This window comes from Nicotiana tabacum, chromosome 12 (assembly GCF_000715075.1).
Source record: "Nicotiana tabacum cultivar K326 chromosome 12, ASM71507v2, whole genome shotgun sequence".
NCBI classification, from domain to species: Eukaryota; Viridiplantae; Streptophyta; class Magnoliopsida; order Solanales; family Solanaceae; genus Nicotiana; species Nicotiana tabacum.
In genome coordinates, this window is record NC_134091.1 from 124306682 (window position 1) to 124377779 (window position 71098).

The 71098-nt window shown below is 36.7% G+C and overlaps 6 protein-coding genes and 1 non-coding gene across 14 annotated transcripts; 4 read left to right on the forward strand and 3 right to left on the reverse strand.

Annotated features, from left to right (window-relative positions):
• Positions 1-3800: 3800 nt before the first annotated feature.
• Positions 3801-11734, forward strand: LOC107764989 (uncharacterized). 4 transcript variants are annotated; one of them, XM_075227038.1, is made up of 11 exons: positions 3801-3992; positions 5023-5112; positions 5624-5748; positions 6689-7470; positions 7636-7920; positions 8060-8973; positions 9155-9234; positions 9353-9448; positions 9523-9596; positions 9924-10044; positions 11468-11734. In XM_075227038.1, the coding sequence occupies exons 1-11, from the start codon at positions 3908-3910 to the stop codon at positions 11549-11551; spliced, it is 2736 nt and encodes a 911-aa protein (XP_075083139.1). In that variant the 5' UTR covers positions 3801-3907; the 3' UTR covers positions 11552-11734. The 4 variants fall into 4 exon arrangements, with proteins under 4 accessions (XP_075083139.1, XP_016439055.1, XP_016439049.1 ...); XM_016583569.2 differs by having other exon boundaries at positions 3802-3992; positions 5020-5112; XM_016583563.2 differs by having other exon boundaries at positions 3807-3992; positions 5020-5403.
• An 834-nt stretch (positions 11735-12568) lies between these two features.
• Positions 12569-19199, reverse strand: LOC107765018 (farnesyl pyrophosphate synthase). The gene is made up of 12 exons (XM_016583591.2): positions 18913-19199; positions 16691-16715; positions 16164-16279; positions 15964-16050; positions 15762-15878; positions 15570-15658; positions 15425-15476; positions 14881-14976; positions 13843-13887; positions 13646-13735; positions 13482-13553; positions 12569-12959 (listed from the first exon to the last, which is right to left on the reverse strand). The coding sequence occupies exons 1-12, from the start codon at positions 19192-19194 to the stop codon at positions 12831-12833; spliced, it is 1200 nt and encodes a 399-aa protein (XP_016439077.2). The 5' UTR covers positions 19195-19199; the 3' UTR covers positions 12569-12830.
• A 1018-nt stretch (positions 19200-20217) lies between these two features.
• On the forward strand, positions 20218-24817 carry LOC107765024 (uncharacterized). The gene is made up of 8 exons (XM_016583604.2): positions 20218-20356; positions 20983-21138; positions 23044-23147; positions 23318-23359; positions 23451-23538; positions 23830-23926; positions 24230-24339; positions 24446-24817. The coding sequence occupies exons 2-8, from the start codon at positions 21008-21010 to the stop codon at positions 24567-24569; spliced, it is 696 nt and encodes a 231-aa protein (XP_016439090.1). The 5' UTR covers positions 20218-20356; positions 20983-21007; the 3' UTR covers positions 24570-24817.
• A 602-nt stretch (positions 24818-25419) lies between these two features.
• Positions 25420-29671, reverse strand: LOC107765004 (uncharacterized). Of its 2 annotated transcripts, none has more exons than XM_016583574.2 (3): positions 29229-29671; positions 26899-28557; positions 25420-25939 (listed from the first exon to the last, which is right to left on the reverse strand). In XM_016583574.2, exons 1-3 carry the CDS (start codon positions 29421-29423, stop codon positions 25850-25852), a joined length of 1944 nt encoding a protein of 647 aa, XP_016439060.1. In that variant the 5' UTR covers positions 29424-29671; the 3' UTR covers positions 25420-25849. The 2 variants fall into 2 exon arrangements, with proteins under 2 accessions (XP_016439060.1, XP_016439067.1); XM_016583581.2 differs by having other exon boundaries at positions 26899-28554; positions 29229-29663.
• Positions 29672-31297: 1626 nt separating this feature from the next.
• LOC107764945 (ER membrane protein complex subunit 8/9 homolog) lies at positions 31298-46335 on the forward strand. Its single transcript, XM_075227040.1, is given in 6 exon segments — positions 31298-31492; positions 31494-31529; positions 32727-32873; positions 32984-33046; positions 45568-45734; positions 45828-46335. Coding segments are annotated over 6 exon segments (612 nt in total). The 5' UTR covers positions 31298-31324; the 3' UTR covers positions 45859-46335.
• Positions 46336-51046: 4711 nt separating this feature from the next.
• On the forward strand, positions 51047-55351 carry LOC107795913 (serine/threonine-protein kinase D6PK). Of its 4 annotated transcripts, none has more exons than XM_016618621.2 (3): positions 51047-51298; positions 52046-53038; positions 54125-55351. In XM_016618621.2, the coding sequence occupies exons 2-3, from the start codon at positions 52143-52145 to the stop codon at positions 54996-54998; spliced, it is 1770 nt and encodes a 589-aa protein (XP_016474107.1). In that variant the 5' UTR covers positions 51047-51298; positions 52046-52142; the 3' UTR covers positions 54999-55351. The 4 variants fall into 4 exon arrangements, with proteins under 4 accessions (XP_016474107.1, XP_016474106.1, XP_016474108.1 ...); XM_016618620.2 differs by having other exon boundaries at positions 51047-51208; XM_016618622.2 differs by having other exon boundaries at positions 51071-51208; positions 52089-53038.
• An 11493-nt stretch (positions 55352-66844) lies between these two features.
• Positions 66845-66917, reverse strand: TRNAF-GAA (transfer RNA phenylalanine (anticodon GAA)). The gene has a single exon. It is a non-coding gene; the product is annotated as a tRNA-Phe (tRNA).
• Positions 66918-71098: the final 4181 nt, after the last annotated feature.

Sequence of the window (71098 nt, forward strand, 5' to 3'; positions counted from 1 at the left end):
TTTTTGTCCATCAATTAGCATACACTAAAAAGATTTTAAAGAGATTCTATATGGATAAAGCACATCCATTGAGTACCCCGGTGGTTGTGAGATCATTCGATATAAATAAAGATCCATTCCGACCTCATAAAAATAATGAAGAGCTTCTTGGTCCCTGTAGACACTGGAATTTTAATAGATCAAGATAAATCCTAAATTCAAGACGACTCTTGAAATATTAGGAGTCTATTAGGGTTACTTGGTGGCTACTCCACCCAAACCCTAATTCATGCCTATAAATAAGGCTACATATGTTCCTTAAAAACGGTCTCAAAAATCCCATAAACTCTTGGGATATTCACAAAGAGATCAAAATACGACCGGATACTTCTTGACAATCAAATAGTTCAAGAAGCTGGGGATCAAAAATATCCCTATGAGGTCTGCATCATCCTACATTCGAGAAATACACTGCTTCAGCCCTCGAATCACGGAGATAATCAGGAGAGAAGAATAAATAAAATTGTACTCACAATTAATTAGTAAATTTTTTTTTTTCCTATTTTGTGGTTGTAGTTTATTTTTCATATCTTGATAATTTATTGCAAATAAATTGGCACACCCAGTGGGACCAGTTCTGTCCTTCGTCTCTTCCTCCTGTAAATCGAAAACTCCAAGTTTCAAAATCATTTGTTGCGATGGTCGAGTACTTCAAGTCTCGTCTTCAAGTTTCGGCAAGCCTACACCCCAACAAACCTTGAAGCAGGGGGCATTTGTAGACATCGAAATTTTAACGGATCAAGCCAAATCATAAATTCAAGATACTACAAGACTCTTGAAATCCTAAGAGTCTATTAGAGTTTCTTGGAGATTACTCTACCCTAAACCCTAACGCATACCTATATTAAGGGATACATATTCCCTTGAAGAAGGGTCTCAAAAATCCCATAAACTCTTGGGAAATTCACTGGTCCCACTGGGCGTGCCAATTTTTTTGCAATAAATTTTATGCAGAAAAATAAGATTGCAGCCACAAACAACTATAAAGAAAAAAGAATTTTATTAATGAACATTGCATGTTACAACTCTGTTTATCCCTTGATTCTTCCCTCTTGTTTGTTATCCGTAATTCGAGGGCCTTAGCGGCGTATTTCTCGAACGTAGGATGATATACATCTTCTTGATGTATTTGATGATCAAGAAGCATGTAACAACACTCCATTTGGATCTTGAATGTTGCTAAAACTTTGAGCAAGACATATTTGACATGATCGTATATTTGATCTCTTTGTGTCTATTTCGGGAGTTTATGAAATTGCTGAGATGATCTCCCTTTTCGAGATATTCTTTAAGGGAATATGTAACCCTTTTTATAGGAGCAGCCTAGGGCTGAAGTTGAGTAGACTCCAAGCTAGGGTTTTGGTAGAGTAGCCTCCAAGCAACCCTAATAGACTCGTAGAATATCAAGAATCGTCTTGTAGTATCTTGAATTTAGGATTTGGCTTGATCTGTTAAAATTTCGATGTCTATAGTTCCGAAGTACCATATCTTAGTGCAATTGGTGCACTAATATATCTTTCTAACATCACAAGGTCTGACATAACTTTTTCACTTAATGTCTTAACAAGATAAAGCTCTGCTCCCTACAAGGAGACATTGGAATGGAATCAAACGCATATTGCGATATCTAAAAGGGACTATTGAGTACTGATATGGGATTATTTTATGACAATAATTGCAGTTCCGATCTTGTTGGTTATGCCGATGTTGGGTATTTATCTGACCCACACAAGGCTCGATCTCAAACAGGCTATGCGTTTACATATGGAGTCACTGCCATATCTTGGCGATCGACTAAGCAATCAATTGTGGCTACTTCATCTAATCATGCTGAGATAATTGCTATTCATGAAGCAAGTCGAGAATGTGTATGGTTGAGGTCTATAATATAATTTATTCGAGACAAGTGTGGTTTGAAGTATGACAAACTACCCACAATTTTGTATGAAAATAATGCATCATGCATAGCCCAACTGAAGGGAGGATTCATAAAAGGGGATAGGACAAAACACATTTCACCAAAGTTATTTTTCACACATGATTTCCAAAAGAATGGTGATATCAATGTGTAACATATCCGTTCAAGTGATAATATGGCTGATTTGTTCACCAAGTCTCTACCGACGTCAACCTTCAAGAAATTAGTGTACAAGATTGGGATGCGAAGGCTCAAGGATGTGAATTGATGCTCTCATCAGGGGGAGTTAATACGCATTGTGCTCTTTTTCCCTTACAAGGTTTTGTCCCACTGATTTTTCCTTGCAAGGTTTTTACCGAGGCAACCAAAAGGCGTATTTCTAAACATGTGTACTCTTTTTCTTTCACTGGAATTTTTTTCCCCATAGGGTTTTTTCCTAATAAGGTTTTAACGAGGCACATTATTTATGGACATCCAAGAGGGAGTGTTATAAGAAAAAACAAATTATGATGGATGTCTACTCTTCCTCCATGATCTTCTCAAATGCTTAATGACATATTTTCATGCTTAATGACATATTCAATGACATATTTTTCTTCAATTTTCATGCCTATATAAATGCCTTGTAATAGATAGAAAAATATATACAATTGAAGAAGAAAATCTCTTCCTTCTCTCTATATCTCTATATCTCTATATCCCTATTTATTGTTCATGTTTTACTAAATTGATTTTATTTCATAACAAGTAGTAATTTTTTGTTTAATTTTTTTCTTATTCCAAATTCACTAGTCGTATTAATTTATAAAATGAATGGAAATGGGGTGCTTGTGTTGTGATTCTCGTAGTTGCTATAATTTCTTTTTGATAAAAGGTCTCCCCCTTCAATATCGTAATTGGGTCGACCAGGCCAGATAATGAGTGTATAAAAAAAATAAAGTTAGCTTAGAATAATAGAATATCATATTAGCTTATGGAGGAATGAAGCAAGTATAGTCTTGAAAGCGATTCAGGTTCATGTGAAGATTAAAGTGAGATGAAGTAGGCACTATCTTTTAGGAAAAATAATTCATAAGCCTTCAATAAGATTTGCGTCACGCAGAACCTATTAAATCAGAAGTGCTCCCTACTAGGAATTTTTCTATTGATAGGGTTTGAACATGAATTTTCTGATTAAGAGTGGCGAGTTCTCACCCATCGTAACATTACTTTGTGGGTTTTGACAAGCCAGGGACATGTAAGGGCTACTTTCTAGCACTAAAAACTGCAATTGGTAATTAGGCTAACTCAGGGAGAAGAGATTTGCTTAAAATTACGCTAGATGAAAATTTTAAACTACACTTGTATTTTGACCCTTTTAAGAATTCTTTTGCAGAAATAAGATCGTGCCAGAATTTTAAAGTATGCTCCTGATGATCGCCAAAATTTAAAGCATCAGGAGTTCTAACGATCACCTGAAAAATCTTGATGATTTGTCAGGATTTGTGCTAAAATTGTGACGACCATCATAACTTGATGTTAAAGGAAAATCCTGCCCAACACGAATATGAAATTCTAGCGATCGCCAAATGCTTGCTTTAAAGTTTTGGCTCGATTTTTCCCTCAAAACTATTATTATCGGGGTCGAAAAATCAATAGTGGCACAGAAGTATCATATTTGTGTTATTCCCCCAAAGGTTTATGGGCTTCGTAGCACGAATAATTCAGGCCCAATTCCACAAGGCCCACAATCCTACCCACGAGGAAGGATTGGGCTTTTTGGCCCATAGCCACAAACTCTCTTTGCTCTCTTAGCCTTATTCAAATCCAGTTATTAAAATAAAATACCCAATTTACAATCTATTCGTTATATATTGAGCGCCATAGGGTTTTACTCACATTGAAAATTACATATCAAATTTCTTCTTGAAATCCTTCAATCTCAAATTCCGAATCTGTGAAATTCAATCAATGGGGAGGAGAAAAGAGCGTAAACTTGCAGCTAAGAGTGCCGCCGGTCGTCGAGTTAAGCTCGATCTTTTCGCGGAACCCTCTGGTAATTTCAATTTCTGAATTTATGCTTTGCTAGGTTTTCAAGGTCAATATATTTTCTGTTTAATAGCCATAAATTTCACTAGTTGTGTTCGAGATTTAATATTTATGTATAAAAAATAATATTGCACCTATATATAGTGGCGGAGCTAGAGCTTGGTTGTTGGTTCGGCCTAACCTAGTAGATTTGGTCCAAATTCTATATTTGTCTTAAATAATTCCATTGAATATGTATAAATTATTAATTTAGAAGCTAGTAACTTAAAAGTACTAGAATCCCGAACTCATAAGTTTCAAATACTGGTTCCACCTACATTGAATAATTCCATTGAATATGTATAAATTATTAATTTAGAAGCGAGTAACTTAAAAGTACTAGAATTCCGAACCCATAAACTTCAAATACTTGTTCCACCTACATATGCACTGTATAGTTTACGGTAGCTCAGCCCTTGGCTGATTGATTGATTTTATTTTGGATTATAAACTTGGTGAGCTGTCGGAAGCATAGTCGGTTCTAAATCCAAATTAAGAACAGTTGCATAAGTTGAGAGCCAATGAATAATAGAGAAATTTTGAGGAATGCTTAAGGATGCAGAAGTTTTTGTATAATTAATGCAGTGGCTTGGCCATTTAGATTGATGCGTAGTTGATTGGTTGATTGATTTTATTTTGTCTAGTAAAGAGAATAATGTTAAGAACATGAGCTTTAAGTTTTGAGCTTTTTCAATTTGTGCTGCAAGTTTTGTTTTTACGAATCTGGTAAAACTTTTTTCCATCCTTTGACCTTTCCGGATATATTGGTGGAACAAATTTGGAAGTGTTGAATCAACTAGAATCATAAATTTGTAAGGAAAGAGACATATATGTCCTCTTCATAAAAAAACAATGGCATATAAGTCCTGTCCAACTGTTGGGTACCTGCATCCACTTGAGTTACTACCTTATGATCACTTTGTGCTTCCTTTTTTAATTTCAAACTTTTCGTAACAATGGATGTTGATATTTGAGCAATTTGATATAATATTTAGGAGATTTGGGTGGCTCCTCTATCCAAGATGGAGTTGGAGGGGAAGAAGAATCCAAGATTCATGCTGAGCTACCTAATTCACCATCGTCTTCAGGTGGGTTCCGTCAGTTTTCTTCAAAAAGGACTCATCTTTGTAGAGAAGGCATGATGTGACCGATAATGTTGGTGGAAATTATTGATTTACTTTGTACAAGACATCTTGTTTGTACCACAAAAGATTATGTTTTCAGAATTGTAGCCTGCTGTGGTATTGGGAACTTTCAATTGATCATCAGTTACCGTCAGCCCCTGCCACAGTCAATTATTGAATTACGTCTTACCTATCATGCCCTTTTTGGCGGCATCAAAGGCGTTCCAATTACAAGAAGAGTATTTCCTCTCCTCGGTTCGTATGTTTCTGTCTTCATTTGTTTTATGGCTTTCTGACAGTTTGTGATGTGCTACAGGTGGTGGTGAACTGCATATATCTTAAATTCACCAGTCCTCTTCTTCTAATATTGTTATATTTGTTTCCTAAATTGTATACTGGCATTATCATAATATGTATTAGGTGTTCGAATCACTTGGCTTGAACTTCTCTTACATATATCCTCTTTGGCCATCAGGTAAACAACCGGAAAATCCACTTATGCTGCTTGGGCAATATAGTGATGATGAAGTGGATGAGGAATCTAGTGAAGGATTTAAACGTGCTGCTTCAGAAGATTCTTCTCTTGATCGCGAAGACCAGGTAAGCTGTAGGTAATGTATTCACTTGCTGTTGGCCACACATTTTGTAGGTCGATGAGCCAATTATTTTGGCAAAGAGGATTCTTTTGCTTGCGTTCTGATTTGACAGTGATGGGAAGGTGAATTGTAACCTTAAAATTAAAAAAAAAATTGTGTATTTTTTACAAACTTTGAAGGTCATCGACCTACAACGACCGCCAGATGCACCCGTCTGTAGATGTGAAACCATGGTGTGTGAAGGTGCTAAAAAGGGGACAAGGTAGGTCTAAAATCTCGTGGAAGTAAATTTTCTCGAAGGACATCCATACAGACTAAACGAAAGATATGGCACATTGGAAGAAAAAGATCTGAATAGGAGTACCTATTGGCTGAGAATATGTATTTGCATGTTATCATTTTTGCTTTACATCCTATGCTTTTCTAGGAGCTGCTTAGCCTTTCAAAGATTTATACATCAATAGAAAATATAAAGAACTTCTAAGATGAATTTAAATGGAGGAACATGGTAAATGAGGATTCATATAGCCGACCATAACTTTTTTGGGACCGCGGTGTAGTAGTAGTAGTTGTACTCGTTACGAACTTCCTATTTTTGACTCCCACTTATTTAGGTTGTGCTTCAAGTAGTTATTCTCCTATTAGATCTCAGCTCCTCTTACTACTCTGCAAATATCATTTCCAATAAGTGATTACCTTCCCTTCCAATTACTAGCACTCTATTGAGACGTAAATTCTGCTGTTTCTTTGAGATGTTTTCTCTGAGTTATTTGTTATGTTAATGATTTTGTTCGTTTAGATTATTATATGAGATTTCTACTCTGTTAGCCTAACATTGCCTCTACAATGCAATCCGATCTCTATTCAGCTTTTCATTCCTAGATGAATGGAGTTACTTTCATGGAGTTGATCTAATAACTCTGTTTTGTGGCCGTTCTGCTCAGGAAAAACAAGCTGGCGGAGAGGAAAATAATGTTAATGGGGAAATTGGTTCTGAAGTTATGGAAGTTGAAGAGCAAGCTATTGACAATGGCTCTGATGTACCAAGTCCTTCAGATAGACCTGCAGAAGATAGTACTACGGAAAACCATGCTTCTGAGTCAGTTGATTTGCACACTCAATTGAGTGCGACGGAGCAAATTACTGCTTCTGCAACTTTGGATGCACAAGTTCTTGGGGATGCAAGTTCAGGGTGGAAGATGGTGTTGCACGAAGAGAGTAATCAGTATTATTATTGGAACATAGTAACAGGAGAGACTTCATGGGAAGTGCCCAAGATATTGGATCATGCAGCTGAACCGAGGTTCGAAGAGAAAATTACTGCTGATACTGAATGCACGGGCAGTGCCACCTCAGGGAACTTAGAATCCTCTGCATTAGACATTAGACAGACTGGCGTCAGCTATAGCAACATCAATGAATACAGGCAGCCAATAGATGATACCTTACATGATAAGAAAGTAGACAATGATGAGGACCAAAATGGCACAATAAATGACTCTGAACAAATTGATTCACAACACTATGAACCATCTTCTCCTGGTGGATCTCTTTCTTCAGGGCAATCAGATCAAACTCTTGCAGGTCATTTGAATGGCTCAGGTGAAGATTCTACAAAGCATACAGATGCAGATTATGTTCCAGAAGATGAAACTGAGGCAGACTTTTCCTCTGACCTTGTAAAACATTGTGAACGCTTGCTAGAGCAATTGAAGACGATGAAAGGGTATGCCATTGAGATTCCTATGTGCTTCTCCTCGGAGCTTTATTCCAACATCTCTTCAGTTTTTCTTGTTGTATGTCTGAAAAGTTTTTACAAGGATCTTTCCTCCTCTCACTTTCTTCTTTTCCTTCCCCTGTTTGTTTTTACTGATTATTTCTTGTTCAACAGGTCCAATTATTACGTGCAGTTGCATGATCAAATTTCAAAATATGCATTGGAACTTGAGATTAGGCTAGCTGATATTAGGTCCTTAGCCTGTAATGGGTTGTCATTGCTTCCCTTCTGGGTGCACTCTGAGAGGAAGGTAAAACTGCTAGATTCAGAAATAAATCAAATTCGTGGTCAATTCCTGTCCGGACAACACAGTGATGTTGAGGCTGGTCATGAATCTCACAAAGACAGTGATCATGTACCCGATGCAACTGGAGAGAGGCCAAGTCATCCTACCACTGGGTATGCTGGATTTACCTTGATTATTTCGACTATAAAGAACATGATAAACTTTCTGTTTCTATAGTGGTGCTACTTCTGGGTTTGTTGTTTTATAGTGGTGCTACTTCTCATCTAACTTGCCTTACACATTTTCTTTCAGTGATGCAAGTGAGAAAACTGGAGCCACTGGAGTCACTGTACATGAAGAGTTAACTCCTCAAACAGTGCTTCATCCGGCTGAAGAAGTAGACATGGATGTGGATATGGAAGTTGAAGACGCAGAACCTTCGAGCAGCTTAACTGTGGGGGATGTACTACATGCCCCAAATCATGCCCCACTGGACGTACCAAGTCTTTCTGCGCTACAGACAAAATTGGAGTCCTCCGTCCCGGAACAAACACCTAATGTTCTTCCTCCACCTGATGAAGACTGGATTCCTCCACCTCCTCCTGAAAATGAACCTTTTCCACCACCACCACCCGATGAACCTTTAGATCACACACATGCTCTTCCTTCAGATATGGAATCGGTTCAACCTTTTTCTTATAACTTAGCTTATCCAGGTTCGACATTTGAATACTATGGGCAAACTAATTCTGAAGTTGCCAGTAATTTATATGCAACTTCGGACGGTCAGATAGCTGTTAGTCATCAACCATTATATTATCAAATCCCGGATACGTATAGTGCTGCTCCTGTGGCAATCAACCATGTTGATCCCATTGCATACTATGGCTATCAGGATGGAGCACTGCAGCCTGTTTCCGTAGTCAGTGGTACAGAGTCTTCTGGTCTTCCAGCTATACCAGTTCATGAAAATGTTACACCTGATGCAGTTCCATCCTTAGATGTCCAGGGGGGGTCACGATCTGATTTGTTAGCGAAAACTGAGGCCGTTGTACCTGTTAATTTGGAGACTGAAAAGACATCTTTTGATGTTCCTGCTACACAATCCTCTTTGCATGCTACAAGAAGTGTATCAGTGATGGATGGTGGTGCTGTGTCTTCAACATCTATGGTCACTGGCTCTGTTGTTGCTGCTTCAACTGCCCCCTCAAAGGTTCAATCGAAAGGTAAGTTGGGCAATCTAAACTTTCTTTGCTTGGTTGAAAGTTGCTGTTCTTGCATTTTTAGTATGTCATTAGTATCCGGAGGCATTTTCTACTGCAGTAACATGTGAAACTCTTCCTCATGGAGCTTTTTCCAAAGTATATGAAGCTGAATATTCTTATTTTGCTTTCTTTTTCTCCTCAGTTTCACGTAATAAAAAGCGGACTACTGGTGTGGTGTCCACATTAAGGTCTAATAAGAAAGTCTCGAGCTTGGTTGACAAGGTAACTGCCTTCTCTTTGGTGCTCCCATTAGGTCTTTGAAGATTGTTTATAACGTTTTGGCAATGCAGTTTCTCTTAAATGATTTCGTAATGCTTATTCTTTTCATAATTTTCATTAGTGGAAAGCTGCCAAAGAGGAGCTGCATGCAGGGGAAGAGGAAGAACCCGAAAGTGTTCTGGAGAAGCTGGAGAAGAAACGACAACGAGAAATAGAGGTCTGATGATGCTATGTGCAGTTTGATGTTGATAGGCATAGAATCTAGTGTATCTAACTTTATTTTGATTGTAGGAATGGCGTGCTAAGCAGATTGCAAGTGGGGAGGCCAAAGAAAATGCTAATTTTCAACCACTTGGCGGTGATTGGTAGCACTTCTGATCATTTAGTTTTAGTTTTCACTGCACTATATCTGTATGTTATATCTTATTATGTGTTGTCCTTTGTTGGAATAGTGAACTTGTCTTAAGATCCTCCCTCCTCTCCCAGCCCTTACCGATCTTAGGGGAGTTAGGTGTTCTTTGTTTTACTCTTTCACTTGATATGTGCTCTATTTCAGCATGTATGTATTGCTTGAATCATATGGATGCACTCTTAAGGAAGTGACGCTACAGTTGTGCATGCGGTATCATAATCAATAAACGTAGTAAATTATAGTTTCTCTACATTTTGTCTTGACTATATTGATGTTGCAGGCGAGAGCGTGTGAAACGAAAAAGAGCTGAAAAGATGAGGGAGGCTGAAAAGCAACCATCTGAAGAAAATGAGCAGCCTGATCTGAATGTTCTTTCTAGAGGTCTTCCATCTGGATGGCAGGTATACTTCTCGGCTCAGGTGTTTTATACCCTTGCATGGAAGATGAAATTTTATTTGTGTGTGTGTGATACACGACCCTTGAGCCGAGGGTCTATGAGAAACAACCTCTCTACCTTCACAAGGTAAGGGTAAGGTCTGCGTACACATTACCCTCCCCAGACCCCACTTGTGGGATTACACTGGGTTTGTTGTTGTTATGATACACGATCCAAGTGCCCTCATTCTCTTCCTTCTCTAAGAAGTTGAGACTAATTTTGAGCCACGAAAATGAATATCATCCTAATCTCTATTTGTGAGTATGTGTGGAAGCATTGTGTATCTAATCATGAAAAAGAACTGATGTTGTCTTCGTTGAGGTCTCTAACTCATGAATCACCTCCTTATGGTATCAAAACCAACCTTTTAGTGGTATTAAAAACAACCTTTTAAGTTGGAAACCCAAAATTAATAGAAAATTTAACGTGTTTGCAGCTTTAACTTGTTTGTTTGTCTGTGGATCAATTTTCCTTGTTAGTCTGTTTTTTCCTAATGTCCAATTAGCCATTAGCTTGGCAAGGGCAGAAATCAGGGTAGATTGCTGAAAGAATTCAATAATACTCCAAACTCTGTACATGCCACAGTTTGGTGGAGCATACTAATTAAATCACTTCAAATTTTGGCATTGAATACCTTTAACTATGTTCCTTGACATAGATTGGAGCTATCAGTACCGATCAAAAATATTGGAGTTCTCATTTTGATTTTGCTTGTTCTTAGTAGAATCAATCATCATTTATATTGAGCAAGGTCAAGTCCCTTGGGGGACATCCAATAAAAAAAAAAATGGAACGATACAGAGATATTGAGCAAGGTCAACACTTGTATAATAGCCTCGTGGCGGCCGTGTTGAAAAACTGGCAATCTAGCAGAAGAGAATATATTCCAATCATCAAGGACTAATAGCTACTAGTGTTAAAAACATGAGGTCATTCAAAAGGTTACAAAAGCCATTAGGGTGGTAAAATGAATGTAGCCAGAGAGGCGGTAAAGGGTCGATATTCAATTCTGTATCTATTAGATCAAAAACATTATCCGAGTAGATCAATTTATTATCTTAGTTATACCTCTTGAAATACGATTCAATTAGGGGTTAACTGGTTTCAATTCCTACTTGCTTACTAGTCTTTCAATTTAAGCTCGTATGCTGATAATTGTGTTCCCCAGTGACTCCAATCTTCTATAGGCTATAACCTAGTTAGCCCCCTACCCTACAGGCTATAACTTAGTGAAATCAGTTGAAGGGGACCATAAGTTTCGATAATTTGTGGATGGTGAAATCCTCGATTTTTTCCCCCCCAAAAAAATTGTGGATGGCGCTGCATCTCATGTGACTTTGCACTTTTTCTGCCATTTCTGTCTTGTCTAATGGTGCTCTCTTCTCCAGGCTTATTGGGATGACTCCACAAAGCAGGTCTATTATGGAAATGCCGTGACATCAGAGACGGCCTGGAATAGACCGACTAACTGAAGATTGATACGGAGAATTCCTACCTAATTGATATATTCATTGTAACGTTTCCTTTTATAAAAATTTTGGTTCAAACATCGTTAGTTACTGCCTTGTATATATGTAGGGGTGTAGTGACGTGATCAAGTGGCAACTTGCTTAAGCTTGATTTAATCTCTTAATGAGTTCTTAAATTTTGTTCCAGCTCAAGTGCCTTTAGTCAGGCTGATCCACAAGTCAAGCTCGAGTTACTGTGTGTTGAGTTAACCAAATTCCTTGTTAGTTAAGTTGAGCTTCTTAGCACTGAAAAATGAAAAAGGTAAAAGTTCAAGCTTGGATCGTTTGTTTGATGTATTAATTTGCATATATATTGGAACTGGCATTTCCAATTCATTAAAGGGGAAAGTCGCTTCTGCCTATTCATGTCCTTGCCGCTAGCAAATCGTATTTGCCTTTGCCATTATTGAAGTGGTTGGATTTCACGTGTCTAAATTCTTTGAGAAAAATGTCCAGATCTGTCGCTGACTATGGTTTAAAATTATTCTTAGGTCGGAGTTTTATTAGGTGTTGAAGGGCAAAAAGGGGATTGTCTTCTAATTTTGGGGGGGGGGGGGGGTATTGCTCAATTTCAAATAGTATACGGGTAAATTTGAGTCTTTCCCTTAAAAAAAAATGCACAACAATAATAGATGCGCAGAGCATTAAACCCTTTCGTGTTAATGCTTAAAGCTGAGGTTTTACTGGCATTTAGATTTAAGTTTCTGACTTAAAGAGGGATAACATTCAACTAGAAGAATTAAATTGGTCACAAATTATTTAAAGCTTTACAATGCAAACAGTAAGATAGGTACTAAAGCAAACAATGAAACAGGTAGTAAACCTATATCATACACATCTCAACAAACTAATCAATTAACCAGTTTGCCAATTATACATTTTTGAAATACTTATATACTGGTCTGCGTAATTTAGTTAAATAACCCGTTAACTAATACAATTAAATAATATTTTTAATGGATGTGCTAAAATCTTAAACAACAACTAAAATGGACCGGAGATAGTATTATTGGAAAATAAAATAGAAGATCATGGAAGCCATACAAGAAAGTAGAACAATCCATGAAATACACAAAGGCGGAGCCTGAATTTGAAGTTTATGGATTTTTAATTTGCCACCGAACCCATAGGCCGTATGGAATACTCTAGCTCTGCCCTTGAAATACATACACATCTTCTCCATTGGAAGAAACACAAATAATGCTAACCATTAAACATTAAAATTCAGTAATTCATTGAGTTTCTACTTCTGCCTCTTATATATCTTTGCCAAAAATGACTTCAGAACTGCTTGCACTGCTTTGCTTGGTTGAGCTTCAATAGAGTTGATCAGCTTTTCGTACGTCTTCTTCTCATATTCCAGGTACACATCCTACAAAATTTCCCAAAAAGAATAGGCCAAAGTCGGGGGCGGATGTAGCTTATTAGCTAGGGGTTCAACCGAACCCATTATTTTGTACACGAACATGGATATATATGTGAAAAGCCACTAAATATCAACAAATATTATATTTTGGACCCATAATTTTAAAAGTATAATAAGTTTAGTGCTAAGAACTTTAAAAGTTAACCCATCAAGTTTAAATCCTGGATCTGCCTCTGGCCAAAGCTATGTTGCTCAAACTCTTCGCCGCACCCTTGTCGGATCTTTCAAAAGTGCACTATCTTTGGAGGATCTGACATGCATCCGGTGGCACTTTTGAAGAGTCCGAGCAATTTACTAAGAAAAGAATACAACGTCATGACTACTTTAAAGGTTGACTAATCCAGTTTAAATCCTGGATCAGGCTCGGCGAAAGTACCATATTTGAGATGACTGTTTATGAAAAAGAGTACATTTTCATGACTACTTATTGAAGAAAGCAGAAACAGTAAAGTAAGGAAGGAAGAATACCTCAAGTTTGAGATCATTGTAAAGGGCTTTAACTTTAGCAACACAAGCAGGATCATCTTTTCCATAGTTCTCCTGCAAACAAAGTTCTTCCATTTAGCATTTCCTCAAACTAGCTAGTTGTTTGAGAGAATGTAAATAAGGAATGACAACTTTTTTAGGCTCACATATAATAACTTCTTTTGCTCCTCATTGCAGTGTTCGAGGGCTTTCACTACCAACCAAGAGCACTTGAAATCTTGAATATCCGTGCCAATCTGATAGCAAGACAAATACTCGTAAGATTTATACTTTTTTCAAAGTTAAAAGAGCACAGTGATTAATCTTCAGGATTTTGTAGTGTTAGCTTTCTTATAAAACCTACCTTACCCAGCACCTCGGGGTCAGCAAAGCAGTCCAAGTAATCATCCTACAAAGTACCAAAAACTTTCAGTCAGAATTTGTAAATGGGATATTATTCTTAGGTAATTTGGCAAACAAACCAAATTAGATGGACAATACAAAAAGGTTATCACCTAATCCATCCAAAAATTTCATTGCTTGACCACATGATACACGTATCTTTCACGTGTCAATAAGGTGTCTCAAAACATTCGCACTTACATTGAAAGAGAGCGAATTTCAAACCTCCCGTTAGGGGGTAATAATATACAGGTTTTTTTACAAGTACAGGAAGGTTCTTAGCATATTCAATAAGTACAGGGATGTAATGTGCAACATTTTAAAAACCGCAACATTCAAGTCTAAAAAACAAATGCTAACTATAAGAATGATTTAGTCTATTTTATTTCTTTTTTTTAATAATTGTTTATGTGGTGTACACATCACGTACAGATAAATGAGTGGTTCAGTTACAATTGTTTTGTATGTCCAAAAGGGAAACCAACTCTTCTTTTTTTTCTTTCAGAAAACTAAACCAGGTTTTCTCAAAACCAAATCCTATTAGATTTCAAAGACAGAAGAAAACTCAAACTCTGTTTTTCAAAACCAAGTTAATTTGGTTTACCAAACTGAATGCTTCAATTCATGGAACTATTACTATAAGCCGGTATTCCCTTTCAAGCAACATTCTGAAGTGGAAGTTTGGCGACACGACAGCTAACCTCTGAATCCTATCTTCAAAAGCATGAATTCCAAACACCCTGTTATGCGTACTCTCTGCCTCAGCTGTGATCTACTAACCATTTCTTTTTGGAGAATAATCTATAATCCAAATACATCCAACACTAATTCATACACACACATATTTTCCTAGCATATTTATAAGCTAATTGTTCCAATAACTAAATTAAAACCAAAACCAAGCCCCCTCTTAAAAGTTTATGTGTTACTTACATAGAACTCATGGCATCTATTAGAAGATAGAATATGAACTAATGGCACGGTTAATCGTAATTCTCACCTGAACTTGGAAATAGATTCCCATTTCGATAAGTATGTTCTTGACATTAACATGATTGTCAAGACTCTCTCCTGCCATAAGAAGTGCACATGCCACCTGAAAATATTGATAGTAAGTATTCGGCTGTACTTTATATCAAATGCACATTAATCTCGAGGTAATTCTTATTAATCTGGATAGTGAATTCGTTAAGAGGAACAGGAAGTTTAACCACAAACTGAGCATGCACAGAAGTTTTAAAAGTCATGTTTACAATCTAGAATCTAGAGAAATAAAAAAATAAAAACATTAAAAATAGATTGAAGGGGAAAGTGCAAGGTTTAGCTCAGATGGAAATCCACATAAGAAGCTTGGGCATATTTTTGCAAATAGCTAATTGACTTCAAGAGGTTTAGACTTTGAGATTGTTTTAAAACATCTATACTCAAGTTAGAAAAATGACATGTCTTCCATACAAATTAAATATTCAGAAAAAGAAATAGATATTAAGACATTCTCATAATAGAATAGCAATTAACAAGCTATTAAGTCAATTCATACTCACTGGGAGATAGAATGAGTAATAAGCAGTTTTATACTGGACAATCCGCCGATGACTGCATGAAAAATCACATCACAATGAGTTAAATAATGCAAGTAATACTGAAAGCAGCAAAAATTGCGCAGTACTCTCAACGAAGTCTCCTTACATAGGAAATGAGTATTTTGATAAATCTTTCTCTCCAACAAGTGTAGTAATCAAATCTATCATTTGTCCAGAGGCAGTCTGGAATTCCACCTGTAAAAACATGTCGGCAATGCCAAAGAGGAAAAAAAGGAAAAATGTTCAGCATTATAAGAAGTTTAAATCAGAGGCCTCCTTTGCGCTTAAAAATTTTCACCTCATTAAACAACTCAAGAAGATCGACATAATAAGGATTTCCTCTAAAGTGGTTCTTCAGTATCCTTGGGATGTGGTTACGAAGAAGTATGCCATCATTAGCAGCAATCATGCCAACCTACAAGAATTAAAAAAATGACTGAGTAGATGTAATTGCCGATCAATTCAAAGAGCAAAACAGCAGTCTCTTCGCATACACACACCTTCGGTAATCTGAACCAACACGGTTGACCTCGGCGTGTGTGAGAGCCATCCATTATATCATCAAGAACAAGGAAATATGCTTGAAGCTGCAGCACACAATCACACCATACACTCAGAAGAATTTAAAAGAAAAAAATAAGGTTTATTCGGGGTTAGAAACCAGGATAGGTGTAGCTTGAAGAATGCTAATGTTGCATACCCATTCAATGCACCAGCCAAGGGAAGATGTTTGAAAGATTTCCTCGCTGGTTAGTTCTTTCCCCTCTTTCAACAAACTGTAGCTATCAATAACAGAGATCCCCCGATTCAGCTTTCCTGTAGTATGAAGTACTTAAATCAGAGGCGATCAAGGATTTTAAGAAGATGGGTGCACTTAATTAGAGGTGGATCCGTGATTTACATTTGATGGGTTTAGCCTTTAGGTCCTTATCATTAAAAACAACAAGATAGACGTGGGCTTTGAAACCCCGACTTCACTTGTAAAGGTGCACCCAATAATCATTGCACCATAGAATTCTTTGAGCTTGGGCGCACACATATATATTTAAATAATTTTGAAGAGATACAACATTATTATACATAATCTAGGGAGAGAAGCATGGGTTCACGTGAATCCATGCCCTAAACCATAGATACGCCCCTGCTTAGAATAAAAATCTCTAGCTATTAAATATTATGGAATTAGTAGAAAATTTAAAATAGCTAGAAGTAGAACTTCGTTCTCACCTCCAGGTACATTGTAGTCCAACATCTGAAACAATCACGAGAAAGTATAAATTAGAAGCATAAAAAAAAGAAAAAGTTATACACTGGCTGTCCAAAAGATTCAATAACTCAGGGGAACAATTAAAAATGAATAGAACCAGAGACACCGGCCATAATGAAGTTCAAAACTTGTCACAACAAATTTCCTCTAGCTGTAATGAAGTTAGAAATTTTGTTATATCAAAAGTAACGAACTGCTTTAAGAGAATAGTTAATTTATATCGCATTAAGCATCAGGAGATAACCCAAACAGACCATTTTGAACTCTATTTTTTAGTAAAGTGGATACAGTTCCCCCGTTCTTCATAAAGCAATCACAAAGCATGGGTGGAAACAGAATGTTAGAAACGGGCGCAATCACCATCACATCCACTTCAATTCCACCTACTCTAAAATCAAAACTTAGATCCGCTTCTATCACAAAAATATTAGTTAATTCTCTATTTATCTCTTAACAGATCCGCAAGCATTCTACACTTCTTCTCTCCAAAAAGCATAACACCCAGCAAAACTGCATATACTCTCAATTAATGAGATGCTGGATTCCACTTAGTGTATTTGGAATAAGTTAGACGCAAGGGCGGAGCTACCACTTTAGTTACGCGTTCGAATGAACACGGTAACTTTTGCTTAGACCCTATATTTGCATAAGGAAATTCATAAAACATGTATAAATATTCAATTGCGAACCCAGTAACTAAAATGAGTTATGGGTCCTGTGGCAAGTTCAGAACCATAAACTTCAAATCCTGGCTCCGCCTCTGGTTAGACATCCTTTTATAACATCAAAATTTCTACTTAACACGCATCTTCTTCACTGGATGTTTGGAGCATATGGTAAAAGGGTGTAAAACTAATTCTTTTGCAGTCTACATTCCATTATCAATCCAGTGTCATCTTCGTTTCATTATGATAGTTGAGAATAGTTTCTTTCTGATGCTGCGGACACATTCTTATGTGCTCATATCTTTGTTCAGTTGATAAAAAATGAGGTTTACAAATGACTTAGTTCAAGCACTACCAAATAATGAAAGGCAGTTCTTCTGAACCCAGATATGTGTTAAAAGAATTCACGAAATAAGTACAAATTAATTAATTGTGGTAGAATCTTGAACTCGAACCCGTAAAACTAATTCTTTTGCAGTCTACATAAAGTCCAATCATCTAATTTACTCCATATTAGAAATAAAAGATGAAGCCTTTATTTTACCTCATGTTAATGAGCTCAATCACAAACAAAGTATTCCTTTCTCGCTTATGAGACTAGCAGATCACTCATGATATGATAACATGTCAAGTATAACTAGCTGATCATCCTTTATAATATGGATTCAACATACATCAAAAATCTTTTAGATGAAAGAACAGAGGATCACCAAATTAAAACATGATACACCAGTAGAAACGAACCACATCAAAATGCAGCCAAATAATAAATTCTACACAATTCACATAAAATAAGAAGGTTCTGCCACAAAAAAAAACTCCATAAAATAAGAAGGGAAAGGAACATATCAAGATGCTTCAAGAAGCAAATATAGTTTTTTTTTAAAATTATAATGGTGGTGTCTTTGAATCCTAGCGGAGTCAAAAACATTAGGTGATTTCTTCCCATTTGTCCAAACCTTGATGGACATAATTACTCGGTACCTGAGCTAGTGGTAGGTAATAGGTAAAAGAGGCGGATTCAGAATTTTAAGCTTATGGGTTCCTACAACGATCTCGAGTTAATATGCATAATAATTGGATCAACGAAGTGGATTCCAAGCTAAATATATACTTTTAATGAATTTTTTAGTATAAATACATGATCTACGGCTCTACGCAAAATTTACTGGATTCACGGGAACCGTAAACCTTGCATTAGATAGGTAACCCGAGCCGAGGTGCGCGCAAGCTGGCCTATACAGCGCCGTTATAAAAAAAATATATAATGGTGGTGTCAAGGCCAGCTTCTCCGCACTGCAGGTACCTACTACCTCTCATCATCACATATACTAGCTAAATTCAATCAATCAACTACAAATCCCAAACTAATTCGGATCGACTATATGAATCTCTAATATCAATTCCTAATCCACTATATGAATTTTTATGTCCATTTTCTCTATTAGAGTCATTTTAAAAACTAAATATCAAAAATGGGAAATCAAAAAAAAAAATTTTAAAAAAAAAAAATTTACCCGTTCGACCCATTGACGAGCCTCATCAGTAAACTCGAAATCAGGATCATTAAGAAGCTCAGATTTTAATACTGAGTAAACCTCCAAAAACTTGGATTTAAGATCACTCATATTGTTGGAATGAATGTTCGCTAGTTTCAGAGTAGGAGAATTGTTGTGTTCGTTTGGTTCTTGAAATGGAATATTTTTATATATACAAAAACCAGCGCTGTATTTTGTGGAAAAGTTGGAAAGAGCACTTATCAGCAGCCTCCCCCTTTTTGTTGCAAGTACCAAATACATTATTGTTGATATCAAAATCAATTCAATTTATCAGTCAATTTTGTATCACTTCCATACTTCATATATTAATTTTTTGGAATCTTTACATAAATAGCCTATTGGATTCCCTATTTACTTTTCCTAACCTATATACATAAATTATACATGTTTGTACATATATTATATATGAATTACACATATATTATATGATACATCTGTCGGCTATTTTTAGTTTAAGCAGTTGAGTGGACGGCTATTTAGGTTAATTCTTCTTAATTTTTTAAGCAATTTCACCTCATGTTATTAAAACATGATGAAGTATGTGTTGATATTCATGTTTTGCTCGTTAAACTTCTTATTTGATAGAAACGATTATTATATTAATAACTAATATGAACGATAACAAAAAATGCATGTCACTAGCATGGAATTTAACTTGTAAAATTTAAAAGCATTAAGATAGTGATAATTTTGTAAGAAGAATTAACGCAAATAGCCATTTACCTAACCGTTTAAATTAAAAATAGTCGGTGAAGGTATAATATTTGAACATATGTATATAATTATATATAATTAATGTATAATCAATATATATGACTAAAAAAGGTAAATAGTGAGTATGACCTGCTATTTATGTAAACTTCCTATTTTTTAAAGACACGATCGACAAATGTGGATGCTATTTTTACCTCCCCCTCCCTCTCAAACAACTTACAGGGTGCCCCTTAAAGTAGAGATTAGAGAATGTGCTATTTTGTTCAAGAAAGCCCAATAATCTAAATATTGTATGATGATTTTAAATTGAAAAACTAACTTAAATAATCGTCCATCTAATTGCTTAAACTAAAAATAAACGATAGAATTAGGAATTTTTGTATAACTCATATATAATATAATATAATATAATATATATAATAATATATAATCAATGTATAATCTATATATACGGACCAAGAAAGGTAAATAATAGTAGCTATTTGTGTAAAGATACTGCTAGATTTGCAAGGGCCCAAGCCTTTATCCACTGGACCACAGTCAAAGAAGACGATGGCAAATATGTAATTTTAGGGATTGATAAATGTTTTAATCCGTTGAAAGCGGAATCCATAGTTTCTTCTCTCTCAATTTCGTGTCGAAGCTCCGACTCCCTCTGATTCTACGATCACTTCTCGTCGGACGTTAGGTAATGGAAAATTTTGTGTATTTTTACTTCAATTTCTCATTTGAACTATCATAGGATTTCGTCAATCAGTGCTTAAGTTACTGCAACGATGTTGTTTTTCTAGGGTTTCAGTTTTTTTTTTTTTTTGTTTCTATGTATTTTTTGTACTTTTTCTGAAAAATTCCTTTACCCTAGCTCAAGCCAGAGATTCCTATGGTTGGTTCTTTCGATTCACGTTTATTTTCACTTTTTCCACCAATATTTGAGCTGCCTGCTCTTAAGCAAGAAGGTCCGATTCAGTTCTTGAGTTTATAGTATTTATTAGTATTATTGTTGTTGTTGTGGTTGTTGTTACTGTTGTTGTGGTGCTGATCATCATCAACTCCAACTTAATCCCAAACTAGCTAGGATCAACTATATGAATAGTCTGCAACAAATTCTGGGCTGTTCGGCCCCATTTCACTCCAATTTCAGTTGATAGAAAATAATAACAATAATAATAATTATTATAATTGTTGTACCAATGTCTTACTCCCAGACTAGCTGGGTTAGTACTATGAATCATCTCAATCCAGTCGACACTACTTGGGCCCATTTTGTTTCAATTTCGTTTTATGAGTAAGTGGTTACATCTTTCTTTTTGATAGATTTTGTCTAGGAGATCTAGAAGGTATGACGACTGCAGCTAGACCTACTTGGGCACCTGCTAAAGGTGGCAATGAACAAGGTGGAACTCGTATTTTTGGTCCATCTCAAAAGTACTCTTCCAGAGACATTGCAGCTCACACTACCTTAAAGCCCAGGTTAGTAATCTTGCCCCGTCGTGTGCTTTTATTTTCACATATGTTTTAATTTTATGGAGCTTTCTATCTTATTCCATGTGCATGAAGAAATTTTAAACTAGGTGATGTCTTACCGAGTTCAGGAGATATGAGCTTTGTGCAAGTCCTTTGAATTAGTAAATATAGTTGACGAAAGTCACGTCATTGAGTATGTGTTTTGAGCGGTTGGACGATATAACCAAACAATGTGATAATTCAGTGGTTAGAATCAAAATGATGTTCCTTTGGTGATGTATCTTTAACTGAGAAATATGAATAACTCCGTGATTTTACTTTAACATAGAGTTGTCTATCAAGCTAGTCGATTTTGTTTAGCATGTTCCATAGGCAGTAGGATTCTAATATTATTAGTAGAAAATATTTGGGAAACTTATGTCATAAAACCAGGGCTGAGACTTAACTTTATCAGAGTGTTACTGAGAAGCAAAGGAGCATGGCTTTGTTCTGTTATTCTGTGTTAGACATATTTCATACAACCCCCTCTAAAATAAATTTTGGCATGATAAACCTCAATGAAGTAATTTGTAGTTTTTTCTCCCTTTCTTATTGTTTTACCTATCTACTTGGGGCAGGGGATCATGGATGTTTCCAAAGTTCAAATACAAGCTTTGGCATTTCATGGCCCAGATAACCTGTTTCAATATAGATATTTAAGTTGAGTATAGATATCTAAGTTGCATTGTGTGCTTTTTAGTGTGCGTGTATTATATGTCCGATGTTGACCTCCGTGCAATGGTTCGTAGGTGTGAGACCATGGTGAGTGAAGGTGTTAAAACGGGACAGGGTAGACCTAAAATTACATGGAAGGAAGTTATTTCAAAAGACCTATAATTTCTTGGAATCCATGCAGACTTACGAAAAATAGAGCACAATGAAAGAAAAAGATCTTTATAGGTGGATAGCAATTAGTTGGGAATATGCTTAGTCATATTAGCATGTTTGCATTCCTATGCTTTCGAGCAGTCTTTTAGCCGTATTAGATATTTATATGCCTGTAGAAAAGATATAGATAACTTCTAATACCTTTTACTTTTTTATTTGATATAATGTTGGTCTGAGATGAGTTTAAATGGGAAACCATGGTTAGTGAGGATTCATATAGCCGATATCGACTTGTTTGAGACTGAGGCTGAGTTGTTGTTATTGTTGTGTGTGTCTGTGTATATACACACATAATATACAGAGTGTGTGTGTGTGCACGCGCGCGTTGCATTTTAATGACGTGAAATAGATAACAGTAAAATGCACTGATCACTATAGGGAGGTTGTCATGAGTCAAATTATACCCGTCAACGATGAACTGTGTGTTTTTTAGAAGTAGATTTTCCTTGGTAGTTGTACTGGACTACTGGATATTTTTCTACTGTCTCTTATTATTCTAGTTTGAAATTGAGGTAGTGTCCTAATTAGCATCTGGTAAGATTGCTCCGCCAACCTTAATGAGTAAGACATACATGATATTAACTATAACAAAGCATTGTTAATGACCTTATAAAAACGAAGCATTGTTAATGACCTTATAAAAACGAAGCATTGCTAATGTGCATCCTGTATCAGGAAAATGGTAAAACTATTCTTCATTTTATCTGTTGGAACATCGTGAGCGAAAATTATGAGAAGGATACCTATGTGTATCATGAAATTTCGAGAGAAAAAGATGATCAGTTTAAATCACTCAATTTATTTAAAAGCTGAAAAGATAACATGACTTATCTTTGTAGGAACCAGGTAAAATGGCTACTGAGATTACTTATTACGTCGATTGATGAAACTCTAGTCGTCAGTAGTATTTCATGTGTTGTTCTCTAAATTATATCCTGATTCCAAGTTGTTAATCCCGTTTCACATCGTCATGTATGGAAACAGAAAGGAGGGACAAGACACCCAGGATGAGTTGCAGAGGAGGAACCTCCGGGAAGAGTTGGAGGACCGCGAGCGGAGGCATTTCTCTAAAGATAAGGGTTATACTGGTACTGAAGTCTGGACATACTCTCATGCCCCCTGCCTCAACCCCCCCCCCCCCCCACAAAACAGAGAGAGAGAGAGAGAGAGAGAGAGAGAAACATGCGTGCCTCATAGACATGTTAATACGTTGTAAAGTGACTGCTTTATGCCTGATTTTCTGTTGTTTTGGTTGCAGATGACAGAGATCGTAGGAGAAGTAGTCAACTCCTTTTGGAAGGTAACTTGCTGTTTGTTTTTGGGAACAGTCTAGGATTCCTAACAAGTCACTCATGAAATTTCTCCATTAATTGTCAATGTTGTTGTTGCAGGGGGTAAACGAGAGATTGAAGATCGTATTGTTCCACGGAGTGCTGATGCTGATGATGCTGATGTGGATGTCAAAAGTGGTGATGAGAGGTCTGTAACTCATACCGTATTTGTATAGACATGATAATTCAACCATAGTGGATTATTTGCCATTGACAACTTAAGGATTAAATTCCCAGAAAGTGCACTTCTTTTGAATAAACATCTTTGTTATATATGACCATATTGTTAGAATATGTCATGTTGTCATGTACCAAGTAAATATTACCATTGGTTTCTTGATGTCGTTTCTTCTCTTGTCTTATAGAATATGCTATTGAACGTTATAATACTGTGGGTTGAGAAACTTATGAGTTGTTAACCTATTTTCCCTGAGTTCAGTGATGATGACGACGATGAAGATGAAGATGATACAGAAGCTCTTTTGGCAGAGCTTGAACAGATAAAGAAAGAAAAAGCAGAGGAGAAACTTCGAAAAGTAAGTATAACTAGATGCTCATAGTTTATTTACTTGTAACCTTTTACATCAATTTTGTGGTTGCATAGATTTCATTTCTCGAGGTTAATATTATTATATAGTTGGAACTCTATCTCTCTTGGAAGAGTCTTTATTTGAAAATTGCATATTTTTGCCTGCTGCCATCCAAATATGACATTATGTGATTGGATTTTGTGCTAATCTAGAAGGGGAGATACTAATTTCACATTCATGTTAAAACCAAACTAGTCATCTGATGTACTGTGACTTGTTATCACTTTGAAATTGTGTGATCTTTGGCAGGAAAGGCAAGAGCAAGAAGAAGAGCTTAAAGCAAAGGAAGCAGAACTATTGAGAGGAAATCCTCTGTTAAACCACCAAGCCCAACCGACATCTTTCAGTGTGAAGAGAAGGTTTATCCTCGAGATCTGGCTTTTATAAGATTCTGTCTATTTTTTTTTTAAACATGCTGTAGCTAATGTTTTTCGCCTGATCCATTATATGTTGCTCTATCTTCAGGTGGGATGATGATGTGGTTTTTAAGAACCAAGCTCGTGGTGAAATGAAGGCAGCCAAGCGCTTTATCAATGACACTATCCGGAACGACTTTCATAGGAAGTTTCTTCAGAAATACATGAAGTAACAACATGATGTGGGTGAAATGCTCCAAGATTTGGCAAATATTATGTGCTCATTCCTTCTTAGAATGCAGTGTACCATCAATATAATCAAAGTCAGCTGGACTATTTCGTTATGTTATCATACTGTGTGGTTCTGCTGTGTCTGTATTATCCTGTTAACAACCATCAAGCGATGCTTAAGTTTTATGTCAAGATAAGTACTGTGATATTGCTATTTTGGTTAATATGCATTTATTGTGATTAAACCGAATGACTCCGTCTCCTTTCATTCTTACTATTAGAAATCCAAAGTCCATAATTTACCTAGCCTTTGCAATATGCTTACTCAAGGCTTTCGAGTTTCCAAATTGTTCTGCCATTGATCTTCAAGAGATGATTGCTCTATAGCTGGCACAGGTTGCCATTTGCTTCTAGTTCAAGGCAGTCGTGGTTTGCTTTATATGGCCACGCAGGGGAACTTCTATACATTGACGACAACAACAACAATCATCCAGTAAAATTTCACAAGTGGGGTCTGGGGAAGGTAGAATGTACGCAAAACTTACCCTTACCTTAAGGGAGTAGAGGTGCTGTTTCCGGTAGACCTTCGGCTCAAGAAGACAAAAAGAGAGACAATATATCAGTACCATCAACATAAAACAATAGAAATAATGAAAGCAACATAAGAACCAGAGAATAGATGAAAAAAAATTGCACTGTCAGACATCTAAAAGGAAATAATGAAAGCAAAATAAGAACCAGAGAATAGATGAAAAAATTTTGCACTGTCAGACATCTAAATCAGTAGTAAGCCGGAAAATAAGGCAAGTACCCGATGTATTAGTGGAGTTAAAAAGAAAAAGCTCTTCGATAGAAAGAATTGGCTAAATGCTTCAGTGCCAAGCTGCTAGTAATGTACATTAGTAAAGTATACTCAACAATAATAAAAGTTAGAAGCAGTGGAAATGATAAATAACTCTTTTCACACAATCAAACAAATATTTGGAAAAATGATACACATAAATATACAGTAACCAATGAGCTAGCAACTTACATACACAAATTGACAGATTCTGCATACATACATAAACCTCGAGCCAATTTGCAGAGGACAAGATGGTTGAAACCGATTTGCAGAGAACAAGACGGTTAAAGTCCATGACATGGAGAAACTAAGCCAAGCGTTGATCCGTGAAAAAGGTTCAGTGCTGTTGTCACACTCTCCATCAAGCTAAGTTGCAGCATTTCTTCCGATCACTTCAAAACTTTTCCAGAAGGTATTAGAAATACGGATTTGTTCTACTTATTCCTTCTGTCTTTCCAATACAAACTCAACATACAAATCTTTGATTCCAATCACAATAGTAGTTATTAGTGGCCCCATTATTGCTCCCTGCAGAACATAACCATGAACAATTAATATCAAGCAAAGCAAAATTTTAAACGAAAAGATAACTCATTCTCTTTCTAATAGTTCGAGGAAAATCACATTTCGTAGCTAGCTAGCTGATCGTCGACTTATCTTTTCTTGCTTGGAAAAACAGCACCTGAAGTGCCACTACATAAAGAACACCGCTAACTACTCTATGCATACGATTTTTCTCTTCTTTTGCTTCTTCTCTAATACTTCTTTATAGTGTCATTTATATCGGAGATAAGATTTAAGGTATTCTATTGAACTGCTGGAGATCTTCTCAAGGTAGCACCATTTTCATCTAAAGTAAACCGAGCAGACTCTCCCTCTTAGAGTAATATAAGGATCCTAGTTATGCATTGAATCAGCAGTTCGTGAAAAACATAGGCATGACTTACACTAAAGGTTGACATAGTGAAGAATAAAGTTGTAGGTGAAGGCAGTGAGTTTCTTTCCTCGGGGGAATTATTTGTCCTTCCCTTCATGTTGTTTTCACAGCTTTTGAAATAGAAAAAGGAAATTAAAAGCTTCCTTTTTGTCTAATACTGGAAAGGGAGCCTTGGCGTAACTAGTAAAGTTGTTGCCATATGACCAGGAGGTCATGCGTTCGAGCCGTGGAAACAGCCACTTGCAGAAATGCAGGGTAAGGCTGCCTACAATAGACCCTTGTGGTCCGGCTTTTTCCCGGACCTCGCGCATAGCGGGAGCTTAGTGCACCTGGCTGCCTTTCTGTCTAATACTGGAATAGGTGACTCGGGGCTATATTTTACCTACCTCTTATGCACTTTTTCTTCTCATGGTCAAGTAGAGGAACAAGAGGAGAGAATGCGTCCAACATACGGACTATGGTACCAAAGAAATGCAACTATGCGAGGAAATTTATGACAGAAATTCAAGAGATGACAGAAATTCAAGAGACAAAGATGCTTGCTATTTACCTCAATTGCTGAAGAAAACAATGTCATTCCACCAATAACGCTGAGACCAGTGAGATATACACTATAGCCAGTGTTATCCTCTTGAATTTCAGAGGTACCATAATCCATAAGCACAAGATGAATAATGGATAAGCTGAACGCCAATATATACCGACCTTCAATCACTAACTGTAATGCTGCTGGAATAGTTGAAAACCACGTAGGGAAAATAGGAAACAGAGGACTGATAAATGCAAGGACAGTCGACATGTACAAAAAGTGTATCGAGTATAATCTGAACAAGAGCCAAGTTAAGCATCCATGAAAGAGCGCAATCTCCGCAGTCGCTAAAAGAACTCCGGAAATAGCTTTGTCAAGAACTTCCACGCATCGAATCCTTGCCGAATGTGATATTGGAAGCATACATATTACTTGTTCTGTTGCTCCTCCTGACTCCGATGTGATAAGATAATAAAGTACCCAGAAAAACACCATTGATTGAGACAGAAAATTGAAAAGACCTGCAGCTCCGGAAAGTATAGAACTCCCGATTGAAAACATGACCTGCAAACTACTACTTAAAAGAGATGTGCTAGTAACAAGTACACCCTGCATTACATTTGCTCCTTGAACGGCAAATCCTTTTGCCTTAACAACCAAGTCCTCTCTAGTGATCAGTAATTCCCGGAAAATTGCATCGACTTCTGTGTACATTTGTCCCCACTCACGATCCTTAATCCTCCTTTTTAGGCTCAAGATCTTCGCAGCATATCGAGAGGGGGATGCCAAAGCTGTTGACCGCCCTAAAGAGTTATTCATCGGGGTTGTGATAAAATGTTTGATCCCACTAACAAACTCGGTCATATTATATTGGATAGCATAGCTATCTATCTGGTCGAATACAGTCTCGTACAATTGAGTAGTGTACTTATCCACCATCCCCGGGACATCATTTTCATCCATCCATTGTTTGACACCAATTTTCTCGGCATAATTACTCTCTTCTACGTGGGATTTCAACGCAATAACAGCGTCTTTTCCCTCCACTCCAATCTCATAAGAGAAGAAAATCGTACCCCCCAAAGAACCCACGCTCAACCCAACGATCAGTCCTACTGCGACGATAGTTTTCAATCTTTTCAATATCCCTCTAGTGAAGAAAGCACATATTGACAGTCTACGAAAGCTATGACTCCTAAAAGATGTTACTGCATTCATAGTAGACTCCACACTGTTAGTCGGAAACATAAATCCCAACGCAAGAAGCGCTACTGATCCAAAGAGACCAATTAGCTCATAGGCCATCACAAAACCCCAAAAAGAAACTAACCACCTTAACAACATAAAAAATCCACTTCTACTACGCTTCGAGGCATTACCTTTCTGTCTCCTAAGAACAACCCTGAAAATCATTTCCCTAATATCAACAAGGGTTCCGACGAAAACTCTGAATACAGCAATCGGGACAGCCAAAATGGTTTCGGTAAGGCCTAGTTCTAAAGGTTCCGACCAGAATGCAACAAGGGCTTGCTGAATTCCTCGTAATGGTATTGAACAAAGCACTGCCCATAATATAGGCCTTAAATATTCTTCAAGCAATTTGCCCACGGCATAAAGAATGAAAATTGTGAATGCAACACCGGCATGAGCCATGGCTATATAGAGGGCCAAGCGTACCTGCTGCGATATAATATAATTTTGTTATTAAAAGCGTCCAATATCTAATAACTTAAACTTTTAACTGAAAATGACACTTCAATATGGTACCAGAGAAGTTAGAGGTCTTAGATTAAAGTCTCACTGAGGACTGAGGTCTTAGATTAAAGTCTCACACCCACCCATCCTAAAAAGAAGAATTTCCACGTGTGTGGCCATGAAAAAAAAATCAAACCCACACGTGAGCAGGGGCGGAGATAGAGACCAAGGTGTCGGTCCAGCCGAATCCAGTAACTTTTGTCCAAATTCCATATTTTCTTAAGAAATCTATTTAATATGTATATATTATTAGTTAAGAACCCATTAACTTAAACTGACTAGAATCCTAAACCCATAAGTTTTAATCATGGCTTTGACTGTGCGTGTGAGGGGCATGTTGAGACCAGTGAGCGGAGCGCCCAAACCAGGAAGTGGAGTCAAAATATAAAGAAGTAAACACATGAAGAGCTAAGGGGATTCAACATATAGTATATATATAAATAATTCTTTTATCTAGCTCTAGAGTGTAATTTTTTGGACCCCTAGACTAAGGTGGCTCTGCCACTGGTTGAGACATAATATAATTAAGTAATTAAAAGTATACTCTACCTACCAGCTTAAGCTTTTAAATGAGATATCACACACTTCAACCGTACCTGAGATTCAGCTGATAAAAAATTATGATCTTGATTCTCTTTGGTTTCTGGGGTTTTTGGGAGAGTTTGTGGGGAGCCATGGTTCTTGGATTGTGAGTCATTTTTCTTCATTGAGGCAGATCGAAACATTTCTTGCCAAGGTGGACTAGAGCTGCTTGATTCAGTCTTGGGGTCAGAGTAAGGTACCAACTCCATTAGCAAGATACAATCTCTCTCTCTCTCTCTCTCAAACTTATGGGATGTTAAGTTAAGGTGCTGAAAATTCCAAGAAAGTTGGGAATCTGACAGGGAAAGAATGTTTGATTTTCAGGAGAATATGTAATATGCTGACACAAGTTGCAGAGTTAATGAAGCAATGAGGAATTGTGCTGTCCTCAAATGGGAAAGTGTAGTAGACTTCCAGATACTGACCATAAATTATTGACAACAGTATCTACGACTTCAACTCAAGTAATGGGACCTCAGCTATAAGAGGTTTAACTTAATAGCACCTTAGTTTAAAAAGGAGCCTCGAAGGATTGATAATGTTATTTTCGTGTGACTTATCGTGTGACTTATATGTTAGTTCAAGTCATGAAATTAACCATTTGACGCTTGCATCAAGGTAGGTTGACTACATCATACCCCTTAGGGTACAACCCTTTTCTAAAACTTGCGTGAACGCGATATACATTGTGTACAAGGCTGTCCTTCCCCATTATAGTTTAAAAATTCTAAAAAATGGCCAAAAAGTGGAGCATGATGCCGCCATTTTCATTTCATGGAAGTCCACGACAGTTTAGAGGGCTATATGTGATGGTGCGTTCTGTATATTATGTGTAGAGGAGCGTTGCAATTTTTTTTGTTGGTTCTTGTGTGGAAGCTGGTATAAATAAGAAGAATTAACCTAAATAGCCGCCCACCTAATCTCGTAAACTAAAAATAGCCGACGGATGTATAATATATGCATAATTCATGTACTATAATATAGGTATAATTGTGTATAATTAATGTATAATCTATGTATATGGGCTTGAAAAAGTAAACATTGAATCTGGTCGGCTATTTGTGTAACAATCCCTATAAATAGTGAAAGACGACTGTTTTTTTCAGGGCTTTCATTGAGGTAGAGATTACACCTGGTAGCCACTTTGAGTACTCCTATTTAAAACAAACATTGTTTTAAAAAAAACTATTTAAAATTTAGCCAATTTTAACTAACTTTAGACAACTCATGCTATTGCTGTTTCTTTTTCTTCGGCGGACCTTCAAGTCAACTTCAGAAGTGAGGCTCTGCAAGGGCCTAAAGTCAGACAAAATACAATCACGACGTTAGCAAAGTCTAAAGGTGATTATGAGGCGATTAAACTTCAAAAACTTTATAGATTTAGGCTATTCATTAAATAGGGGTCCTAAAATGGCTATTTGTGCACTTCTCCCTTCACTGAATAGGCTTCAATTCGGGTGAAATTAAAAAATAGTCAGATTTACAAGTGATAATTGAAAATAGCCACAGTTTCAAAAATAATCGAATTTTAGCCACTTTTCATGTAAAGATAAATCTGAACGAAAATACTGTTCAAAATCTGAAAATATTCCAGCATAATATACTCGAGTTCGAATTTTTTACATGTGAACTTCCAGTATAATATGCTGGAGTTCCAGTATATTTATGCTGGAACTCCATCATAAATGTACTGGAGTTCCAGCATAATATACTGGTCCAACATAATATGCTGAAAGTTCATACACATGTGCACCAATCTCCAATATATTATGCTGGAACTCTCTGTGTTGCAGCAAAATAGTGGCTATTTTTCAATGACTTTGCAAACGCTGGCTATTTTTTAATTAGCAGTCTGAAAACTGGAACTCTCCGTATTACAGCAAAATAGTGGCTATTTTTCAATGACTTTGCAAATGCTGGCTATTTTTCAATTACCAGTCTGAAAACTGACTAGCCCGTGCTATTTTTACCTTCAATCTTCATATAAGGCCCAATTTACAGCCCAAGTGATTATCCGTTTCAAAAGGTTGGGCCCAAAAACCCGCCAAAAACGTCAAAAATGTGAACTATAAAACAGATACTGGAATTTGCTCTGCTTGTGTTTGTTGTAATGGGGATCGAATCAACGTACGGGATTCACCAAAACGCCTATATCAAGCTGATCCTCCACGCGCTGAAGCACAAAACCTCAGCCGTCAACGGCGTTCTCCTCGGCCGCGTCTCCGGCGATGACACCGTGGAAATTGTGGAGTCGGTTCCCTTGTTCCACTCCCAAATCGGGCGTCCTTCCTCCCCTCGAAATTGCCCTAATTATGGTTCGTCACTACACTTCATATTTCAATATTCACTGCGTTCAGCTGCAACTGTATATAAATTTTTGTTCTTGAACATGTATATATATATATATATATATATATATATATATATATATATATACACACACACACACACACACAATCGATTTAAGTTAGAGTTTAAGTTAGTTCTATTTAGCATTTATTGGTAACTTAGAATAAATGGTAAGTAACATGAAGAACATGTTAAATTGCAGTGATGATGTATAAATTCATTAAGTTGTCAGTCCTTTAACTTATACACATTTGACACTGTATTGAATTTTTTACACCAATTACGTTTTAAGTCACCTATAGAAGGGTGTGGAGGTTGAAGATTAGGGTACAAGGTTAGTAGGTAGTCGTGCGTTTCTCTTTGACTTCTATAGTTCGATAGTATTAGTGCTAGTACGGTACCCTTTTTTCCTTAGTGTGCTATATTCACATGTCTTGTTCTGTTATTACTTGTCATCATTAATTCCGTAGTTTGCTGGCTGTACTTCGTTCATATTCTTGTGCTGCCTTGGATTTAGTTTTCTAAATATATTGTCTTGCTATTACTTGTTATCGGTATCTCTGTTGCTATCTTCGATTTAGTTTTCTAATTATTTGTCTTGCTATTACTTGCTATCAGGGTTTCTTTCATCTTCTTTAGCCGAGGGTATATCGTAAACAGTCTCTCTGCCCTGCCAGGGTAGGGGTAAGGTTGTGTACATTATACCCTCCCAGACCCCACTTGTGGGATTATACGGGGTTGTTGTTGTTGTTGTATTTTTTGCTCTGTCAGTTCGTAGAACTTAAACTCATATGCGATGGATTTAAGTTATATACGATGACAATATATTAAAATTTCACACCAGTGTATGTAATTTAACCTGTTATAATATGTTATTTATCATTTATTCTAGGTTATCGATCAATATTGTTAAATAGAGTTAACTTAAACTCTACGACAACTATACATACTCTAAGTTGACTTAAAATTTTGGATCTGCCCCTGAGCATATGCGTGTTTGTGTTTATATATAAATTTGTATACATATATATGAAATTCGAACCAATTGCCACAAAGGAGCAGTGGATATTGTGATACTTCCAACTTGCTGACTGAAAATCTTTTTGATCTGCCTCTAAGTCCTGTGTTTAATTTAGGATTGTAATTTTGTTTTATTTGGACAGATAGAGGAGTATTATTGTGATAAAGGTTTAATTATTGTTGGATATTTTCATGCCAATGAGAGATTTGATGATTCTGAGCTCGGAAATGTTGCTAAGAATATTGCAGATCACATCTACCGGTATTTCCCTCAAGCTGCTGTGCTCCTGGTACTTTTTTGTCGACTGAACATCCTTTGTTCTTCTTATGTTAGTTGAAAAGTTTGGATATTTGAATTGTTGGTAACAAAATGCTTAAGCTTAGAGTTTTATCGTTTCAGTTGGATAACAAGAAGTTTGAAGCTTTATCAAAAGAGGGGAAAGACAGGAGTCCTGTAATGCAGGTCAGTACGTAAGTGTTATGGAGCCATTGGGTTTTTTGAATTGAAGCTTAATCGCATGGATTTTAGCATTTCTTTCCTCCTTCTATTTGATTGCAGATGGTAATTACTCATTTCCTTGTGCTGTATTACTTTTGATCATTTCCTAATTGTTCCCCTCAAATGTTTTTACGGATGATGGACAAGTAACCATTCTGCCATCTAACATGTGGTTTCTGGTGAAGAGTTCTAGTTTGTATCAAAGTTTGTTATCCAAAAGAGTTCGAGTTTGTTGTGTCAAGGTCTCCCTGGAATTTTCATCTTGGGTTATTCTATGTTCTTGCACATAAGGTGTACCTTTTATTTTGAGCATTCTGGGATCAGTATTTTGGTTTCGATTCTTAGGTTCTTGGGATTATACTGGGTTTGTTGTTGTTCTTAGGTTCTTGGATCATCGACACATTACTGATTATCTCTTTCAAATATGAAAATATTAATCTTCTTATTAGCACTTAGTTTTGGATAGAAATAAAAAACCAGCTCCTCCGTTACTCGGCATGTATAATTGAAGTGGAATGGATACCTTTCAACGTTGTAGTTGTGACTGATAGGAGTTAGTGATTTAGGGCACATGTTGCTAGGGGTGCCTGATCTTTAGGTACCATGAAAGCTGCATCTTATCTGTATTCTTCTACAGATGGTGGTTCATCTATTTCAATCTTGCTGTAGTTCGACTTGTGCGACTTTTCGGTGAAGGCTAGTTTTTTTGGTTATTGAAGTCAGTAAATAAATGGCTAACGTGCTAGATTCTGAAATTTGGTGGTTTTTCTAAATCCTCTGAAGCAGAACTATGGTTCCCTCGGGATCTCTTGAATTAGCTTACCTAGATATGATTGAATGGGTCTTCATGCACTTTGTTCTGGCCTTTCAGAAGATTTAGGGTGCTAATAGTAGGCATTTTTGGTTACATAACCTATTTTTGTGGTTCTTGCCTTGCTGCTTGCATAGACTATGAGTTATATTGAGACAAGTTGTGGCCTTGTTGAATCTGACAATATTCACATATTTGTTTTTAATTTCTATAAAAGCTAGTATAGTTCACACAAATGTTGAATAATCATAAAAGCTACTATCATCACATACTTGTTGTCACCTTGTTGACTTTGAAAATATTCAACTTTGAGCTGTGAGACTTGTGAGCACGTAATTTTTGCCCTAATATAAAATTACTCCTAAAAAAATCCAAAAATAGCTTTAAATTATTTTTCTATATTTTTACTTAGTTAGCTTTGTACGTATTCATGTTTGATACATTTTTAAGTTGCATTTTAAATCCTAAAGAAAATACAAAAATATTTTGAATTTTTACATTTTATAATTAATTGCATTTGTAAAACACTAAAATATCAAAAAATATATTAGTAACTCTACATGCATTTTTAGGCTAGTTAATTAAATAGGTCATTAGTCAATTAATGAGTAAAATATATATAATAGTTTAGCCACACAAATTGGTTTAGTCAAGCCCACCCCTTTAGAAGCCCAATTTCCATGACCCACCTGGCCCAACCGGATCCCCCCTCTTTAAAACACCCATTTTCCCAAACCCTAAAAGGGAGAAGAGACCAAATTAGACCTCTCCCTTGGAGAAAAACCAAAAACGACGCCTCCCCCTTCAGATCTTCTCTCCATCTTCTTTCTCTCAAAATTAAAAAGACATACTCACACACAGCCGCATAGACACAGATAGAAACAGAGGGAGAGAGAACTCATCTAGACATTAAAACCGGAAAAAGAGGTCCAAGAATCTTTTCGAGAAAATTAAGAAGAATTCCCAACAATGTCATTGACCTAAAGTCAGTAAACTCCAGGAATCAAAAAAAAGCTAAGCTGACAAAATGTGGGAAACGAATCGGAATATGAATTCGGGTTCGGTTTCTGCCTTTCCTCAAATCGTCCTCAGTTCAATGGGAATCGATTGAGTTGAGATCTCAATTTGGTCGATATTTCATTTCTGCTGCTAGAAGTGGTTTTGGTCTCATTTGCTGTTCGTTGCTGTTTCAAGTAGTTGTAGCTGTTTCTTATTTCTGTCTATTTCTTCTCCAAAGCCAGAAATTTATTTTCCTTTTGTCTGCTTTGCTGCAACCAGGTATTAAATCATGACTGCAAGCCTTTGGATCTGTCTAAGTATTGAGCTCATTTATTTTGTAATAAAATATGGATTGGTGCATTAACATGTTTGATTTTCTCCATGACTATGTTTGTTTGGCTTGAATCATGATCAATAGGTTCTGTTCCTAGAGTAATGAATTAATTGTGTGCTTAGTTTACAGTAGTACAATTGCTCTAGTTATTCGATTTCCTGCTTGTTAACAGTATATATATTGGAGAATGGAATTGGAAGTGGCCTATTACTGACATTTTGCTCATTTCTTCTTTGCTGTAAATGTTGAAGCTAAAAATGAATGAATAAGTTAAAACAAAAGGCACGAGGGGTATAAGTCTATTAGTTGATATTTAGTTTGTTGTACTGTTGTTTGATTTGAAAGAATAACATACCAGTTAATAAAGTTGGTTGTGATGTAAGAATCGACAGTCAATCTTTGTAATGATGCAATATTAATAACGTTAAAAGTTGTTTATCATGTTTTCCTGTTTGAAATGATTCTTTGTTAAATTCATTTTCTCCTGAGGCATGTGAATCAATTCGGAAGGTTGTTTTGCGTATTCAAAAGCAATGAATCATCCTCATAAACCAGTAAATTGAAATGAGAAAACCATTTTCTGTTGGATAAAATCTTATGGAACATTGACACAGAATTTTGTGATTTTCTTGGATAGATTGTACCAATAATTTATTAGTAATGAATTCAATTGTAACGTATTTGGTTATACTGACATTTAGTAGTTAAAGTCACACATCTTCCACAATAACAAATTTTTTTTTCCCTTTCCATAATTCTTAAACCTTCACATTTGATCTCAAACCTTAGGAAAAATTAAGCAACTTATAAACATTCGTAGCTTGCTTTAGGCGTGAGTAATAAATCATCGTGAATATGGGTACGGTTCCCGTGGCATAGTCATGATACATAAATTTCAATTCGAGTGTGCGTTTCACGTTACTCGATCAGAACTTCAAACAATAATAAAAATAAGCATGTCGTCAATCGCGGGTGCATTTCATGTGGCGCGGTTTGCGACGTGTGCCAAAACGACAAGTGTACGACATCGTGACTTGTTCCAGAAATAATTCCATAAATAATTAAAAGCGGTTAAAAAGTAAAAATGCACAATAGGCTTTAAATATGTAATAAATCAGATAATTAGGCCAAGTATTAATTGTTAAGCGACCGTGCTAAAACCACAGAACTCGGGAGTGCCTCACACCTTCTCCCGGGTTAACAGAATTCCTTACCCGGTCTTCTGTGTTCGCAGACCAGAAATAGAGTCAAATTTTCTCGATTTGGGATTTAAAATAAACCGGTGACTTGGGACACCATAAATTATTCCAAGTGGCGACTCTGAAATAAATAAATAATCCCATTTCGATTCATGTCACTTAGATTGGAAAAACTCCCTATCCCATTGCGGAAAAAAGAGGTGTGACAGCTCTGGTGACTCTGCTGAGGACACGAACCCAGAATCTCTGGTTCAGGGTTCAAAATTCGAGCTTAGAATAATTGTGATACTTGGTTTTGTTTATAATCCGATTTTTACGTGTTTGAGCCTAATGTGCTAAATAAAAATGTGCAGGATGAGCACTGTTGAAAATTTACCTTTTCGAGTCGTAGACGAGATTCCACATGTGGTTGAACGACCTGGGGGAGGTCGCCAAGCGTTCTGTGACAAAGGCTTTATGTGGGCTCACTGGTCTTCTAGAGATTAAACCAAGAGTTGATATAATCGAAGCTTTGATACCATTTTGGGACCCGACACACAATATTTTCTACTTTTCTGATTTCGAGTTGACCCCTACACTAGAGGAGATAGCAGGTTATGCTGGTTTCGAAGGGAAGCTAAGGCATCAATATCCAGTAGTACCAAGAACTGTAACCCCTCATAAGTTTTTGGACCTCTTGATTATTAGCCGGCAGGTTAAAGATGAAAATTTAGCCGGAGGATTCTGCACATTCCGTTTCTTATACAGCCGGTATGGGGACCCCCACGGATCTGAGGCTCCGGACACTGGTTTGAATCATCAGGGAAATAAAGACAAATGGGAAGCACGTAGGGGTTTGGCCTTTGTGGTGGCATTTTTAGGCACTCTGATATGCCCAAGGAGTGACAGACATATAGAATTGGGGCTCGTAGGAGTGGCCGACTTTATGGTCAAAAAGGCCAATGGCACTATCATACCGATGATTCTCGCAGAAATTTACCGAGCTTTAACCGTTTGTCGAGTCGGGACAAAGTTTTTTGAGGGTTGCAACTTGCTTTTACAAGTATGGTTGGTAGAACATCTTTGTCATCGCCCAGGTTACATGAACTACGGTCTGACCGGACTCAATTGCATCGAAGAATATGAAAAACGAGTAAACGGTCATGAGTTGCCAGAAGGTACTAAGGCATGGTTCGAGTATTTGGGTTCTTTAAACGCAAATCGAATTGAGTGGACTTTCGGTTGGCTCCCGGTCGATGAAGTTATTTACATGTCCGCCGGAGTGTGCTTTCTTTTATTAATGGGTCTTCGGAGTATTCAGCCATATGCCCTGCATCGAGTCCTACGCCAATTGGGCAGATACCAAACAGTCCCCTATGACGAAGATTTGAGTCCACAGATTATTGAACTATGCCCAAAAGCCACATTTCCAGAAGAAAGGGTTCGCCTGATTTGGCACCAATGTAGGTTCCTGGAACCACAGACTCAAGTACGAGATTTGTCCATGGGTTAAGTAGGATCCAACTACGCCACATAGTATGGTAAAAGAAGTCGGGTCGATCAAGAGCCAGAACAGCCTGCCAAAAGGCCCCATGTCCAACAATTCACCGATGGAGCACGAGAGCAATGAGTTTGGTTAGCTAAAGAAAAGGAATACCGGACTACTATAAACAAACTAGAAGAACAAATTGAAAAAATCAAATTTGATAGTAGTTTGCAGGCAGCTGAAGATGAAGGGGAAAAGAAGAGGTTGGCTAGGGAAAATGAAGCCCTTCGAGCCCAAATCCAGAGAATGAAAATAGCCGCCGAGACACCAGTAAGAAGTGAGAGAGATAGAGAAAATTATAACCAACCTAAGGCGGAAAGTGCATGATTATGGTTTTGACTTGACAAAGGCCGAAAGGGACTTGTTAAATGCTCAAGCAAAGTTGGCCAAAAGTGCGGAAGAACATGCTAGATTAGCCCACCAGTTGAAACAGAAATATGACAAAGAAGTAGCAATTTTACAGAAAAAGCTGGTTGCCCTGAAAAATGAAATGGTCAAGCAAATAAATGATTTCAAGACAGAAAGAGAGCATTGCTATGCATTGATTTACCAACTACAAGAAAGCCTGCAACAGTTACAAGACCAAAACAACACAAGTGTTAGAGGCTCGGGCCCAGCAGATTGGACGTTTGCTTCAAGAAAAAGGTGTCATCAGAATGAGGATTAAAGAGATAGCTGATTATGTTGTAATGAAATGCCATGAATGTGAAGACATGACCAAGTCTATGTTTTTTGCTTCTGTAATGACATTCGTTCGACAGGTGATGGTTGACCTAGACCACCTTCAAGAAGATATTGCCTGTAGGCCCGTGCGGAGACCGGCTTATGTCCCGCAAGCCCCCGGAGTACCAGTGGAGGCTCTTATGTATTTTTGATTTTTTTAGTTAGTTTTTGAGTCTGTATTTTACTTTCCTCGAGTTTTGTTCATCCTTGTCAAGGCTGCTTATTGCTTTATTTCGAGTATGTAGATTTTTCTTTTGTAGTCATCACTACTTTTAAGTCCTTGTAATAGAAAATCAAAAATACATAAGAGCCTCCACTGGTACTCCGGGGGCTTGCGGGACATAAGCCGGTCTCCGCACGGGCCTACAGGCAATATCTTCTTGAAGGTGGTCTAGGTCAACCATCACCTGTCGAACGAATGTCATTACAGAAGCAAAAAACATAGACTTGGTCATGTCTTCACATTCATGGCATTTCATTACAACATAATCAGCTATCTCTTTAATCCTCATTCTGATGACACCCTTTTCTTGAAGCAAACGTCCAATCTGCTGGGCCCGAGCCTCTAACACTTGTGTTGTTTTGGTCTTGTAACTGTTGCAGGCTTTCTTGTAGTTGGTAAATCAATGCATAGCAATGCTCTCTTTCTGTCTTGAAATCATTTATTTGCTTGACCATTTCATTTTTCAGGGCAACCAGCTTTTTCTGTAAAATTGCTACTTCTTTGTCATATTTCTGTTTCAACTGGTGGGCTAATCTAGCATGTTCTTCCGCACTTTTGGCCAACTTTGCTTGAGCATTTAACAAGTCCCTTTCGGCCTTTGTCAAGTCAAAACCATAATCATGCACTTTCCGCCTTAGGTTGGTTATAATTTTCTCTATCTCTCTCACTTCTTACCGGTGTCTCGGCGGCTATTTTCATTCTCTGGATTTGGGCTCGAAGGGCTTCATTTTCCCTAGCCAACCTCTTCTTTTCCCCTTCATCTTCAGCTGCCTGCAAACTACTATCAAATTTGATTTTTTCAATTTGTTCTTCTAGTTTGTTTATAGTAGTCCGGTATTCCTTTTCTTTAGCTAACCAAACTCATTGCTCTCGTGCTCCATCGGTGAATTGTTGGACATGGGGCCTTTTGGCAGGCTGTTCTGGCTCTTGATCGACCCGACTTCTTTTACCATACTATGTGGCGTAGTTGGATCCTACTTAACCCATGGACAAATCTCGTACTTGAGTCTGTGGTTCCAGGAACCTACATTGGTGCCAAATCAGGCGAAACCTTTCTTCTGGAAATGTGGCTTTTGGGCATAGTTCAATAACCTGTGGACTCAAATCTTCGTCATAGGGGACTGTTTGGTATCTTCCCAATTGGCGTAAGACCCGATGCGGGGCATATGGCTGAATACTCCGAAGACCCATTAATAAAAGAAAGCACACTCCGGCGGACATGTAAATAACTTCGTCGACCGGGAGCCAACCGAAAGTCCACTCAATTCGATTTGCGTTTAAAGAACCCAAATACTCGAACCATGCCTTAGTACCTTCTGGCAACTCATGACCGTTTACTCGTTTTTCATATTCTTCGATGCAATTGAGTCCGGTCAGACCGTAGTTCATGTAACCTGGGCGATGACAAAGATGTTCTACCAACCATACTTGTAAAAGCAAGTTGCAAACCTCAAAAAACTTTGTCCCGGCTCGACAAACGGTTAAAGCTCGGTAAATTTCTGCGAGAATCATCGGTATGATAGTGCCATTGGCCTTTTTGACCATAAAGTCGGCCACTCCTGCGAGCCCCAATTCTATATGTCTGTCACTCCTTGGGCATATCAGAGTGCCTAAAAATGCCACCACAAAGGCCAAACCCCTACGTGCTTCCCATTTGTCTTTATTTCCCTGATGATTCAAACCAGTGTCCGGAGCCTCAGATCCGTGGGGGTCCCCATACCGGCTATATAAGAAAAGGAATGTGCAGAATCCTCCGGCTAAATTTTCATCTTTAACCTGCCGGCTAATAATCAAGAGGTCCAAAAACTTATGAGGGGTTACAGTTCTTGGTACTACTGGATATTGATGCCTTAGCTTCCCTTCGAAACCAGCATAACCTGCTATCTCCTCTAGTGTAGGGGTCAACTCGAAATCAGAGAAGTAGAAAATATTGTGTGTCGGGTCCCAAAATGGTATCAAAGCTTCGATTATATCAACTCTTGGTTTAATCTCTAGAAGACCAGTGAGCCCACATAAAGCCTTTGTCACAGAACGCTTGGCGACCTCCCCCAGGTCGTTCAACCACATGTGGAATCTCGTCTACGACTCGAAAAGGTAAATTTTCAACAGTGCTCATCCTGCACATTTTTATTTAAGGCGACTGGTTAAAAACAAGTGATTTTTGATTTTTGAACCCAAAAGAAAGTTTTTTTTTTTTTGCAAAATAAAACTCAAACAACTCAAGGCCACCTTTGCAAATACGGCCCTCCCTTCAGAAATGAAGATTTTAAAATTGTGCTTGCTAAGTGGTCAAAATTAGGAAAAGAGCCATAGGTGGCTATTTTTGCAAAACAAGCCTTTCGGCGTCCCGTCGGGACGTTCCTGGCTATTTGGACAGAAAATGGCATCCCCTAAATTTATTTTTGACAAAATGATGCATTTTTTGGTTATTTTTGCAAAAACGAGGCCGTACTCGATGAGGGTTGCCTACGTATCTCACATCCGGTGAGAATCAAACCCGCGTAGTTCGATCAATTTTGATGCACAGACAAATATGATTTGTTTTGAAATGCTTTTCTCTCTTTATTATTGAAATTTTGACAGAGTTTTTTTGAATACCGGGATTGTCAAAACCAGGCGTTTTTCTATCCTACCTCACTCTTTGGTTTTTCTCTTCTATTGTTTTTTATTTTTATTTTCTAACTCAAGAAGCCGGTCAACATACAAGCCAAGCAAATTAATGCACAAGTAGCACGTAAAGAATGCATCAGGATGGTCCTTTAATTTTGGGTACACCTATCCTAGACGGACTCAGTCCCTGTGTTGAGTCCCCTAAGTCAAATGCACGTGATGCAAGCAAACGTACCTACTAGGGATCCGGCATGAGGCTGTGTTATTCTAAGCTTAAATCCTGGGTGTATTGTTCTAGACCTGGCTTACCCGAGCGGACAACTCGAGCCGAGCGGGGGCAGCGTACCGGGAATACAGAAGCTTCACCGGCTTTGCAACTTGTCCGAACCTCGTTCTAAGATTAGGATATGACTCTAACAGAAAAGAAGCCACGCGAAGCGCACGCTCCCCAGAAGATTTAGAAGACTCAGAGAGAAGGAGGGTTTCGTAGCAATTTATAAACAGTTCAAATGGTTAAAAGCGACATTTAGCACATTAGGCTCAAACACGTAAAAATCAGATTATAAACAAAACCAAGTATCACAATTATTCTAAGCTCGAATTTTGAACCCTGAACCAGATATTCTGGGTTCTTGTCCTCAGCAGAGTCGCCAGAACTGTCACACCTCCTTTTTCCGCAGTGGGATAGGGAGTTTTTCCAATTTAAGTGACATGAATCGAAATGAGATTATTTATTTATTTCAGAGTCGCCACTTGGAATAATTTATGGTATCCCAAGTCACCGGTTTATTTTAAATCCCAAATCGAGGAAATTTGACTCTATTTCTGGTCTGCGAACACAGAAGACCGGGTAAGGAATTCTGTTAACCCGGGAGAAGGTGTGAGGCACTCCCGAGTTCTGTGGTTTTAGCAAGGTCGCTTAACAATTAATACTTGGCCTAATTATCTGATTTATTACATATTTAAAGCCTATTGTGCATTTTTACTTTTTAACCGCTTTTAATTATTTCCGGAAAAGTCACGATGTCGTACACTTGTCGTTTTGGCACACGTCGCAAACCGCGCCACATGAAATGCACCCGCGATTGACGACATGCTTATTTTTATTATTGTTTGAAGTTCTGGTCGAGTCACGTGAAACGCACACTCGAATTGGAATTTATGTATCATGACTATGCCACGGGAACCGTACCCATATTCACGATGATTTATTACTCACGCCTAAAGCAAGCTACGAATGTTTATAAGTTGCTTAATTTTTCCCAAGGTTTGAGATCAAATGTGAAGGTGTGTGACTTTAACTACTAAATGTCAGTATAACCAAATACGTTACAACTGAATTCATTACTAATAAATTATTCGTACAATCTATCCAAGAAAATCACAAAATTCTGTGTCAATGTTCCATAAGATTTTATCCAACAGAAAATGGTTTTCTCATTTCAATTTACTGGTTTATGAGGATGATTCATTGCTTTTGAATACGCAAAACAACCTTCCAAATTGATTCACATGCCTCAGGAGAAAATGAATTTAACAAAGAATCATTTCAAACATGATAAACAAATTTTAACGTTATTAATATTGCTTCATTACAAAGATTGACTGTCGATTCTTACATCACAACCAACTTTATTAACTGGTATGTTATTCTTTCAAATCAAACAACAGTACAACAAACTAAATATCAACTAATGGACTTATACCCCTCGTGCCTTTTGTTTTAACTTATTCATTCATTTTTAGCTTCAACATTTACAGCAAAGAAGAAATTAGCAAAATGTCAGTAGTAGGCCACTTCCAATTCCATTCTCCAATATATATACTGTTAACAAGCAGGAAATCGAATAACTAGAGCAATTGTACTATTGTAAACTAAGCACACAATTAATTCATTACTCTAGGAACAGAACCTATTGATCATGATTCAAGCCAAACAAACATAGTCATGGAGAAAATCAAACATGTTAATGCACCAATCCATATTTTATTACAAAATAAATGAGCTCAATACTTAGACTGATCCAAAGGCTTGCAGTCTTGATTTAATACTTGGTTGCAGACAAAAGGAAAATAAATCTCTGGCTTTGGAGAAGAAATAACTACAACTACTTGAAACAGCAAATGAGACCAAAACCATTTCTAGCAGCAGAAATGAAATATCGACCAAATTGAGATCTCAACTCAATCGATTCCCATTGAACTGAGGACAATTTGAGGAAAGGCAGAAACCGAATTCATATTCCGATTCGTTCCCCACATTTTGTCAGCTTATCTTTTTTTGATTCCTGGAGTTTACTGACTTTAGGTTCAATGACATTGTTGGAAATTCTTCTTAATTTTCTCGAAAAGATTCTTGGACCTCTTTTTCCGGTTTTAATGTCTAGATGAGTTCTCTCTCCCTCTGTGTGGGGGTATGTCTTTTTAATTTTGAGAGAAAGAAGATCTGAAGGGGGAGGCGCCGTTTTTTGTTTTTCTCTAGGGGAGAGGTCTAATTTGGTCTCTTCTCCCTTTTAGGGTTTGGGAAAATGGGTGTTTTAAAGAGGGGGGATCCAGGTGGGTCATGGAAATTGGGCTTCTAAAGGCGTGGGCTTGACTAAACCAATTTGTGTGGCTAAACTATTATATATATTTTACTCATTAATTGGCTAATGACCTAATTAATTAACTAGCCTAAAAATGCATGTAGAGTTACTAATTTATTTTTTGGTATTTTAGTGTTTTACAAATGCAATTAATTATAAAATGTAAAAATTCAAAATATTTTTGTATTTTCTTTAGGATTTAAAATGCAACTTAAAAATGTATCAAACATGAATACGTACAAAGCTAACTAAGTAAAAATAATTTAAAGCTATTTTTGGATTTTTTTAGGAGTAATTTTATATTAGGGCAAAAATTACGTGCTCACAAGACTTAATCTGCAGGAACGTTGTTCTGTGTCATGGCTCATTTGATCACATGCTTAATAATAATTGGATGTTAGCTCATTTTTTGTTGAAGATTTTGAATTTAACTGCTAAAGTAATGTACCAATAAAAAGAGGCACCCATGCTAGTTGCCCAGTTCAAGTAAGCAATCACATTATATCTTCCTTGATATGCAAAAACCTTTATTTTTCTCTTCCTCTCAAAGTCAAAATGTTTGTTTGTGTCTCCATGGTTAACATATGCTTATCGATGAAGAAACTGGATTATTTGAAGTTCAGTGGAACAATGATATTTGGATAGCTAGACCCTTGGCATGATATTTCCTGTCTGACCGTCTCCACATGGACTTTGTTTCAACCCACCTAGGTTGTTTGAGGATTTGGAATTTGAATTTGAGGTGGACCTCATCATGCTAGGTAGCATAGGAGAAGAAAGTTTCTTCAATCATTCATGAATTCTTGAAAATTGCCTTCTAATTTTGATTCCTAGAATTAAGTCTTGAGGTGGTTTTATCTGCATGTGAAAATAGAGAATGGTCTGGGTTGAGTAGCTTAAAGTTTCCTGCTAAAGAGTCCTAAAAATTCTTTTAGGTCTTTGCCCGGAAACTCAAGCTTTAGATTTCATTACATTTACATTTTCCATTTGTTTTAGCATAGTTTAGGAATCCTTGGTGAAATAAGTAAAATTGAGCTCACAAATTTTATGCTTTACCATACCTTGCAATTAAATATATTCGCGGCAACCAGTTCACTAATTTGTCTTCCCAATGAATTGTTTTTTTTGTTGGCTTTTGTTAGTTAATGATTAGTATTGAGACACTCTATGGTGTCGATTTAACGTGTTCTCCATCTTTTTGATATTGCTCTGTCCCTATGCAAATCTTAATAGTATCTCTTTTTCCCTATGTGTCCAATTTTCATGTAATACAAGCAATAGAGTGGTCTTCATTTATACTCCACAGTGGTTTTGGTTCCCCATAAATTTCAAGTTTTTCTTGATAGTTATTTGTGTCTTTATCATTTACTTGTCCTGCTAGTATACTATGATCCTCTTGCTAACGTTGTAATTATGTCCTCAAAGAGTTTTCGGTGCCTCTAAAGTGGTTCTTTTAATGTATGCCTTTTTGTTTAGCTTTACTCCAAGGATGGATCTAGGAGTTGGAAACTAGTGGGATCAGATGGAAGCATCCGTTTGAAAATTAAAGAGCCATCAGCAAATATAGTCCTTCTAGATTACATCTCATCAGGGAAATGGAAGGATATTATAGATTTCGATGACCACCTCGATGACATTAGCAAGTAAGAGCTTTACACTGTAGACTGATTGAACTCGCCAATATCTGCATTCTTCTAAGAGGCGCGTGTTTTCTGCTTTTGCTCTTATATTGTCAGGGATTGGGTGAATACAGAGCTCTTCAATTGAAGTTTCTATGTGGAATTGGCTATTGTCCTGTTGGTGCTGTATCATGGGTGGTATTATTCATTCCAGTGCAGTTGCTGACTGTCTGAAGAAAAGGATTCATCACTTCAAAAATCACAAACGCGAGAAAGATTTACCATTTCAGTAATGGCTTTGTGATCCAATAGAAGGTAGCCCCGGGGTTTGATTCTCACAAATGTGCGCGCAGTAGTACCTGTGCATGAAACTACATATCATTTGACCTTGGTGATGACTGAGGATGAAGTTTACTGAACTTTGCTTTCTGTCATAATCCAGAATGATTTGAATTTAGTTGTTTTTCTTTCAAGTTGCAACTATTTATCTGCAACGAGGAAACTAGTAAATTATCAAAGTTTAGCAAGTCCAAGTGAAAAACTTCAAATTTACTCAAGCGTGATTGTGGAACTTATGAAACTTGTTTTTTCTATTTGAAAACATGATTATGGCTTTTGGCTTTCAGTCTGAATAGTGTTTGTGTTTCACTAATTCCATTTAGTTGCCACGGCCCTCAGTCTACAGTCTTTAGGCTTAGACTGTTAGAATTATGGTCAATTTGTTTTGTGGCCCATTACAAACTTGTATTTTGTTTTATGACCCCATCTCTTTTTTTTTTTATACATGAGAGATTTGTTTTTACACATAAGAGATCTTTCTTTTACACGTAAGAGATCTAAAAAGGACATTTTCTTAAATTTAACATTGTAAAAGGCCATTAAGACCTAAAACCTCGTAGAATTATTACATAAGAAAGTAGGATACAGAATAAAATAGAATTATTTAATAATAAGAAAGAGCCAGATGAGAGAAAAAAATAAGGTAACGACACGATTACACCAAATCAATCGTTACATGAAGTGACACTTTTTGTCGTTACGTAGCAATAAATTTAACAATACGATAATAAAATTTGAATTACAATAAAAACAAACATTGTATTTATAATAACAAATACGATACAATATAATAAATAATCACCCTACAAACAATGTTGTTAGACTGTACACCCATTAAACAAATCCATGCTTCAATAGTGCTTTGTTTCTTCAGCTTCGTCACGCTGTGTTCTTCTCATAATTATATGCTTTGGATTATGCTTGTTGAGTCACTTAGAGATTATTCCAAAACAAGTAGAAAAAAATGAAAAAGAAAGAGGCAACATGATGACGTGGTATTCCACTTTTATTTCATAGATTAGTAATAGTTGGTAGTGGATCCAAAATTAAAAGTCTGTAAGTTGATAGTGAGTGTGTAAATAGATGCGCACATATTTTTTTAAAAATTTAAAAGTATATATACTTGAATTGAAGATAGAAAATGTATTTGTATGCAGATAAAGTAACAATTCGACGTTTGAATCATGGATATGGTCACGCAGCAATTCTAATTCCAATTTCGTACATCAAATTGTTACTTCGTCCTTTTCTTAAGAAGATAAAATCGGTTGAATCACATATCAATGTAGTGATGGAAAATTGGTCTTTTTATATGATCGATGCTGTTGAGTTTCTAAAATAGACTTATTTTTTTCACTAATATTGTATATAAGTTGAACTCATTTTACAAAATTCTTAGAAATGGCGTTGCCTACCGTACCATTTCAGCTGCATTCAAGTTCAGACGATTTGGTTGCCTCAACAATACTACTTTCTTGGGTAGCATTTGAGTGCACACTTGGAAGTTACTCAAATAATTATTTGAAATTGTTCAGTTTTGCCATTTATAATATTAGAGGCGGATCCAGAATTTCAACAGGATTGATACATTATTGTGAAGAGATGGTTTAGAATTCACATTTAATGGGTTTAACTTTAGTTTTTTACCTTGAACCCACCACATTTTTAAAAATTATAAGTTCAAAATTATATTCTTTTTGAAATTTTAGTGATTTTAACATATATATCTATACTCCATGCCGAAAATGGTCGTCCCGAGTAGGATTTGAACCGTTAATTTCACTTGTAGAGGTGCACCAAATAATTATTGCATCATAGGAGTCTTTGAGCATGCGTGTGCTCACACATATTTAAGTATTTTTGAAAAAATATAATATTATTATACATGATTTAGGGGGAGACACATGAATTCAAGTGAACCCACGCTCCTTAATCTAGATACGCCCCTACATAACACTTTTGATCCAAGTAGCAAATTGTCTTGTATTTGTCCTTTCCATTAACGGAGTTCTTACGTAACGTCGACGGATTTTACGTGTTCAAATTCTTAGAGAAAAAAGATTCATATTTATCTCTTGACTTTTGGCTATGGTTTAATTACCTCTTATTTTAGGGCTCCGTTAAGGGTCAAGTACTAAACGAGATGTTTCCTATCAATGAAGATAATACTCTTTCCGTGCTGCTTTATATGCCACAGTTGGGAGTACGAGGGTCAAACTATTTAGTTTTTTTTATCTGAATTGGTACATAGAATCTTCAATTTTTTAAAATATAATTTACATATTTAGAAACTACGTAAAAAATATTATATGTCGTAATAATTAACAATTCAAAATTTTTAAAAAGACATATGAAAAATTATAATTAAAGAAAATCTTTTTGACTCTCTAGATAATGATTGTGTTACATAAAATGAATTGGACAGAGTCCTAAATTTAAAAATCTAACAAAATTGATAAATTAAATAGTACATAGCAATTTAATCCGTTTCCATTTTCTTTAATCCAATGGTCAACATTTCGTCTGAATGTTTGGCAGACCATTATCATTAATTTAAAAAAATATTAGGTTGAAGGCGAATCTTTGGATAAAGTGGATAGTGGAAAAGATGGAGTTTTTTCCTTAAATAATTAATTAATTTATTACATTAATAATCTGAAACTGAAAGCATGAGATACAGGTTGGAGACTGTGGTGTCCCACATGTCGATTCAGACTCTTGTGTTTGGGACAAAATACAATCAAATAATTGAAAGCGAAAAGCTAACACTCTGGAGCCAACATTTAAAATTTATGAATTTGAAATTCTAGTATATTTAAGTTGTTAAATTTTAAATTCAGCCGAACTCGTAACTGAAATTGATGGCAGAATAATAAGTAATTTTTCATCATTGAAGGTTTCGTGTTTGAACAATAGTATGAAGTCGCACTTGATACATAATATGTTACTCCCCCAAAGTGAGACTCTTCGATGTGAATCCGGTTTTAGTTGGAACTCAAAATAGGACTTTCTAATGCAAAATTGAATTAGTCAGGTTTTAAAATGGATAACAAACATTAAGAGCCCATTTGGACATAAGAAATTTTTCGTTTTTTTCGAAAATTTTTCACGTTTTTTCGAAATCAGCGTTTGATCATAAAATTTTCAATTTTCACTTGAAAATATATTCATTTAGACATAAGAAATTTTTTCTTTTTTTTCTTTTTTTTTTTTTTACTTTTTTCGAAATCAGCGTTTGTTCATAAAATTTCCAATTTTCACTTGAAGATACATTTTGGAATTTTTCGAAATTTTGAAAAACTCCAAAAAACTATTTTTTTCAAAATTTTCACTCAGATTACTTATAAAACTTCAAAACAACCCAAAATTATATTCATGTCCAAACACAACTCTAATTTTCAAATACCATTTTCACTTGAAATTTTTTTTCACTTTTTTTTTTGGACTTTTACAATTCTTATGTCCAACAACAACAACAACCCAGTAAAATCTACTAATGAGGTATGTGGAGGGTAGTGTGTACGCAGACCTTACCCCTACCCCAAAGGAGTAGAGAGGCTGTTTCCGAAAGACACTCGGCTCAAGAAAACAAAAAGACAAAAGGACAAAAAGAGACAATATTAGTATCACCACAACAATCATAGGAAAAATAGTAACACCATGAAATCCAGAAGAAAGATGCAAAGCAAAGAGAGATAATATTAGTATCACCACAACAATAATAAGAAAATAGGAACACCATGAAATCTAGAAGAAAGATGTAAAGCAAAAGCGATAGCTAGTAAGTAGGACCTGCACTGAAAAGCGAAATAGTGAGACACAACATTGCCACTAACTATCTTAAACAAAACCCCTACATTGCTAGTCTCATAATGGTACGAAGTAAGGCACAACTCAACTACCTCCTAACCTACAACCCTAATACTCGACCTCCACATCTTCCTATCAAGTGTCATGTCCTCGAAAATCTAGAGCCTCGCCATATCCTGCATGATCACCTCTCCCCAATACTTATTAGGCCACCCTCTACCTCTTCTCGTGCCCTCCACAACCAGCCGATCACATCTCCGTACCGGAGCATCTGGGCTTCTCCTCTGAACATGTCCGAACCATCTAAGCCTCGCTTCCCGTATCTTGTCATCAATGGGAGCCACGTGCACATTCTCCCGAATATCATCATTCCTAATCTTATCTATCCTAGTATGCCCGCACATCCACCGCAACGTTCTCATTTCTACTACTTTTATATTCTGGATATGTGAGCTCTTAACGGGCCAACACTCAGCCCCATACATCATGGCCTGTCTAACCACCGCTTTATAAAACTTACCTTTGAGTATCGGTGACACTATCTTGTCACACAGAACTCCAGATGCTAACCTCCACTTCATCCATCATACCCTAATACGATATGTTACATCATCGTCGATCTACCCTCTCCCTGGATAACCGAACTAAGGTACTTGAAGCTGCCTCTACTCGAGATGACCTGCGAATCAAGCCTCACATCCACGCCCACTTCCCCTAGCTCAGCGCTTAACTTACACTCCAGGTATTCCGTCTTCGTACTGCTCAGCTTGAAACCCTTAGACTCAAGAGCCTGTCTCCAAACCTCCAGCCTCTCGTTAACACCGGCTCGTGACTCATCAATCAGAACTATGTCATCGGCGAATAGCATGCACCATGGCACATCCCCTTGAATATGGTGTGTTAACGCGTCCATCACCATGACAAATAGAACGGACTGATATGTCCAAACGCCAACAAAAAATTATTTTTCAAAATTTTCACTCAAATCACTCATAAACCTTCAAAAACAACCCCAAATTATATTCATGTCCAAACACAACTTTAATTTTCAAATAATATTTTTACTTTTTATTTTTGAATTTTACAATTCTTATGTTGAAACGCCAACTAAATAGGAAATTAAAAAAAGAACTCTCTCTCCTCCCTCTCTCTCTTCCCAATAAAATTGTTAAAGTCCTAAGCTTCTTTACACTCTCAAAAGCAGTTGCCACCTCTTTTCTTTCTTCTCTCTCCACACATTTTTTCGTTAGAGGTCCCCTCTCTTTATCTCTGTCAACAGTAGTGCTTCTACTTCCCCATTGCTAAAGCAAAAAAACAACCCTAAAGTTCTGATCTTTTTGACACTTTAGGTACTATTCTTTAGTCTGCTTTTCTTTTTTCCCTGCACTTTTCAAATGCTCCTAGATGAACTTTATTTTTTAGCATCTGGGTCTTTCTGGGTAAGTTTTTTTGATCCTTTTTGTAGGGTTTTCTTGAAAAAATTTTAGGTCTTGGCAAAAGATCTGTGTGCTTTTTCATTGACCCTTTATACTGCTTTTCTTGTTTATCTATGTGGGGTTGTTCTTACATTATGCTATGTTGCTGAAAGTCTGCTTTGTTTGATTTGGTATTATTAATAAAGATTTGGCCTTTTGAGGTAATCACTGGGATTTTAGCTGTCTTAGGCATTTTATTGCTCTACTTATGATTTGGGTAGTGACAATGACAATGACATGAGTTGAGCTTAAATGGAAGTGAGGATTCGTATAGTCTACCCCAACTTGTTTGGAACTGAGGAGTAGTAGTAGTTGTTGTTGTTACTTATGATTTGTGTAATGACGATGATATGAATTGAGCTTAAATGGAGAAGTGAGTATTCATATAGCCGACCCCAACTTGTTTGGGACTGAGGCGTAGTAGTAGTTGTTGTTACTTATGATTTGGATCTTTGAATAAATTGCTTGTTGAATGTGGATTAGGAAATTGTGGACTTTGAGGTAATTATAGAAATCCCAGTTTGATTGCCCTGTTACTTAGTGTAGATCTATTTTCTTTCTCACAAGTATCGTTGTCGTTTATTAGTTTCTTTTATATGTTTTCCACTTTATAAGAGTTTTGAAGTTATCTTAATTTATTGTCCTTTACTTGATCCTATCGATAACCTGGCATTCAAGTTCACTTCATGTCTCTTGATTGTGTTTATGTAGTTTCATACTTTCAATCTTTGAACTTTCATGCTGTTGTTGGAAGCTGAGTAATGGGTTTGGTCGGCCTGGCTGCATTGAGGAATCGTTGTTCATTTTAATGGCGTCAACACCTTCTGTCAAGAGTTCACTGGAAAAGCTGAAGAAATCAACTGGAAGTCATGCAGTAGAAGGTAATTCTCGGACGTCAGCACCTTCTCAAGTTTCAAAGAGTGGCAAGTCCGAGAGCACAACATCCAAAGAGCTACGAAGCGATGATCGAAAAGTTGCATCCAAACAGCTTACGGCAGAAGCAGGATCTGCTGACTTATTGGTTGATAAGCTTAATTCGAGCTTATATTTGGGAAATCTGAAACATGCTCCAATTGGTGCAGTTTCCATGCCTTGTGACACCAAGGGCTCAGAAAATGAAACCGTCAATGATTGCTCAGCATCAGCCAAAGTCAGTGATGGGGCTAGTAGCCTTGGAAAAACAAGTGGAAGTGCCAAAGTTAGTGACCGGGCTGATTTTGTTGAGAGTGGAAAGAGCAGCATCTGTAGGGGAAGCACAAGCACCGACGTAAGTGATGAAAGTTGTTGCAGCAGCTTGAGCAGCAGTATTAGTAAACCTCACAAAGCTAATGACTCGAGATGGGAAGCCATTCAATCTATCCGAGCTAAAAATGGAGGGTTGGACTTGAGACATTTCCGGTTGCTAAAGAAGTTGGGAAGTGGTGATATTGGAAGTGTTTATCTGTCGGAGTTGTGTGGAACAAAGTGTTATTTTGCCATGAAAGTTATGGATAAAGCATCATTAGCTGGCCGTAAGAAATTGCTGCGTGCTCAAACGGAGAGAGAGATTTTGCAGTCCTTGGACCATCCATTTCTGCCTACGTTGTATACCCATTTTGAGACAGAAAAATTTTCTTGTCTAGTAATGGAGTTTTGCCCGGGAGGTGACTTGCATACACTTCGGCAAAGGCAACCGGGAAAGCATTTTTCTGAACAAGCTGTGAAGTATGATTACTTGACCCGAAACTTCTTAATTAATTAATTAATTTATTTATTTTCTTGATAATTACTTGATCTAAAACCTCACAAACTTCGGCAAGATTTTCTTGTTTCTATTATTATAGAGATAATTTCTACAACTTGATAGAAATAGCTTCCAATGCAGTATTATAGTTATAACAGGATGTAAAAGCTTTGAGTACTGTTAAACTTTCTTTGTTAGATTCTGAATGCCGTTGCTCAAGAAATTGAAACTTCTGCCTGCTGCTCAAATATCACAAGGTCCTAAAAGTTCTTGGATTATGTAAAGCTTTGAATTGTGTACACTATCAGTTGAAGCAATGACTACGTATTCTTGTCCAGTACTTTGTGTAGTCCTGGACATTCTGTCTTCACATTTGACGCTTCAGTTGAAGCAATGATGTAGTCCCTTCCATTCTGTTTATTTTCTTTGATCAACATCCGGTAAGTGTTAATGCTAATAGAAAAAGAGGGTTCAATGCTAACCAAAGGTAGATGCAATCTTGAGGGAACCAGTTCAACTCGGATTCTTTGACTGTGATATTACTCCCTCTGTCCCAATTTATGTGACACTTTTAGCTTTCCGAGATTCAAACTTCTTAATTTTGGCTGTGTATTTGGAGATAGAATCCTAAAGTTTTTCGAAATAAAATTTACATATTTGGGAACTACGTAATAAGTACTATAAGTCACAATAATTAATAATTCAAAATATTTAAAACAACAACATACCCAGTAATATCCCACACCGTGGGGTATGGGGAGGGTAGTGTGTACGCAGACCTTACCCCTACCTTGCGAGGATAGAGATGTTGTTTCCAATAGACCCTCGGCTTAGGAAAGCAATTCAAAATATTTAAAAGACATGAAAAATTTACGGTCAAAAAATAATTCGTTTTGACTCTACCAGTAGAGAGCAGGTACTTAACTCCTTTCTTGAGGCACTTAAACTTGTACACGATTTCTCTAACTTTGCCTTTGATTGATTTACAAAGCTCATTAAAGAAAAAGAGTTGTTTTAGACTCTGTTGGTATTATTTATGAAGTATTAAATTTATCTCAAAATTGCAGGTTTTATGTCGCAGAGATCCTCCTTTCTCTGGAATACCTCCATATGCTCGGCATTGTCTACCGCGACCTCAAGCCAGAAAATGTGCTTGTTAGAGAAGATGGACACATAATGCTATCTGATTTTGATCTCTCCCTTCGCTGTGCTGTGAGTCCAACACTTGTCAAGTTGTCGTCTCTTGACGCAGAGCCACTCCGGAAAAATTCCGGTTACTGTGTTCAACCGTCTTGCATTGAGCCCTCCTGTATCCAACCATCATGTGCTGTCCCTACAACATGTTTTGGTCCTCGCTTCTTTTCTAGTAAGTCGAAGAAAGAAAAGAAATCTAAAAATGATACCGGGAACCAAGTTAGTCCATTGCCAGAACTTATGGCCGAGCCTACTGGAGCACGGTCAATGTCTTTCGTTGGGACCCACGAGTATTTGGCACCTGAAATAATCAAAGGCGAAGGGCATGGAAGCGCAGTGGATTGGTGGACTTTCGGTATCTTTCTCTACGAGTTATTGTTTGGTAAGACGCCGTTCAAAGGATCAGGAAATCGAGCTACACTTTTCAATGTTGTAGGTCAGCCCCTCCGGTTTCCTGAATCTCCAGTGGTAAGTTTTTCAGCTAGAGATCTTATACGAGGCTTGCTCGTGAAAGAGCCACAGCATCGATTGGCATACAAACGAGGAGCTACAGAAATTAAGCAGCATCCCTTCTTTGAAGGTGTAAACTGGGCTTTGATTCGTTGTGCAAGTCCTCCCGAGATCCCAAGGCCTGTTGAATTCGAGCGAATCTCAGCTCCGCCAACATCGACGAGTGAGAAACCTGTGGCTGTACCTGTCCGAAACCAGCAAAATTCTGATAATTATCTCGAATTTGATTTCTTTTAATATTTTGTTTCTTTGAAAAGCCAATTGTCTTCTTTTTGTTAGTGAAACATACAGAGTTCTACAACCTTTGGAAGATGTCGAATCAACAACAGCAACGACAAGCCCGGTATAATCCCACAATCTCACCAGTGGGGTCCGGGGAGAGTAAAGTGTACGCAGACGTTACCCCTACCTGGTGAAGGTAAAGATGTCAGGATCAAATCAGGGTCTTTTTCTTTTTGGTAGTTTGAGGATTATATATGTTTGTTGTTCTTATTAAACAGTTACCATTTGTTGTATGGCAAATTGTTGTAAGTGTTGAATGTTACCTACTGATAATGTGAATTTGACAGTTAATAAGCTGTTCTTATGTATATGCTTGTGCAAATCTTACTTAAAGAAGATCATTTCTCATGTTTGACTTCCCAATTTTTTTAAAATGTATTTCATAAATTATCAAAAGTTTTCCAAGTTCATATTTTGGGTCGCCGGACGAATATATAGTGTTAGTAGAAGCAAGTTATATGAAGTTAGAAGTCAAACTTCGTTGTTTTGGTAACCGAACATTAGAAAAATGACTTTCTCATGAAAATGTTTTCTTGAAAAATGACTTTCATCGTACCAAACACACTAATAGGGAAACGTGAAATGTTTTTCATAAAATGCTTCTAAAAGTAGTTCTGACCCCGATCTTGGTTATTACACGTTTTGCCATTTGTTTTCGATGTCTTTTACCTTGTTGTTGATATTAATTAGTTATTGCTTCCTTTCGCTGTTCTTTAGTCGAGAATCTATCGGAAACAACCCTTACACCTTCATAAGGTACAAGTAAGGTTTTGTAACGATCCGGTCGGCCGTTTTGAGTATTATAACCCCGTTCCCCCATTTACTGCTCAATTTATGCCTTAAAGTTGATTTATGACTTATCGGGTTAGTTGGTTCGAGTCCGGAAGGATTTCGGAGTGAAATGAGACACTTAGTCTCATAATTAAAAACTTAAGTTAAAATAGTGATCGGATGTCGACTTATGTGTAAACGATCCCGGAATGGAGTTTGGATGATTCCAATAGCTCCGTATGGTGATTTTGGACTTAGGAGCGTGTTCAAAAAATTATTTGGAGATACGTAGTAGAATTAAGCTTGAAATGACGAAAGTTGAATTTTTGGAAAGTTTCATCGGGGGTTGACTTTTTGATATTGGGTCGGAATCGGATTCCGAAAGTTGGAATAGGTCCATTATGTCATTTATGACTTGTGTGCAAAATTTGAGATCAATCAGACTTGATTCGATAGGTTTCGGCATCGAATGTAGAAGTTGGAAATTTCATAATAGACTAAAGTCAAGTGAGTTCGCACAAGACCAAACTTCAAATGAGCATACCTCTCAGTACACGAAGTGTTATATGGTGTATTACCTATCAAATGAAAGATCTTTGAGTCTAGTTTCTAACGCTTCAAACCGTTTGTCATTTAGACATTCCTACAAGAAGTTATGGCCAAATTACCAAAGGCTGAAAAAATGCAATTCTGCGACCAATTATGCGATCGCAAAACAGTTATGCGATGGCAAAACTGCTTCTGCGACCGCAAAATGGTCGCAGAATGGACCAGAAGAGCCCAGTTCCGGGCACTGATTTTGCGATCAATTTTGCGGCCCGCATACCCCTTATGCGGTCCATTATGCGACCGCAGACCTACTTTCGGAGGGTTAATTTTTTTTATTTTCATAAACCAACCTCATTTTGATAAATAGGCTTTGGGGCTTATTTTGGGGCAATTATCTGATGATTTTAGAGAGAAGTGAGAGTGTTCTAGAGAGAGGAAGTAGATGAAGTGTCCTGTTCATCAAATTCTTGTCCAAGCCTTGAAATCCAACGAGAAATCCCTCAAATTCTTCATCAAAGAGGTAAGGTTCTAATCCCTAATCTTCAATTTCGAGTTTGGTTAATGATGGATGATTAGGAGTATGATTCTTGGGTGTAAGAGTATTATTTATACGTATCAATAAGGTTTATGGAAAGAGTCTTGAGTTCAAATGGGTAAAGATTGGGTTGAAAATGGTAGAAATCTTCATAGACTTCAATTGAAGATTTGAGGGTCGAATTGATGTCGGAATTTGGTGAAATTTGTATGATTGGACTCATGGTTGGATGGGCGTTAATATTTTGTAACTTTCATCGGGTTCCGAGACGTGGGTCCCACGGGCGATTTTTGAGTGTAAATTCGGATTTTTGTAGAAAAATTAGTATTTTGATATGAAATAAATTCCTATAATTTGGGTTGACTGAATCAAATTAATTGTGACTAGATTCGAGCCGTTCAGAAGTTGTTACGTGCATAATGGAATTTCTGGAAGCATTGTTTAGCTTGCTCGACATTGGATTCAGCTTGTTCGAGGTAAGTAACTCTTCTAATCTTGGAGCTGGGGGTATGAACCCTGAATATACGTATTATGTGAATTGTTTGGAGGTGACACACATGCTAGGTGACGGGCGTGTGGGCGTGCACAGTAGGAATTGTGACTTGGTCAAATTCCATGGGACTGTATAGTTGAATAATCTGTTGATATCCGTACATTCTCTACGTGTTAGAGAAAATTGAGCTGAGACTCGTATTAAAAATCATGCTTAGACATATGGTTTTATTGTTGGTACCCATTGGGGTCATTTTTGTGGTTGAATAATATGTTTAAATTGTAATTTTTCACTTAGTCATGTTTATTCATTTCATATCATACCTCAGTCTTTCTTATTTATTGTTGATGCATCATATCATTGTTGTTGGACTGCTTATCATGATTTCTGAGTGCTCAAGAGACTGGAGAGGTTGATGATTGAGTGAGGCCGAGGGCCTAATTGTGAGGATATTTATGGATCGGGCTGCACGCCGCATCATGTTTATTGATTTATGCCATGATTGGCTTGATATAGCGCTTGAGTTGAAGGAAGCCTCTCCGGAGTCTGTACACACCCCTAATGAGTGCATGTACCTACTGAGTGCGAGTCCCGAGTGATTTGGGAGGATTGAGTGACTGTGAAGACTGAGTGAAATGATACTCTAAGAGTATGCATATGATTTTATCACTGAGTTGCATCGCATTGACATGCACACATGACATACAAACATAGAGATGGATTTTTCCTCATGCTGTACAGTATCACATCATTCATAATTTCTCACACATGTTGACAAATGGGCATAGTGATGTAATTATTTTATACGGGTTATTTGGAAAGAAAATGAAACATCCCATTTATTATTGAAAAGATTTTGGGAAAATCACAGTTTTCAGACTTACTCATATTTTTGGTGATTTTAGTGAGAAGAATTGAGTTTTACTATTATATTTGAAAATAAAAATGTTTATTTTTTCGGAACTGTGAAGGAACTGAGCACTTTATTACTGAGTTATTCATTGTGCTGCCTCAATTATGTTGTTATGAGAATTGTTTTCTGGATATGGTTGTGGACTATTGGTTTTGGACCCGACCTTGGTAAAGGCTCGTCACTGCTTTCAACCTAAGGTTAAGTTTGTTACTTACTTAGTACATGGAGTCGGTTGTACTGATACTACACTTCTGCACCTTGCGTGCAGATGTTGGCTGCTGATATTGCTGTGTTCGATGGGAGCTGGATTTGAAGATGTATCTGCGTTCCGGTTGTAGCTGCCTCTTGTTCATGGTAGCCTTAGATTCATAAAACTCTGTTTATGTACTTCTCAAGCAGATGATGTATTTATTTCAAACCAGCTTTGTAAACTCTATTCTTAGAAGCTCATGATTTATACTACCAGTTCTTGGGGAAAAGTATTGGTTTAGGATATTTTATTTTAATTAATTACCTCGTTAGTTTCATTAGAATCAGATAATTGGTAATTGGCTTACCTAACGGGTTGGGTTAGGTGCCATCACGACTAGTTGGATTTTGGGTCATGACAAGGTGGTATCAGAGCACTAGGTTCATAGGTTCTACAAATCATGAGCAAGTGTCTAGTAGAGTCTTGCGGATCGGTATGATAACGTCCATACCTATCTTCGAGAGGCTATAGGGCATTTAGGATAATTTTCCATCTTTCTTTCTTTATCATGCATAATTGATTCAGCTTGAAATATAACTCTTTGAATTCCTCCCACGCATTCGTATGCGTACATGAGCGCTCGGTATCAGCTGTGTATCGCCGGCTTGTGATTTCAGGGATGATGTGTGAGATGTGTATTCTGTGTTTTGGTGATGGGCCAGTCTGGAGGACTTGAGGCCATGGTTAGACCGCAACTTAAGCTCAGTAGTTTCAGTTATAACTGATACAACTGGACTCATATGTCCGGTAATGACCCTACAAGTGGAATTTATGGCTCGATGAGTGGTGAAATAGCTGTGTGATGGGTATGATGTGACCGTGGGATGTGTTAAGATGATTTGAATATGACGAGAAGTGTTTTCTTGAAATGTAAAGGAAATTCCATTAGAAGTGCTTGATTTTCGATTTGATGTGACATACAGTCTTGAGTATAAATATTTTGAAGGATCTTTCATGTTGTTAAAATTTGGGACAAATTAAATTCTCAGGTCTGGTAAATGAGTTTGGACTCAGAAAGATTAAGTGATTTCATAGTAATTGTAATTGCGAAAGGGTATAACAAGATACCAATTTGAGGCTAAGGAAGTGGGTTATCCCCTGCGAAGAAATCTACGTAGGTGTGTTCCTTATAATGTGAATGGAGAGTTTCTTTGCTACCAACGGGGTGTATGTGTTGAGATATGAATTTGAATCTGGTTGAGAAAGTTGACTTGAGGGTTGAGAGAATGAATGCGAACTTAGCAGACGATTAAGGTATTTTATGGTTGGTGTTGCACGAGTTTGAATATAATTTTTGTTGGACCGACTGCGGTATTATGACAGTAAATAAGTCTGGGTATTGTGAGTTATGGAGTGTTTTAATCTATGGCTTTGAGCCAAGTGGGGGGAGTTTGCTATGGACAAATCAATTCATTGGTATGTGTCAATTTATTTTTGGTCTGAGTTTTACTTGGGAATCAGTGATGACTTGCAGAGGTGGAGTTCGAGAATGACTCTAGTAAGAAAATTTCTGGATACGGGTTATATTGCGCTTTATGAGTATATAAAAAAAATCGTGGGATGAGTGAGTTGTTATTTGTGAATGATGTAGTGCCCACGGAGTATGAAATTGATCGGTGGTATTAAAAAGTAAAGTTAATTCTTTAAGTGTTATTGTGCTTTTGGGGCAGGTGTCTCTTGGCCCATGTGGGCGGTGTAATTTGGATTTGAACAAAGGGGGAGACTCTCGAGAAACTCCAATAGGTTCGAGGAGCATATATAGCAATTGAGAATGTGTCCAGACTTGGGTATGGATAAAATCTGAGATTTGCATTTAATGGCGACTGGACTTGCGAAAATTCTGTATGACTAGGGACTCTATGTTTCAGTATAAGAAAGGTAAGAAGAATAATTTTAAATTCACATAAGGTATTTTCAGAGTGAGTGTTACAGTTGTGGTATTTATGGAGGTGCTTAAGAAGAACACAGTTTCTTAAAGGCCGTAGGGCGTTGTGGTTCTATGCTAAGGTTTGTGGGGTGAGTGTGGCTAAAGATCGTGGCCTTTTATCAAGGAGAAGTATCAATCAGAAGGCAAATTCGGAAGGGACTCGGAGAAATAGGACAACTGGGTAGTAGGATGGACCAGTATGGTAATAGTAGGATCGGTCCTTTGGATAATTACGATGTGGTAAGACTTTACAGATGTTTTGGTGGCAATATTCTTGGGTTTTGGTGACCTACGTGGTTTGGTCAAGTTAGAGGAATTTAGTTTTAATAGCTTGGTTATGTGCAGATGGATTTCAAAGTGTTCATGATGGTTTCTACCATGGTTTGAATCAGATACTTTTCTACCGGTGTGGAGAACGTGTTGTGTATTGTGATTTCCTCCTGGAAAGAGGCAAGAGAACGGTTTCTAACTAATAGGGTATGTAAATTGTTGGTGACTCAAAGTTGATAATAAGATTCTTGTGCTTTTCACATGATGGCATAATAGATGTGGTGTATTGTGCGGGATTAGGATTTACATGTACAGGGTGACAGTTCAGTCTTGAAGAGAAGATAACGAATGCTGGACAGCATGGTCAGTTTCAGATATTTCGATGAGTGTTATACTGCTTGGTAATTCCTGAGAAGGGTGCGTATTTCAGAAGGCGCGTTGTGTTTTGACTTACGGATGTTCATTGGTATTACAATACTCACTTGGTTGATAGACTGTTGATATTCGAATTATTGCTATGTGGCACGGAAGAATTATGAAAGTATTCCTCATGGGATTATCGTGAATGGAAGATGTGTTAGTCATTTTAGTGCTGGAGTTGGGATCAGTTACGGTGATTCATGTGTTCAATAAATTTGGAGACTGAGAGTTCTCAGAAGTATATTATTTTGGGTTGTGGCCTATTTTAGGCGAGCATTTTATTTTGACTCAGTGGATGCACTAGTTGCGTTGATTATTTGTGATAGCTATGCGCTATAAGTGTGCATATATGTGAGGTTTGAGCCAATGTGCGGGCATTGGGGCAGGTATTTATACTCGAAAGAATGCTTAGGCTATGATTTTCCTAGAGTTGACTGTTAAGCATAAAGTTATAACGTTTCTCGTGTTCTTACCTTTGTTGAGAACTATCAGGGCTACACTTATGGTTTCAAAGAGGCTAATTCTCTGAATAAATGGGGTAGTTACTATTTCTGCATTAAATTGCCGATTTGAAGTGTGATAACAGACTTTGCACATGCTTACACTATGACATTTATACCAGTCTAGGAGCATAAAAATCTTATTTCATTAGCATATACACGTGTACTTGTTTAATTGCTCCTGTATGATATCCCGGGACTAGAGGCATGTGACCATGCCTGGCGATTCATATTATTGGCACCTGAGTCATCCGTGCCGTGTGTGGGAATTTTATTTCTATGATAATTTATCTGATTCATTAATTTCCTTCCTCTACAATTGTGCACATGCGCCTACGGTTATCCTCGTCACAAAATTTGAGGAGTTGGTTGTAATATTGTGGTTGTGGTGGTGCTTGTTGAACTTGCAATATAGTTTTCTTCCTTGAGACATCTCCCATATTTGGGTACACGGATTGCGCAGTGGTGGCTGAAGCTATATTTATGTGGCGTGTCTGTGGGATAGTTGTGTTTAATATATAAGGTCATTGGACCTAGAATGAGTACTATCAGGTTTGAAACGCTATATTCGGGAAGATAATATTGAAATTCGGCTTAGAAAGTCATTATGGTTCTGGTTGGGGCGAGAGAGCTGCATTACTTGTTGATCTGATAAGGGGTCTTGAGCTTTCTGCGTGTTTCTTTCATTATCAGCAGTGTGCAAAAGTTTTAGAACAAGGGTTTGTTTGATATGGGGTTTAATACTATTACCGGGTTACTTTGGAGTGGTTAATGTGATAGAAAGTGGTGCTGCGAGCATGCGAGTTGTGTAGTATGTTAAGTGATTATATCTGGGGTTATGGTTATTGCTCAATACAACTTGTTAAGACTTATACGGCGTGTTGATGTGAGATTCAGGTCTTGAAAAGAAATTCTGAATGTTGGAAATAGAATTCCAAGGTTTATGGGCTAAGGTTGAAGTAATGATTTTTAATTATGTTGTGTTGTCAGGCCTATACAATTTACACGGAATAGGGTGGTGTGGGATCATCCCCGGGTATGTGTGTGGTAAGATGGAATAGTGATGTGGTGGCTTGGAAACAACTCATGGCACGTTCGAGGATGGACGTATGTTTAAGTAGGGGAGAATGTAACGATCCGGTCGGTCGTTTTGAATATTATAACCCCGTTCTCCCATTTACTGCTCAATTTATGCCTTAGAGTTGATTTATGACTTATCGGGTTAGTTGGTTTGAGTCTGGAAGGATTTCAGAGTGAAATGAAACACTTAGTCTCATAATTAAAAATTTAAGTTAAAATAGTGACCAGGTATCGACTTATGTGTAAACAACCTAGGAATAGAGTTTTGATGATTTCAATAGCTCCGTATGGTGATTTTGGACTTAGAAGCGTGTCCGAAAAATTATTTGGAGGTCCGTAGTAGAATTAGGCTTGAAATGACGAAAGTTAAATTTTTGGAAAGTTATGACCAAGGGTTGGCTTTTTTATATTGGAGTCGGAATCCGATTCCGGAAATTGAAATAGGTCCGTTATGTCATTTATAACTTGTGTGCAAAATTTGAGGTCAATCAGACTTGATTTGATAGGTTTCAGCATCGAATGTAGAAGTTGGAAATTTTATAATAGACTAAAGTCAAGTGAGTTCGCATAAGACCTAATTTCAAATGAGCATAACTCTCAGTACACGAAGTGTTATATGGTGTATTAACTATCAAATGAAAGATATTTGAGTCTAGTTCCTAACGCTTCAAATTGTTTATCATTTGGACATTCCTACAAGAAGTTATGACCAAATTACCAAAGGCTAGAAAAATATAATTCTGCGACCAATTATGCGATCGCAAAACTGCTTCTGCGACCGCAAACTGGTCGCAGAATGGACCAGAAGAGCCCAGTTCTGGGCACCAATTTTGTGATCAATTTTGCGTCCCGCATACCCATTCTGCGGTCCATTATGAGACCGCAGACCTGCTTTCGGAGGGTTAATTTTTCTATTTTCATAACCCGACCTCATTTTGATAAATAGGCTTTGGGGCTTATTTTGGGGTAATTATCTGATAATTTTACATAGAAGTGAGAGTGTTCTAGAGAGAGGAAGTAGATGAAGTATCTTGTTCATCAAATTCTTGTCCAAGCCTTGAAATCCAACGAGAAATCTCTCAAGTTCTTCATTAAAGAGGTAAGGTTCTAACCCCTAATCTTCAATTTCGAGTTTGGGTAATGATGGGTGATTATGAGTATGATTCTTGGGTATAAGAGTATTATTTATTCATATCAATAAGGTTTATGGAAAGAGTCTTGAGTTCAAATGGGTAAACATTGGGTTGAAAATGGTAGAAATCTTCATAGACTTCAATTGAAGATTTGAGGGTCGAGTTGATATCGGAATTTGGTAAAATTTATATGGTTGGACTCATGGTTGGATGAGCATTAATATTTTGTAACTTTCATCGGGTTCCGAGATGTGGGTCCCACGGGCAATTTTTGAGTGTAAATTCGGATTTTTGTAGAAAAAATAGTATTTTGATATGGAATAAATTCCTATAATTTAGGTTGACTGAATCAAATTAATTGTGACTAGATTCGAGCCGTTCAGAAGTTGTTACGCGCATAATGGAATTTCTGGAAGGATTGTTTAGCTTGCTCGGCATTGGATTCGGCTTGTTCGAGGTAAGTAACTCTTGGAGCTGGGGGTATGAACCCTGAGTATATATATTATGTGAATTGTTTGGAGGTGACACACATGTTAGGTGACGGGCGTGTGGTCGTGCACCGTAGAAATTGTGACTTGGTCAAATTCCATGGGACTGTATAGTTGAATAATCTGTTGATATCCGTACATTCTCTACGTGTTAGAGAAAATAGAGCTGTGACTCGTATTAAAAATCATGCTTAGACATATGTTGTTATTGTTGGTACCCATTGGGGTCATTTTTGTGGTTGAATAATATATTCAAATTGTAATTTTTCACTCACTCATGTTTATTCATTTCATATCATACCTCAGTCTCTCTTATTTATTGTTGATGCATCATATCATTGTTGTTGGGCTGCTTATCATGATTTCTGAGAGCCCGAGAGATTGGAGAGGTTAATGACTGAGTGAGGCCGAGGGCCTAATTGTGAGGATATTTATGAATCGGGTTGCACGCCGCATCATGTTTATTGATTTATGCCATGATTGGCTTGGTATAACGCTTGGGATGAAGGAGCCCCACCGGAGTCTGTACACACCCCTAGTGAGTGCATGTACCTACTGAGTGCAAGTACGTGTGCCGAGTGATTTGGGAGGATTGAGTGACTGTGAGGCATGAGTGAATGTGAGGACTGATTGACTGTGAGGACAGAGTGACTTGGAGGACTGAGTGATTGGGAGGACTGAGTGAAATAATACTCTGAGAGTATACATATAATTTTATCACTGAGTTGCATCGCATTGACATGCACACATGACATACATGCATAGATATGAATTTTTTCCTCATGCTGTACAGTATCACATCATTCATAATTTCTCACACATGTTGACAAATGGGCATAGTGATGTAATTATTTTATACGGGTTATTTGGAAAGAAAATGAAACATCCCATTTATTATTGAAAAGATTTTGGGAAAATCACAGTTTTCAGACTTACTCATATTTTTGGTGATTTTAGTGAGAAGAATTGAGTTTTACTATTATATTTGAAAATAAAAATGTTTATTTTTTCGGAACTGTGAAGGAACTGAGCACTTTATTACTGAGTTATTCATTGTGCTGCCTCAATTATGTTGTTATGAGAATTGTTTTCTGGATATGGTTGTGGACTATTGGTTTTGGACCCGACCTTGGTAAAGGCTCGTCACTGCTTTCAACCTAAGGTTAAGTTTGTTACTTACTTAGTACATGGAGTCGGTTGTACTGATACTACACTTCTGCACCTTGCATGCAGATGTTGGCTGCTGATGTTGCTGTGTTCGATGGGAGCTGGATTTGAAGATGTATCTGCGTTCTGGTTGTAGCTGCCTCTTGTTCATGGTAGCCTTAGATTCATAAAACTCTGTTTATGTACTTCTCAAACAGATGATGTATTTATTTTATACCAGTTTTGTAAACTCTATTCTTAGAAGCTCATGATTTGTACTACCAAATTCTTGGAAAAAAGTATTGGTTTTAGATTTTTTTTTAATTAATTGCCTCGTTAATTTCATTGGAATCAGATAGTTGGTAATTGGCTTATCTAACGGGTTGGGTTAGGTGCCATCACGACTAGTTGGATTTTGGGTCGTGACAAGTTTGCGTACATATTACTCTCCCCAAACCTTACTCGTAGAATTTCACTGAATTTATCGTTGTTGTTGTTTGCTTCTAAAAGTAGTTCCGAGTGATGATACTTCAATTCTTGTTGTTGGTTTCAAAGTGTTCCCGTATGTTTATAGCCAAATTGATTTACAAGAGATTCTTAACTCAGGCTGTACAAGAAGCTTCAATTGATAATTCTAAATTCTACTGGTTGTGTTAAAATTACAGGAGATAAAAATTACTCATAATGACATTGGAGTATACTTATAGTACTCAATTTTAAGGCAAAGAACTAGATATAGTTACAGATTTAGGGGTTAATTGATACACAGGATAAAAATAATAATCTCGGGATAAAGTTTAATATTAACTTTATCGTGTTTGGTTTGGGATATTAGCTAAACCCGAGATAACTTTTATACTAAAATAGCTGGATTAGTTATCCCATATAGAAGGTGAGATAACCAAAAAGTAAAATATCTCACCATTGTACCAAACGACCTCTTACAATATAGAGGCCTACATTGTATTCTTTGTGTACATGTATGAAAAGCAAAATACTATTGTTAGAGGCAAAACTTGTCCCAATTCTTTTATTTACATTATGCTTGAGATAGTTTGATCCTGTCCTATATTAAAATGTATGAAATTGTAAGTAAACGTGTTAAAAGGGGACAGGATAGACCTAAAGTCCTAAACTCGCATGGACGTAAGTTTACCCAAAAGGCCTACAAATATTTGAAAGCAATGTAGGGCCCAAAGAAAGAAGAGATTTATTTAAGTGATATTAAAAGACTTGGTGCTCAATTTTCAAAAAAGGCTGTTATACTCAGAAGTTAGTATTTATTTATTTAATAAAGGAGAAAAAGTGGAAAAACTTGTTAGATTGTGCGGTGAACGTGGATCGAACACGTGACCTTCAGATCTTCAGTCTGACGCTCTCCCAACTGAGCTATCCCCGCTATATCTTCTAAATAAACTTAGACCTAATTTTCATTTGGTTATCTTCCTTTTGATATGTAGTTGGTTTTGCACGATTTTTTAAGTTAGGAATATGATATTATAGTGATGGAAAAAGGACTTTTTTCACTTTTAACTCGCGTCAGAAATTATTTACATTCGGTAGTCGAAAATATATATATATAATTTATATAATTTTTGTATATAACATATATAATGTATATATATATATATATATATATATATATACATTTTTCGGCTATAATTTGAGAGCGGTTATATAACGTCATTTTTTCATGAAAAAAAGATTTTTCTTGCTGCCCAATTTTCCGAGACAAGAATCCAAGTGCACTAGGAAAAAGATTTAAACTTTACAACCAATAAATAATTAGCACATTGTTCCCAAAATAATTCTAATCGCTTTACTTAACTTTTTCTCATTATTTTCATTTAGGAAAACGGCTATTTTTAGGAAACACGAAATCCTACTTCTACTAGGTTTATGCTTATGAAATATAAACTACAAAGAAGTCTTTCCCAAGCTTCTTCTGAAATTCACTTTGTTTCCTTTTCTAAATTTCATTTATTTTCTGTTCCATCTCATCAATTTGAGTTGCCAAAATCATGGCAGTGTATGTTCCTTCTACCCACAGGCAGAATACTTATTATTATTTTTTTTTATATTAGTTGATTTTTCCTCATCAGTTCAACAAAATCATCTCATCAGTTCGACAAAAGTGATGCATCAATCTATATTAGTTGATTTTTCCTCCTTCGGGGTTTATCAAAATCAAGACTGACGGAAGTTTCATGCCTAATTCTAGGTTAGCGGGATTTGGATTAATTGCTTAAAAATTGATATTAATTTCAATATTATTACAAAACTAGTGACCTATAGTCAAATCTAAATAAGAAACCTTTTCTTTTTCTATGTATTTTTTTGTTTATAGCACAATACTTTTATAAGATATAAAGCATTTAAGCTTCCAACAAACATCTAATAGTAATGTTAAATTTATATTGTTATGGGTCAATTCAAGTTAATAATATATTAGCCATGTGTTTGCAATTCGTTACCTTAGATATTACTGTAAAAAAGTATTGCAGACTCTAAAATATTTTTTTACTGTTAAAAAATAATCGGTCTTTATATCTTTCTTAATAAATATTATTTATATTTTTCTACGAATTTTAATATTGTTTTAAGTCAAAATAACATCTATAAGAATTTTTGGGCCCCCAAAAGTATGGAGGCCTAAAGCTAAAGATTTACTAGCCTTTCTCCTGAGCCACCCATAGGAATATGACAAAAATATAAAGTTAATAATTGTATATATTAAAGTAGCTTGCATTAATATTGAAATTAATATCTATTTGTTAATGTTTTTTTTTTCTTTCAGGAAGATGATGATATGATATTTATTTTTTTTCAGTTATGTTTTTCTAACGTCTTATTTACTCAAGGGGAAAGGCCTAAAAATGCCACTCAACTAACATAAATGGCCTATCTATGCCATACGTTAAAAAATCGCCATATTCATGCCACTAACGTTATACTTTTGACCTATTTATACCACTAACGTTATACTTTTGGCCTATTTATCCCATTGTCTACTAATAATTCTATTTTCTGGTTTTTAAATAATAAGAATTAATTTTTCGACCCCATCTTTGCCACGTGTCTTTATATTACTGGTTCTTCTTTACTTAACCCTACATTTCTTTTAACCCTGATTATGTATAATTAATCATGCCCAACCCGATAAAATCCAACCATCTTTTAACCCAACCCCTAATTCTTTGTCACGACCTAAAATCCAACTAGTCGTGATGTCACATAACCCAACCCGCTAGGTAAGCCAATTAACAACTATCCAAGTTAATGAGATTTGTTTTAGACAAATAAATGATAAAATAACTGAACCTTAATAAAATAACTTGGGAAATGTATTAAGGTTCAGTTATTTTATCATTTATTTGTCTAAAAAAAATCTCATTAAATTGGATAGTTGTTAATTGACTTACTTAGCGGGTTGGGTTAGGTGATATCACGACTAGTTAGATTTTGGGTCGTGACAAGGAATTAGGGATTGGGTTAAAAGATGGTTGGATTCTATCGGGTTGGGCATGGTTAATTATACATAATCAGGGTTAAAAGAATTGTAGGGTCAAGTAAAGAAGAACCAGTAATATAAAGACACGTGGCAAAGGTAGGTCGAAAAATTAATTCTTATTATTTAAAAATCAGAAAATGGAACTGTTAGTAGACAATGGTATAAATAGGCCAAAAGTATAATGTTAGTGGCATAAATAGGTCAAAAGTATAACGTTAGCGGCATGAATAAAGCGATCTTTTAAAGAATGACATAGATAGACCATTTATGTTAGTTGAGTGGCATTTTTTTTAAGCCTTTTCCCTTTACTCAATAGCATTGTTGTTATTTTTCTGGGCCGACGACAATACAAATACAATTAATGGTTTTTCTTTAATGTTTTAGCAAAAAATTATACCAAGCTCGATTTTTTATTTTCTAAAGTCTACTTGTTTTTATAAACTTTTTATTATTTTCCTTTTTAAAACTTTTGTTTTTTAAACTTTGCCTTTCAGTAGTTGATGCAATCAGAAACATAAATCACTTTCTAAAACGAAAATCTAGAATATAAGATATATGTTATAAAATAAAAACCGTAAAGTAAATAAATCGAAAACAAGTATAGATGGAGATTGATATTTTTATTCAATTTCAAACTGATGTACGTAATGAAATGAAAATTTCTTTATTTATAGAAGAAATGAAGCAGCTGCGAGGCTTTTCTTCAGCTGCTTGTAAGCTGTCTGCATGAGCTGCTTGCAACCTGCCTGTTTAATAAGAAACTGCTGCAAATCATTTCATTGAGTTGCTTGCAACTTGCCTGCATCAACTGTTTGTAAATAAATTTCAATAGAGTACCAAACGGATAATCTTCTTCAGGAAGATTATCTATATCGGAGTAATAAATGGACATCCACATCATAATTATTTTTATAACACCTCCCCTTGGATGTTCATTAAAAGATATTGTACCTCATTAAAATCTTACTAGGAAAAACCCAGTGAAAAAAATCTTAGTGAAGAAAAAAGAGTACACATATTTAGTAATACGCAATTCTAGCTGCCTCATTAAAAACCTTACAAGAAAAACCCATGAAAAAAATCTTAGTAAGGAAAAAAGAGTACAACGCGTATTTCACTCCCCATTGATGAAAACCTTGTTCCAAATATTTAAGTCTTCGCATACCAATCTTGTATACCTTCTTCTCAAAAGTTAAAGTTGGCAAAGATTTAGTGGACAAATCTGCTGGATTGTCACTTTAACGGATTTGTTGCACATCGATGTCACCATTTTTCTGAAGATCATATGTGTAGAATAATTTTGGTGAAATGTGCTTCGTTCTATCTCCTTTTATAAATTCTCCCTTTGATTGGGCTATGCATGTAGCATTGTCTTAATATAATATTGTGAATTTTTTACCACATTCCAACCCATATATTTCTCGAATAAAATGAATCACTGATCTCAACCATACGCACTCCCTACTTGTTTCATGAATATCTATATTATCTCAGCATGATTTGAAGAAGTAGCAGCTATAGATTGCTTTCTCAGATGAATCACTGATCTCAATCATATGTACTTCCTTCTTGTCAGTTTGAGATCGAGCTTTATGGGGATCAGATAAATAACCTGTATCTGCATAACCAATATAATCTGTAGCACTTTTGTTAGCATTAGCAAGATAAATAAGTGCACCAATTGCACTGAGATAGAGTATTTCAGGACCAAGGAGTTCCTCATCCTCTTCTGGAGGTCAGAACGGATCCTTATTCACTTCAAGTGATCGAACACCCATTTGGTGTACTTAATGGGTGCGCTTTGTCCATGTAAAAGTGTTTTAAGATATTTTCTGTATAGACAGAATGATGGATAAAGATCCCGTCTGCTAAATATTCAATTTGCAGACTAAGACAAGTTTTTTCCTTTGGAGCTCTTCTGGAGTTCCTATGAGATTCATGTCATTAACATAAACAACAAGTATAACAAACTTTGATGCTATTTTCTTTGTAAAAATATATGGACAAATGCCATCATTTATATAACCTTCATTCATCAATTCAGTAAGGCAATTATACCACATGCGCCC

Coding starts and splice junctions, on each gene's coding strand:
- LOC107764989 (XM_016583563.2), top strand. CDS start 5,178: ATGTTGGTGGAAATTATTGATTTACTTTGTACAAGACATCTTGTTTGT. Junction 7,921..8,059: donor CCAAGTCATCCTACCACTGG/GTATGCTGGATT, acceptor ATTTTCTTTCAG/TGATGCAAGTGAGAAAACTG. Junction 9,597..9,923: donor CAACCACTTGGCGGTGATTG/GTAGCACTTCTG, acceptor TTGATGTTGCAG/GCGAGAGCGTGTGAAACGAA.
- LOC107765018 (XM_016583591.2), bottom strand. CDS start 19,194: ATGTATTTGGTACTTGCAACAAAAAGGGGGAGGCTGCTGATAAGTGCT. Junction 15,879..15,963: donor GTTGGTTCAGATTACCGAAG/GTGTGTGTATGC, acceptor TAATTCTTGTAG/GTTGGCATGATTGCTGCTAA. Junction 13,736..13,842: donor ACCCCGAGGTGCTGGGTAAG/GTAGGTTTTATA, acceptor TCTTGCTATCAG/ATTGGCACGGATATTCAAGA.
- LOC107765024 (XM_016583604.2), top strand. CDS start 21,008: ATGACGACTGCAGCTAGACCTACTTGGGCACCTGCTAAAGGTGGCAAT. Junction 21,139..23,043: donor CACACTACCTTAAAGCCCAG/GTTAGTAATCTT, acceptor GTATGGAAACAG/AAAGGAGGGACAAGACACCC. Junction 23,539..23,829: donor GTCAAAAGTGGTGATGAGAG/GTCTGTAACTCA, acceptor CCCTGAGTTCAG/TGATGATGACGACGATGAAG.
- LOC107765004 (XM_016583574.2), bottom strand. CDS start 29,423: ATGGAGTTGGTACCTTACTCTGACCCCAAGACTGAATCAAGCAGCTCT. Junction 28,558..29,228: donor TTTTATCAGCTGAATCTCAG/GTACGGTTGAAG, acceptor ATTATATCGCAG/CAGGTACGCTTGGCCCTCTA. Junction 25,940..26,898: donor TGTTTTCTTCAGCAATTGAG/GTAAATAGCAAG, acceptor TATGTTCTGCAG/GGAGCAATAATGGGGCCACT.
- LOC107795913 (XM_016618619.2), top strand. CDS start 51,807: ATGTGGATTAGGAAATTGTGGACTTTGAG. Junction 51,836..52,045: donor AGGAAATTGTGGACTTTGAG/GTAATTATAGAA, acceptor GTGTTTATGTAG/TTTCATACTTTCAATCTTTG. Junction 53,039..54,124: donor TTTTCTGAACAAGCTGTGAA/GTATGATTACTT, acceptor TCAAAATTGCAG/GTTTTATGTCGCAGAGATCC.